Source organism: Dendrobates tinctorius, unplaced genomic scaffold (genome assembly GCF_039654945.1).
Source record: "Dendrobates tinctorius isolate UK_male_01 unplaced genomic scaffold, ASM3965494v1 ptg000272l, whole genome shotgun sequence".
NCBI classification, from domain to species: Eukaryota; Metazoa; Chordata; class Amphibia; order Anura; family Dendrobatidae; genus Dendrobates; species Dendrobates tinctorius.
This window is the reverse complement of record NW_027361939.1, coordinates 39730-111818: the sequence shown is the minus strand read 5'-3', so window position 1 is coordinate 111818 and position 72089 is coordinate 39730. Positions and strand designations below refer to the sequence as shown.

The 72089-nt window shown below is 47.5% G+C and overlaps 1 protein-coding gene across 1 annotated transcript; it reads right to left on the bottom strand.

The window, feature by feature from the left end:
• Nucleotides 1-21726: 21726 nt before the first annotated feature.
• On the bottom strand, nt 21727-32541 carry PCNA (proliferating cell nuclear antigen). The gene is made up of 6 exons (XM_073559493.1): nt 32203-32541; nt 27801-27898; nt 24567-24634; nt 23320-23514; nt 23118-23241; nt 21727-21995 (listed from the first exon to the last, which is right to left on the bottom strand). The coding sequence occupies exons 1-6, from the start codon at nt 32421-32423 to the stop codon at nt 21916-21918; spliced, it is 786 nt and encodes a 261-aa protein (XP_073415594.1). The 5' UTR covers nt 32424-32541; the 3' UTR covers nt 21727-21915.
• Between the last annotated feature and the right edge of the window lie 39548 nt (nt 32542-72089).

Below are 72089 nucleotides of genomic sequence, written 5' to 3'. Positions count from 1 at the left end.
GAGCGTCTGCGTGGCGGTTCCACAGGACACGAGGAAGATGAGGAGGGGGAAGAGGAATCTGAAAAATAAATAGTGGGATCTTCATCCTCGCTATCAGTGTCGGAGGCAAGTATAGCACATGCCTCCTCCATTGAATAGCGCTGTTGGGATGAATTTGATGACATTTTTGTGTAAATATGGTGCTTGGGTGTACACTTTATTGAAAACTGTATGTGTGGGGGGGGGGGGAAGTGATTGGTGCAAACTTTCTGTAAAGAAAAAGCTGTGGAAAAAAGTCTAAAACAGCAGGCCCTAGCTCTGATAAGTGAACAGCATGTCACTTATCAAAATTAGGCTGCTGTATGTGCACACGGGAGTGGCGCAAGGGGGGATGGAAAAAAAAAAAAAGGAAGATGGCAGGCACAAACTCAGATGAGTGAACTGTGTCACTTATCCAAGTTTGGCAGCTGGGGGATGTGTGTGCGGAGTTAGCGCGAAGGGGGCTGAGAAAAAAAAAGGGAGCACGAGTGTTGATCAGTGAACTGTGTCACCAATCAACTCTCGGCTGCTGGCAAAAGGGGGTGGATGAAGAGAGATTGGGCAGGGATCAGTTAGGGTTCTAGTTAGGTGGCACAAAGGGGGGTGAAAAAAAATGAAAACCGGAAGGCACAAGCTTTGATAAGTGACGTGTGTCACTTATCCAAGTTTTGCGACTGTGGGATGTGTGTATGGAGGTGGCGCAAAGGAGGCTAAGGAAAAAAAAAAGCGAGCACGAGTGTTGATCGGTGAACTGCGTCACTGAACAACGCTCGCCGGCTGCACACGAAGGCGGCGCAAAAGGGGGGGGGGTGGAGGGGATGAAGATAAATGGGGGGTGAAGATAGATTGGGCAGGGGATCAGTAACCCTTACGGTTGGTGCTTTTTTCCTGCAGGGATTTTGATGCTACAAATTGTGGCACCACAATACCAAACACAGGAGCAATTGCTGCGTCTGACCTCTCTGCAAAATTCCTCAGCTAGAGTGAGGACCCCTGCAGAGATGTCATCTGCAAGTCAGAGCGGTCACATCGCTGCTGTGACTGTGAAGGGCTAATACTAAAGTCAAAGCTGAAGTTTCGTTTTATCCATTCTCTGAAGGTTTCGTTTCTTCATTTTTGTTGCTGTAAGATAAATTTTTGTAATTGGCAAGGGCTGTCATGAAACCAGACTGTTCTCATCAGGTGCAAAGATAAGGGAGGCGGGGGTGTAAAACTCTGAAGAATATGCCACTATACTACTTTCTATGACGGACATATATGTAGTTTCTGGTTTTCTTGCAATATTATTGGCTTACAAAGTGAAATGATGCTATTGGTACTTCAGAATCTTGCATAATTAAGCAAAAGATTATAAAAGATGTGACTAAAATAAAGGGGCTTAGTGATCTGTCTCGATCCTCCCGTATAGAGACCCCCGTCTCCGTGTGGTCATTTGAGTTGCTAGCAACACTGTGGAATAATTTGGAAATCACTGGATCAACCGTGAAGGGTTAATTAGCCCTCCCTAAATAGGTACCCCGACAGCTTGACGCGCAACGTGGGGCCCCCGAACAGGGACGCCTCTGCCCCCGGAGGACAACAACACAAAGGACCCTCAGAGCGGACACAGGTGCTGGAAAATTGGGACTGATCACCCCCCACGACAACCACGGTAAGTTGGCAGTTATACTGTTCAGACTGACCGTTGGTGTGGTTTACCTGTGCTTGTTGCTGCAAAGAGGATCTGAGGTTTGTCCCCTGGTGGGGCGATTCATGGGTGGAATCATATAGAGGTGTAGTCCCGTTGGGGGCCCAGTGCTCGAACCGTACCTCATAAGGGACAGACACCCCGGATTGACCAGTGATTGTGGCTCTCTTTATAGTCAAAATATCCTGAATTCACTGTTAGTAATCAGGTGTGGTCATGTGATCGAAGACTGGGTAGGATACGTAACGCAGGTATATATAGATATATACTGTATATATAACCAGAGGTGTCGGAGGGATAGTCCGAGACGCCCTCCTCCTTTCACTGAGTACTGCGAATTTTGGGCTTCCCAGAGGGGTTTGACCCGGTGGAACAAACTGAGACGGCCGCTCCAGTATTGTGCACAACTGAAGGATATTTAGCTCTAAATGAGAGAATGAGGAAAAGAAGAATTTTGTGGCTTGGCACATGAATTGTGTGACGAAGGTGTTAGGAAGAACAGAGGAAGTGAATTCTGATTGTTTCTGTTACTGCTATGTTGAAGAAGGAAAAAATTGTTTATTATTATGGCAAGGACGGGATGTATTGTGGTTCAAGCAAGTGACTGTGGTGTGAGGAAGTGATTAAGGAACTAAGATTGATACTGTGTCAGGCAGACAGATGGTTAAGAATGATTTGAAACAAGAAGTTTCCCTGCTAGATGATGAGGTCTCTCCCCAGGAAATCAAGCTTCTCCTCCCGACTGTAAGCTCTGTGCCCCTTAACCCTAAGGCACCGATGTATCCTGGAGTACCGAAACTCAGTATGCCCCCACCCTATGATCCTGCCAGGTGGATCTGTGCTGTATGTGGAGTTACTAATGCTCAGTGGAGAGAGGTCTGTTATAATTGTGGCACAAGGAGACCGGGAGAAGCAGCCCCCACCCCCACCTTTCCTTTGTTAAACGCTGACGGTACCTATTATCATCCGCCGCTAGCCTCAGTCCCCGCTATGTCTAATATTGCCAGTGGTTAGGAGTATAATCCCTTCACCTCATCACAAATAGACACTGTTCGCAATCAATTACCCAATCCAGAGACTTCCCCCATGGCTTTCTACAGGCAAATGGCATCAAATCGAGACATTTATTCCACTCTCCGAAGAGATCTATTACACATACTTCGAGTAAAAGTTGGGGAGGGGTATTTTCCAATTATTGAGGGTGGCATAATATATAATATGAATCTGGATGGGGAAACCTATGAGAGTGGTGTTGATTTCTGCAATGCTTTAAAGGTTTGGGCAAAAGATAAATTAGCAGACCAAGCTATCTCTCTCACAGATATCACACAGGCCAAAGGAGAGACTGCCAAGAAGTTCTATGGGGGTCTTATGGTAGTATTTAGAGATCTGGGATTCTCACTGTATAATGAAGCCCACACATCTTTTTGTGGCAGCTTTGATATCCGGCCTCAGACCCGAATTGCAATAGGCAATAATTTCAGTTAGACCTGACGTTGAGAATTCCACTCCGGACAATGCATTGAAAGTAATAAAAAGTTTTCAGAAGACTTTAACCCGCTCTGTTCAGCAGAGAGAGAAAAAAAAAAAACAAGCTAGCAGTTGCTTTAGTACCCCCTCCCATATTAGCCCACACCATATTCCCCTTCTCCCCCACCGCAGCTGTGAGTACACAGCCAGTCTCTTATCAGTATCACTGGCGCACACAGCAAACTCTGGCCCCCCCTCAGCTACTGGGAACCCTGCTCCTCAGCCCCTCCCTGCTAATGCTGGCAACTTGGTCACTTTCAGTGAGACTGTCACACTCCCGCTGATAGATGCTACCCTCAAGTTCTCTCTTCCAATCGTAATCTAAATACTGGGAACCCTAGAGGATACCCCGGTTACGGACAGCCCCAAAATCCTGATAATTGTCCATACTGAAGGGGTGGCCAACCAGGGTCTGCCATCACAACGTCCTCCACCAAACCTGGTGCATGCTCATCAGTCACGCTCCCTGTAGGGGACACCCTTGTTAAGTTCATGGTAGATACTGGGGCGGCCAATTCTATAATCAAGTCATCAGATGTACCTACGGATACCCCTATTCAATTCTCAGATCAAGAGCTTGTTTTAATCGGAGTAGATGGTAGACCGAATTAATATACTTTTATAAACCCTATTTCTGTGGGACCTTTTCCCAAGGTTACTGTTCGGTTTGTAATCTCTCCCACATGTCCAGTAAATATACTGGGGGTAGATTTATTATCACAGTTCCGCTCCAGAATACAATTCCAAGATGATGGTCAGATGGCTCTTACGTTATATAATCCCTATGTAGATGAAGACAGTGAGGAAATCTGTATTTTGCATGCCCTTCCTACAGTTATGATGGCCCTGATAGGCCCAGATCCATCCCCAATATTGCCTGAGGATCAACGACTCACCCCATACCTCTCAGAGATACCATCTAAACTCTGGTCAAAAGGGCCAAATGATAAAGGGAAAATGCCTGTAGAACTAGTAAAAGTGTTTCTCAAACCTGGTGCCTAATCCACATACTCTTTTGTCCCAAATACCCCAGGATGCTGCTTGGTTTACAGTTATTGATCTTACCAATGCCTTTTTTAGCATTGCGTTACACCCAGATTGCCAGTTTCTATTTGCATTCACTTAACAGGGACGACAGTTAACATGGACAGTTATGCCACAAGGGGCCCAAAACAGTCCCAACCAGTTTGCAAAAAATGAGGTGTCTTTTGCCATTGCTGCCATTGTTAGCCTCCTTAAGCATCTGGCAGCACTGAACTATCGGGTTTCGGCCTCAGGACTTCAGTTCTGCCTTGGTCAAGTGATATTCTTGGGTCATTGTCTCCTTCAGGGTGTCAGACACCTCGCAGAAGAAAGAAAAATAGCTGTCAGCTCCCTTCCTTTCCCAAAAGATGAAACTGAACTCCTGCGTTTTCTTGGACTATGCACTTATTTTTGTCAGTGGATACTGGATGCATCACGCATAATGCAACCCCTTTACAATGCCTTGAAAGACGGTATAATGAACTATAAGGAAGGATGGCAGTGATGAGGATTACCTCCAACATGATTGTTCCCAACTTCTGATAGAACAGACGGGCTAATATATACACGAACTCACAGTATGCATTTGGTATTGATCACGATTTTGGGGCTCTCTGGGCCAATTGAGCGTTTACTACTACTGCCGGAACCCCAGTGAAAAATGCTGAAGCTGTTAAAACCCTCATGGACTCGATCAAATTACCTACTCAGGTGGCTATTATCAAAAGTTAAGGCGCACGGTCCTAGGACCAGTCCAGACTGTTGGCAACGCATTTGCGGATATGCAAGCAAAAGCCGCCGCTCTTTTACCCGTGGAACCAACCATACCAACTATGGTGACCACACGCTCTCAGCGTTAACAGTTACAAGAAGCACTGACCCTACAATAACCTGATGATCTACAACAACAGATTGAATTTTTCTGTCGAACCCTGCGAGACCACTTAATGACAACAAAGAGAATGTCTCCAAAGGAAGAGGTGAAGCAATGGAAGACTGATGGGGCACGTATGGATAATGGTCTCTGGAAAAGGACCGACTTGTGTGTCTCCCTAAGCGGATGTTCCATGCTATTGCCATATAGGCACATGGGCCTACACATCGAGGAAAGAATCAGGCCCTCATACTGGTGCAAAAATTCTACTGGACCCCGGTTCTCCAGTTGGCCGGAAGCATTCAGTTACCAACATGACTGCAAAAACCACAGCGAAGAAACTGGTGATGAAGTTATATGCAGATATGGGGTTCCAGAAGTTGTTGAAAGTGATCAAGGCCCGGCCTTTTCTTCTCATGTGTACTAAGTAGTTCTGACAATGCTTGGATCCACTGTAGCCCTCCATACTCCGTACCACCCACAATCCAGTGGTGAAGTTGAGAGGCTGAACGGAACACTGAAAGGGACAATTGACCAAAATGATGCAGGAGACTACGGCTCCATGGCCAGAGCTCCTACCCATTGTGTTATACCATATACGTACTACCCCTATTACAAAATATGGCCTGTCCCCATATGAGATATTGTTTGGTACCAGGCCCCCAGTTGTAAATTTCCAGCCCCAGCAGTTATCAGAAGAAACTGACCGTGCTGTTCAATATGTTATTCTGCTTAGTAAAAATCTTGCTAACACCTATGTTCTAGTTTCTTCTTCTTTTCCAGATTCAGCAGAATCCGACACCTGTTATAACCTGAAGCCTGGTGATTTGGTAGTCGTGAAAAGGCATGTCAGGAAGCACGGACTATAACCTTTGTATGACGGTCCCTATCAAGTTCTCCTCATCACCCAACAAGCCAATAGCAAATGAAGGGGCATGTTTTGGTTTTTCACATTTTCCATATTATTATTGGTAGAAGTTAAAAGTTAAAGTTAGAAGATATTCAATGACTCAGAGATCAATACGATAAAGACAATGATTGTAATAAGGACAGTTGGTGGTCAGACACCTCCTTTCTCAATCCAGCCAATTGGTTTAAGGGAATTGGGGGCTGGATAGCTGGGATCTTACTGTCACGCTCGCGCATTGGCTGAAAGGCACAAACCGGGGGGTTGTGGCCCCACTGTGCCACAAACCAGACTACCCTGGAAGGGGCGTGACTACGACAGCTACCTCGGTCTTCACTGGAGCCTCTGATGGTGAGGTCAGGCTTGTGCGGCAGATAGCTGTCGGGTGCCACTCCAGGGTGGTGTCTGGCTGTGGCTGCTGGTCCCACTCGGGGACAAGTCACTTTGACAGAGGCTATAGACAGGAAGGCAGGTAGACACGACAGGCACGGCTGAGACACAGGGCAGGCGGGCACAGCTTGGAGACACAGGGCAGGCGGGCACAGCTTGGAGACACAGGGCAGGCGGGCACGGCTTGGAGACACAGGACAGATTGGCGTGGTATGAGAAGGAGCAGGTAGGGACCTGTACACACAGGTGTAGGCAGGAGGGAGTGGTGTATGCTGGAACAGGATCTGGACCTGTTCACACAGGAGGTGCAGGTATGGATATAGGCAGGAAGGAGTGGAATATGAAGGAACAGGTTTGGACCTGTTCACACAGGAGGTGCAGGTAGGCAGAGCCACAGGAGTGCGGAGCAGGCAGAGCGGCTAGGGAGCCGTGCAGACAGAGCGGCTAGGGTGCAGATGCACAGATAAAGCTGCGAGGGTGCAGATGCACAGATAAAGCTGCGAGGGTGCAGATGCACAGATAAAGCTGCGAGGGTGCAGATGCACAGATAAAGCTGCGAGGGTGCAGATGCACAGATAAAGCTGCGAGGGTGCAGATGCACAGATAAAGCTGCGAGGGTGCAGATGCACAGATAGGGAGGACACAAGGAAAGACACAGCAGAGAAGGAACCACAAACAAGGAGACTGACAGACAGAGGTAAGACTGAGTTCAGACAGACACAGGGACAAAGACACAAGGACTAGGATATTCTGCCTCCTGGCAGGCGGACAGAGTACAGACAAGGTACTGGGAACAAGACTCAAGGGCCAGGATATTCTGCATCCTGGCAGGCGGACAAGGTACAAAGCGAGACAAAGAGTATTCCTACAGAGAAGGAGATACACAGAACCCGGCCTGGCTTCCTCAGCAGCAAGATACTGAGTATAGACATTGCACAGGCAATGTCTCAGTGGATGTGGCAGGGTTAAATAGTCCAGGGCTCTAGGTAATTGGTCAGGGACCCATTAGCCAGGTGCACCCTGACTGCATAAGAACCAGAGAGTTCAGGCGCCACCCCCCTATACACAGTCAGGAAACATGAAGAGCAAGCAGGAAAACAAGAGGCATAGCACCTGGAGCTCAGGGCTGGCAACAGACAGAATTCACAGCATGGCTTGAAGCAGAAAGTAAGTTGGTGTGCGGGGGATGGGAGGCCATGCAGTGATGCCTGCAGGGTAGTTACACTTACAAAGCTTGTTACACATTGCTGCCTGTATCCTTGTTGTATATGTGATACTAAAACTTGTCCTTTGGTGTATTTCTGTATGTATTAGGAAATTCTACACTAAGCCAGCTAATGATGATACCAAAGGTGTCGTTGCCCCTGCTATTCTCTACACCAATCTTCAAAGGCTACTTGATGAAGATGTTGAAGCCAAGCGCATGGCTACTTATAAAAAGTTCTCCACCACCGTCATCAAAAATTGTTATTCATGAACTGCAGTATACAGGGGGATGGGTGCGCCGCGACAGCCATGACTGATAACACGGCATCAGTCATGTGAAGACCAGTACTCCTCAAGCTGTTAGCTTGGGATAGCACCTCTGATGCTGCATGTGTTAAAAAAAAAATTTATCTAGGAGGAAATGTGAAGAGTTAATACTAAAGTCAAAGCTGAAGTTTCGTTTTATCCATTCTCTGAAGGTTTTGTTTCTTCATTTTTGTTGCTGTAAGATAAATTGGCAAGGGCTGTCATGAAACCAGACTGTTCTCATCAGGTGCAAAGATAAGGGAGGCGGGGGTGTAAAACTCTGAAGAATATGCCATTATAATATTTTCTATGACGGACATATATGTAGTTTCCAGTTTTCTTGCAATATTATTGGCTTACAAAGTGAAATGATGCTATTGGTACTTGAGAATCTTGCATAATTAAGCAAAAGATTATAAAAGATGTGACTAAAATAAAGGGGCTTAGTAATCTGTCTCGATCCTCCCGTACAGAGACCCCCGTGTGGTCATTTGAGTTGCTAGCAACACTGTGGAATAATTTGGAAATCACTGAATCAACCGTGAAGGGTTAATTAGCCCTCCCTAAATAGCTACCCCGACATGACCTGTCATTGGTGGGATCGAATGATTACATCGATCCCACCAATCCCTGCTCTGCCTGGTGACCATAGCAACTGCCTAGGATCGGAGCGGACAGCTCCGATTCCTAGACAGGTCATCAGCAGGGCACAGAGCAGTCACAGCGTGACAGCAGCTGTGCCCTGTGGTTGGCGCGATCGCCTATCGAATTGATCGCGCCAACCTATTCCTGCAGGCCCTGCAATAGGCTCCGGCCTAGGATCGGTGCAAATACAGCACCGATCCGGGACGGTACTGGCAGGGCACAGCGGCGATATAGCGCCGCTGTGCCCTGCGATTGGCGCGATCGATTAGATCAGCGATCGCGCCAAACCGGGGGGCTTTTTGCCGGTGCCTGGCAAAACTCCGATCCTAGCCTATGACCTCATTGTTTCAGCCGCTCCGATTGGCTGAAACAATGAGAAACGCTGCGATTGGCTGTTCAGAATTTAACAGCCAATCACAGCGCTCTGGATGCCGGCCGGGGATTGATCGCAGCCCGGGGGGTCAGACGCCATCTTCCCTAAGGTGAGATGGCGTCGGAATTTTAATGCGATCATCGCGACTTAAGTCGCGGTATCGCATTAAAGTGCTGGACGTACTATCCCGTCCACGGTCATACGGGCCCGGGTACTGTGGACAGGATAGTACGTTGGATGTCGGGAAGGGGTTAAGCAAGAAAATGGCCCTATTAAAAATGGTGACACTCACAGCCCGTTGTTACATTAAGGGTTCCGGTTTTGGAGGCTGATCAGGGGGTACATACAACATCCCTCCTGGATACAGAAGTCCTGCGGACCTTCCACTCCTTTGACTGGGACAGCTATCGCTACTGCCACTTGAGCGGCTGCTCACCTTACTACGCACACACTGGTGAGCGGGCCAGGGTGGTGGATGCTGCTGCTGTCTTATCAAATCCACCAGGAAGGAGTGAGCTTGACATAATCACTATCCCATAGTCATCGCCCCCTTTTTAAGGGGGATCCACAGCACTCTGTCCAAAAAACACCCCTCCAATCCGCCCCAGCTAGGACACACCAAGTCCCCATGCATCCCGGCCGGCATTCTTGCCCAGGATGCCATCTTCCATCCAGGCGTCACTTGGGCAAGCCCATTACCAGCGTGCCTTGCCTATGATGTCGGCAGAGCAAGCCCCCGGAAGCGCAACTCACCACAATCTAGCAGGACGATGGAGAGCGGTGCTGTGGATCCAGACACGCACTGCATAAACATCTGTACCACTTGTGCACTAAGCCACCATCTGGAACTGTGGACGGTGCTTCCATACCCTGAAGGCAGCCCACTAGCATACCACCTGTTCTTCCAGTACTGGCTTAGTCTTAAAATTAAATTCTTCACCCAAGTTTCAGCACAAAGTTTCCCATCAAAGACAGGAAATCAACTGAAGCAGGGGAGAAATACTGCCCTTTTATTTCAGTAGGTTTCCTGTCCTTGCAGGGCAGATCCCTCTCAGGTGTGCAGTCATGGGTGAAGGGGAAAAAAAAAATAAAAATGATAGGTTGCCATGCAGTATAGTCCGGATGGTGAATAAGCTCCCCAATCAAGTCCCAATGAAATTCAAGCTGTCCTGCAGGCTTAGGGTGCATCAGTGACTGCGTGAACTATCCGTCAACATTTGAATAAAATGAAACTATGGCAGGAGACCCATGAGGTCCAGTTTAAACCAAAATGACTTGGTCTCATCACATCAGAATGGCAATTAGGATTAGTGCAGTTTCATTAAATTAGTGATATTTGCTAAAATAAAACATTGCCTGAGCAATGTGTGAAATTGAACAATGTCTACCAACTCAAACACTCTGACCATTGTGTAAATGTCCCCCCGTCAAAAGGCACTGCCAACATGTTAGGTAAACTGTTGCTGACTAATTAAATTGCTACCCGGCTATATTTACATTTGCAGTTCTATTTTTCTCATTAACTTTTTTTTGTTTAGAAAAAAAACCTACAAAAGACAAAATGTGAAAAACCCTGCTGTAATTAAATAAAGCAAAAGTGCATTTAAATAATTTAGAGTTCTTAGTAATACTGTATTTGATCAAATAAAGCATAAAATCCGTCCCACAGTCAACAAGGTGACTGATTGGGGCGGTCTCACACGGTCTAATATTAAAAACCTTATGTGTCAAAGTTAACATCAGTGTGTGAGTAAGGGCAGACAAAAGGACTGGGTCCCAACCAGTGGACACCAGTCAGGAGAAGCCTTTAAATACAATCTCCAGCTCAGGACAGGGAGGCCACACCCCGGCTTGAACAGAATGCAAAAATAAAGGAAAAATAACACAAAAATTGAGCTTGGTTTGAGTTGGTCTACATGTAGCACATAAACGCATGTTCACATTGGCCATAAAGCATACAAAAGACAATGAGAAAAACCCTGCTGTAATCAAACAAAAAGCAAAAGTGCATTTAAATCAGGGCTGTGGAGTCAGTAAGCCAAACCTGCGACTCAGACTCCTCAATTTCCCTTACACCCACATATATTGCTTATATTTAAGTGAAAAATTTATTGTAGTGCAATGTGAACATCAGACATTATGGCTATGGCAACACAGTGCGGACCCTCCCGCGGATTTTTCAGCGCGGATTTTACTAAATCCGCAGGTCAAATTACCTGCAGATTTCTTCCTGTTTTTTCGTGGTTTTTGTGCGGTTTTCCACCTGCGGATTTGTAGAATGGAGCAGGTGGAAAACTGCAGCAAAACCGCACAAAAGTCACATGCTGTTTTTTTTTCCCGCACAAAAACGTAGCATGTGCACAGCGGTTTTTTTACATAGGCTTTAATGGTACTGTACATCACCTGCAGTTCTGCTGCAGATCCGCAGCAGCAAATCCGCAGCAGAATCTGCACCGTGTGCACATAGCCTTAATCATTTTTATGATCCAATAATCAAGATATTTAGATAGAACATAATATATATTCACTGGAATACAACTTTAGAACACAAAACTAATAAATTGTAAGTATGTAATATCGATTACAGATATACAGTAAAGACAAAAAGTTTGGACACACCTCATTCAAAGAGTTTTATTTTCATGACTATGAAAATTGTAGATTCACTCTGAAGGCATCAACTATGAATGAACACATGTGGAAGAAATTATATAATTAAGTGTGAAACAGCTGAAAATACATCTTATATTCTAGGTTCTTCAAAGTAGCCACCTTTTGCTTTGATTACTGCTTTGCACACTCTTGGCATTCTCTTGATGAGCTTCAAGAGGTAGTCACCGGAAATGGTCTTCCAACAGTCTTGAAGGAGTTCCCAGAGATGCTTAGCACTTGTTGGCCCTTTAGCCTTCACTCTGCGGTCCAGCTCACCCCAAACCATCTGGATTGGGTTCAGGTCTAGTGACTGTGGAGGCCAGGTCATCTGGCGTAGCACCCCATCACTCTCCTTCTTGGTCAAAAAGCCCTTACACAGCCTGGAGGTGTATTTGCGGTCATTGTCCTGTTGAAAAAAATGATGGTCCAACTAAACACAAACCGGATGGAATAGCATGCCGCTGCAAGATGCTGTGGTAGCCGTGCTGGTTCAGTATGCCTTCAATTTTGAATAAATCCCCAACAGTGTCACCAGCAAAGCACCCTCACACCTCCTCCATGCTTCACAGTGGGAACCAGGCATGTAGAGTCCATCCGTTCACTTTTCTGCATCGCACAAAGACACGGTGGTTGGAAACAGATGTCAAATTTGGACTCATGAGACCAAAGCACAGATTTCCACTGGTCTAATGTCCATTCCTTGTGTTCTTTAGCCCAAACAAGTCTCTTCTGCTTGTTGCCTGTCCTTAGCAGCTATTTTACCATGAAGGCCTGCTACACAAAGTCTCCTCTTAACACAGCCTAGAATATAAGATATTCTCAGTTGTTTCACACTTTTTTTGTTAATTATATAATTCCACATGTGTTAACCCTTTCGCGCCTGAGCCTGTTTTTGCCTTCGTGACCAGGCCAATTTTTTCAATTCTGACCAGTGTCACTTTATGAGGCCATAACTCTAGAACGCTTCAACGGATCCTGCTGATTCTGACATTGTTTTCTCATGACATATTGTACTTCAGGATAGTGGTAAAATTTCTTAGATATGAACTGCGCTTATATGTTAAAAAAAAAATCGAAATTTGGCAAAAATTTTGAAAATTTTGCAATTTTCAAACTTTTAATTTTTATGCCCTTAAATCAGAGAGTGATATTGCACAAAATAGTTAATAAATAACATTTCCCACATGTCTACTTTACATCTGCACAATTTTGGAAACATAATTTTTTTTTTTTTTAGGAAGTTATAAGGGTTAAAAGTTGACCAGCGATTTCTCATTTTTACAACAAAATTTACAACACCATTTTTTTTAGGGACCACCTCACATTTGAAGTGAGTTTGGGGGGACAATATGACAGAAAATACCCAAAAGTGACACCATTCTAAAAACTGCACCTCTCAATGTACTCAAAACCACATTCAAGAAGTTTATTAACCCTTCAGGTGTTTCACATGAATGAATGGAATGTGGAAGGAAAAAATAAACATTTAACTTTTTTCACAAACATTTTACTTCAGAACCATTTTTTTTATTTTCACAAGTGTAAAAACAGAAAATGAACCACAAAATTATTTGTGCAATTTCTCCCAAATACGCCGATACCCCGTATGTGGGGCTAAACCACTGTTTGAGCACACGGCAGAGCTCAGAAAGGAAGGAGTGCCGTTTGACTTTTTCAATGCAGAATTGGCTGGAATTGAGATAGGACGCCATGTCGCATTTGGAGAGCCCCTAATGTGCCTAAACAGTGGAAACCCCCACAAGTGACCCCATTTTGGAAACTAGACCCCTTAAAGAACTTATCTAGATGTGTCGTGAGCACTTTGAACCCCCAAGTGCTTCACAGAAGTTTATAACGTAGAGCCATGAAAATAAAAAATCATTTTTGTTCCACAAACATGATCTTTTAGCCCCCAATTTTTTATTTTCACAATGGTAACAGGAGAAATTGGACCCCAAAAGTTGTTGTCCAATTTGTCCTGAGTACACTGGTACCCCATATGTGGAAGAAAACTACTGTTTGGGCACACGGTGGGGATCGGAAGGGAAGTAGTGACGTTTTGGAATGCAGACTTTGATGGAATGGTCTGCGGGTGTCATGTCGCGTTTGCAGAGCCCCTGACGTGCCTAAACAGTGGAAATCCTCCACAAGTGACCCCTTTTTGGAAACTAGACCCCCCCAAGGAACTTATCTAGATGTGTGGTGAGCACTTTGAACCCCCAAGTGTTTCACTAAAGTTTATAATGTAGAGCCGTGAAAATAAAAAAATCATTTTTTTTCCACAAAAATGATCTTTTAGCTCCCAATTTTTATTTTCACAAGGGTAACAGGAGAAAGTCTTAGTTACTCACCGGTTAACTGTATTTTTCGGAGTCCATGACAGCACCACCTGAGAGAGGGGATCCGCCCTTGTTAGGAACAGGAAAACCTACAGATACAAAAGGGCGGCACCTCTCCCACGCATCAGTTGGATTACAGAGTATAAAAAAAGGACCTCCAAGGTTAATGCATAATTATATGTATAACAATATCAACACTTAAATCTTTATCACCCGTGGATATGTACAAAGGGAAGGCGTGCACACCCAAATTAACTAAGGGAAGGGAATCTATGGGTGCTGTCATGGACTCCGAAAAATACCGTTAACCGGTGAGTAACTAAGACTTTATTCGGTCGTCCATGACAGCACCACCTGAGAGAATTACAGAGAGTAATCACTACTTTAGGGGGGGGACTACAGCCTGCAGAACCCTGATACCGAAGGAGAGGTCTGCAGAGGCACCCAAGTCTAGTCTATAATGACTATAAAAAGTGCTCGGAGAGGACCAAGTGGCCGCCTTACAAATCTGGTCGATGGAGACTTCCGACCTCTCGGCCCACGAGGTTGCCACGGCTCTGGTGGAATGTGCCTTCAATTTCTCCGGAGCTACTCTACCTTTTGAGGCATAAGCTAACGAGATTGCTTCTCTAATCCAACTGGCTAGAGTACTTTTGGACACCCTAAGACCTTTCCTAGGGCCTTGGTAGGAGACAAAGAGAGCATTGTCTTTCTTCCAGGGATCGGTAGCTGCTAGATACTCCAAGAGGCATCTCCTAACATCTAAAGTGTGTAGCTTCTCCTCTTTCTCATTAGTTGGTTTAGGGAGGAAGGATGGAAGGACTATTTCCTGCGACCTATGAAAGCTGGAGGCTACTTTTGGTAAATACGCTGGGTCGGGTCTAAGTATTACCCTATCCTCCTTTACCTGAAGAAAAGGTGGGCGCCTAGACAATGCCTGAATGTCGCTTACCCTACGGGCTGACGTTATGGCTATTAGGAAAGCTATTTTGAGGGATAGGCTCCTAATAGAGGCCGACGAGATGGGTTCAAATGGCGCTTCTGTCATAGCTGTGAGGACTAAGTTCAAATCCCATGGCGTGAGTCTATTCTTTACTATTGGTCTGGATCTACTCGCTGCTTTGATAAATCTTTTGACCCAATAATTAGCCGCGATGTTGCAGCTAAAGAGGGCCCCTAAGGCGGATACCTGTACTTTAAGGGTACTGGTGGAGAGACCCAAGTCCAGCCCTTTTTGTAAAAATTCCAAGATCTGGCCTATGGGGACGGAATCACCAGTATTTACATTTGAGCTTTCGAGGAACCTTTCCCAAATTCTGACGTAAATCTTAGTTGTTACTACTTTCCTACTTTTTAGTAGAGTGTCAATTAGGTCTGGAGAGAAGCCTTTACTTTCTAGCAGTGACCGCTCAAATTCCACGCCGTGAGATGTAGGCCAGCCACCTGAGGGTGGAAGACCGGGCCCTGGGACAGAAGGTCCGGGATGTCCGGGAGAACCCAAGGATCGTCTACCGACATGATCCTGAGGTTCGAAAACCATGCTCTTCTGGACCAGAACGGGGCGATGACTATGACCCTTGCCCTGTCTTTCCTGATCTTCCTCAGCACTAGAGGAAGTAGAGATAGGGGAGGAAAGGCGTAGGCTAGCCTGAAGTCCCATTTTATCAGAAGCGCATCTACTGCCAGAGGAGTCTCCCTGGGGTTTAGGGAGCAAAACTGTCGTTTTCGAGTTCTCCTTGGTGGCAAATAGATCCACCTCTGGCTGACCCCATCTCTGGACAATCTGAACGAAAATGGAGGTGTTTAAGGCCCACTCTCCTTGTTTTAACAGATTGCGGCTTAGGAAATCTGCCGCGATGTTCTCTTTCCCTCTTATGTGAAGAGCCGAGAGATAAAAAATGACGCTCTGCTAGCTGGAACAACTGTCCTGCCACCTTCATCAGAGTTCTGGATCGAGTTCCGCCTTGGTGGTTGATATAGGCCACGGCCACTCGATTGTCCGATAGAACTCGTACGTGATGGCCCTGTAGATACATAAGGAGCTCTTTAGCTGCGAGTACTACCGCTGTTAATTCTTTCAAATTAGAAGACATTTGTATCTGATCTCGTTCCCATAGGCCCTGGACCAGAATTTCTTCCATATGTGCCCCCAACCGGAAGGACTTGCATCCGTGGTGACCACGCGGGTAATGTTATACTCCCAAGGGACCCCTCTAGACAAGTTATTTCTTTCTAGCCACCATTCCAGGGACTCTATTGTGTTTCTAGATAAGGTCAGTCGACCTTCTAAGTTACCCCCAAGAATCCTCTGATACCATAAAACTTCGCCCTGTAGAGTTCTCGTATGAACTTGGGCCCACTGGACTGCGGGAATGCAGGATGAGAGGGAACCCAACAGGGACATGGCTTTCCTGAGGGACATGGAGGGGTTGTTGGAGGCGTTCAGGACCCGGTCATGCAGGTGCAGCAGCTTCTCTGGGGGCAGGCGGCATTCCTGCTTTTTTGAATCTAGGGTTAGGCCTAGAAATTGTTGAATTTTTAATGGCTGCAAACGGGATTTTTTGATATTAAGTAGCCATCCCAACCGCTCTAGAGCCGCCGTTGTTTTCTGTAACTGTTCTAAACACTGTTCGGCTGAACTGCCTATTATAAGGAGGTCATCTAAATAGGGGACGACTAGAATGTTTAGCTCGCGCAGATGGGCCATCACTTCTGCCATCACCTTGGTGAATACTCGAGGCGCAACCGCCACCCCGAAGGGTAGGGCCGCGTACTGGAAGTGCTGGATTGACCCATCCAACTGAACCGCCAGTCTAAGGAAAGATTGGTGTGCTAGACCTATGGGTATATGATAGTAAGCGTCTTTCAGATCTAGGACCACCATGAAGCAGTCTTGAAACAGCATCTTTATTGCGGTGTTGATTGTTTCCATTTTAAATGGACGTACAACCAGAAATTTATTGAGGGCTTTGAGGTTAAATATAGCCCTAAATGAGTCGTCCGGTTTACGGACCAAGAACAGGGGGGAATAGAAGCCTTTCCCCCTCTCTTCCTCTGGAACTCGCGTCAGGACTTTTTTGTCCAGCAGCTCGAGGACCTCGGTCTCCAGGGCAGCTTGTTCTAGCGGGGAAGATTTGAGTGGAGTTACCTTGAACCGATCTTGGGGAACGCAGGCGAACTCTAGGTGCAGTCCTGTAGCTATCACCCCCAGTATCCAGCTACTATTCGAGATTTTGGCCCAGGCCGGGTAGAAGGCAGATAATCTTCCTCCTACCGGAGCCACTAGTCATTGGGGCGGCTTCTTATTATCCCGTGATGGACCTTCTTGGCGCCCCCCTCCTCCATACATGAAGCCCGTACCTCTGGTTTTTTTGTTGTCCCATCTGTTCTGATCTCTGGCCTGTCTCCTGCGGGAATACCCTTTCCTAGAAAAGGGACGTCTCCAGGATGTATTCGGCAGACTCAGAAATTTCTTTTTCTCATCCCCGGCCTTCTCTAACAGTTCGTCTAGGACGGGGCCGAACAAGTATTCACCCTCACAGGGGATAGAACAGAGACGGGACCTGGCTTGGATATCTCCCGGCCAGCATTTTAACCAGAGGGCTCTTCGGGCCGAATTAGACAAACTTGCAGACCTAGCCGCCATTCTTACTGAGTCCTCCGAGGCATCTGCCAGAAAGGCAGCAGCATTCTGGATAATTGGTAGAGACTTACGGATGGAGGCTCGTGAGGTTCCATCCTTTAGCTGAGAGTCCAATTGATCCAGCCAGACCATCATGGATCTGGCTGCGCACGTGGCTGCTATTGCTGGCCTTAGGGCGCCTGCTGACATCTCCCATGTGCCCTTTAAAAAGGAATCTGCCTTTTTATCTAGGGGGTCTTTAAGGGAGGCCATATCGTCGAAGGGTATAGATGACTTTTTTGAGGCTTTAGCTACCGCTGCATCCAGCTTGGGGGCCTTATCCCATCGACTTACTATTGGGTCCTCAAAGGGGTATCTACGTTTGAAAGCGGGCGGCATAAAACCCCTTTTTTCCGTTTTTTTCCACTCCCTGTCAATTAGGCTCTGGACTTTTTCGTTTAGTGGAAAAGTCCTTTGTTTTCTGGGGTCTAGACCCCCGAACATAATGTCCTGAGCAGACAGTTCTGTCTTTTTTTCTTCTACCCCCATGGTTGACCTTATGGTTTTAATTAATTTATCCATTTGGTCCAAGGGAAAGCAGAACCGGCTGGAATCCTCTTCGGAAGAAGAGGAGGCCGAGGACTCTGAGGAGATATTTTCCTTCCTAGGGCCGACTGAAGACTCTGAGCCTGAAACACTAGCTCGTCTTCTTTTAGAAGAACCTTCTTTTGATAGGGCCTTTATTTCAGTCCTGATTAATTGCCTCAGGTCTGTAGCGAAGCTTGGAGCTTCTTCCGCTACCTGTATAAATAGGAAAGAGTGTAAGAGTCTGATACTCCACTCACGTTCTACCTCTCATCTCCGTCCCTACCGTCTGTCTCACGCAAGACTGACACAATCTCTTGGGGTGGCCATCTGGTAAGGGGCAACTACAGAGGGCACATTCCTTGTGCTTCTGCTTCCCTGTGGCCTTCTTCCCGAGAATCAAACACATAAGGGGACACTGCATCAGGGTACATTCTCGCAGATCTCTTACCCTTGCAGATGAGGACAGGTACCGGATCATGGGGGGCTGCGGGAGGATCCTTTGACCTAAAGGAACTGCTGTGGCTCCGTCCACTTGAACGTCCCTCCTTCCTCTTAGGTTGGTCACTGGGGCGCTTTGCCACGGGCTGCACCTCCTGTGGGTCCATGGGGGCTTCTGTTGTGTCCATCGCTGGGCCTCCAGAAGCACCTCCGCAGCGATGCCTTCTGCCTTAAGAAGGCTCCCCCTCCGGATTAGCAGGACTCTGTCCGGTGTTCGGGCCCCCCATTGGACCGCTCCCCGCGATCCTCCCCCTCCCCTTCAGGTGCCTGGCCCCCTCAGGCGGCGGGCGCGCGTTCACCACAACCGGAAGTCGCCGGCATCCGACTTCCGGTTTCGGCGCTAGGCCCCGCCCCCTCCGCCGCGTCACTTCCCCGCGCGGCAAGGGGCTAGAACTGCGCCGCCGGCTCGGAACCGCCGCTCCCTTTGTGGGACACCGCCGGCGGCGCCCGCCCGAACGGACCGCACCCCCGGGGGAAGGAGACACAGGGGGACCCGCTTACCTCACCGTCCCGTGGAGAAGGCGACCGCCGGACCCTATCTCCGCCTGCTCCTACCACTGCCGTGGAAATACCTGGACCCACCGTGGCGCATCCAGGGCCCCCAGCGAGACCGAGGTAGGAGAACCCCCCGCTACCTGAGTCGGTCCGCTGGCCTGGGATTCGGTTATCCATGATGGACGATCTGTAGGGAGTTCTGTCCTTGTTAGGAACAGGAAACCAACTGATGCGTGGGAGAGGTGCCGCCCTTTTGTATCTGTAGGTTTTCCTGTTCCTAAGAAGGGCGGATCCCCTCTCTCAGGCGGTGCTGTCATGGACGACCGAATAAATTGGACCCTAAGAGTTGTTGTCCAATTTGTCCTCAGTACGCTGGTACCCCACATGTGGGGGGGGGGGGGGGGGACCACTGTTTGGGCACACGGTGGGGCTCGGAAGGGAAGTAGTGACGTTCTGGAATGCAGACTTTGATGGAATGGTCTGCGGGCGTCATATTGCATTTACAGAGCCCCTGATGTACCTAAACAGTGGAAACCCCCAATTCGAATTCCAACCCTAACCCCAACACACCCCTAACTCTAGCCCTAACCCTAGCCTGCCTACCTGCTTTTTTTTTTCTTTACTTTTTTTATTTTTGTGTTTTTTAGTTTTTGTATTTTTGACTCATAGTAACGCCACTTCTCCTCTGATCTCACACTGGCAGATGATCAGAGGAGAAGCAGCGTTACTATGTGACAAGATCGCTGCCCGGCACATAGTAACGCCACTTCTCCTCTGATCTCACATTGACAGATGAGCAGAGGTGAAGCAGCGTTACTGTGTGACAAGATCGCTGCCTGACACAGCTGTGCCAGGCAGCGATCTAGTCACACTGACGCTGCGTCACCTCTGCTCATCTGTCAGCATGAGCTCAGAGAAGTCACGTTATAATGAGGGAGATCGCCGGGAAACAAGCAGCTTTCCCAGCGAGCTCTCTCATTGGCTGCTGTGACGCGACGTCATCAGGACCTGAACCAATCAGGTCTCGATGACGTCGGGGGTCCCAGCATGCATTGTGCACCGGGATCCCCGCGTTACAAGGTATGAGGGGGTCCCGGGGGGCACAAAACCGCCGTCAGTAGATAAACGTCGGCACTGCACAAAGCCCAGGAAGCGCCAACGTTTATCTACTGTGGGCGGTCGCGAAGAGGTTAATTCATAATTTTGATGCCATCAGAGTGAATCTATAATTTTCATAGTAATGAAAATAAAGAACTCTTATAATGAGGCGTGTCCAAACTTTTGGTCCGTACTGTGTGTGTGTATATATATATATATATATATATATACACACACACACACACACACACTATGACTTCTCAGCTAATACAAAACGTAGATCCTCAGGCTACATTCACAGCATGGGCGTAGCCAGGATCAAACCTAGAGGGGCAGAACCTCATACTGCACACCTCAGCTGCTACAGAATCTCATACTGCACACCCCTACACTTGAAAATAAAGCCTGCACCTTAAGTTTATGTGGTGATGAATGCAGTCTATTTATTCCAACTATCAATTGATGTTGATGTGTTACTGAAGACGAGCAATGCCTGTCCTGGGCGTCCTTTTGGGCAGCTATGAGGTGTACCTGACTGGTGCTTAAAAAAAGTAGTGTTAGTCTGTGTGCTACCTGGCGGCTTTCATTCTTTTTGGTACAGATACGATATGGATAGACAGATATGGATAAATCGATGGATAGAGCAGATTTCTAATCTGCTTTTGCTATTGAAAACATCTATGAGCTCAAAAACCTTTCAGGTGATGCGGTTTTTTTAAAAGCTTTGTTTTTGCAGCTGAAAAATGTATCCTCAAAAAACGCAGGAAAAACGCTGTGTGTGAATGTAGCCTTAGATCAGGAATAGAACAGCTATTTATAGGACATTTCATAACTTTCCCAAATTCCTATGAAAAAATATTCAGCACATTCTGCATTGAACTACTGTACCCAATTTATTATATTTTTTAGGAGTCTGAGTCAGTCCATTTTATACCGACTCCACCAAAATGAGCACCGACTCCACAGCCCTGATTTAAATAATTCAGAATTCTTAGTAATACTGTATTTGATCAAATATAGCAAACCAAGCTCCAGTTATTTTTTTGTTTAGAATAGTAACTTTCAGACAATTTTTTTCCCACTAAATTTGAACAAAATTGCCTTTTTCCCAAAAATGTTTTATGGTGTCACATGTCTTGCATTGATGGCCTAACACCTTTCATTGCTCATGCTTATATGGTGGAAGCGAATCTGAACTTTGGGATACTGAAAACCCAGCAAAACCTGCTTTCTGTCTACAGCTTTGCTTACAGCCAAGAGGTCAAAAATTTTAGCTGCAGAAAAAAAAGCATAAAAAAAAAACAAAGCAAAAAAAAAACAAAGCAAAAAAAAAACAAAGCAAAAAAAATGAAGTGTGAACATAGCTTAATTAGGATCATTGAATGCATTTTCTGCATAAGCTTTGCTTTCCCTTAACCGAGGCATTTGCCATCCACGCTGGTACAGGTAAAGAGACCAAAAAGAGACCATTACAATCAATTTTTACAAAGATTTACTTGGTTTCATATGGCAAGTATTACAAAGATTGTTGAATATTTACAGAAATATCTACAGACATGCCTAGAAACATGGCCAGAATGTCAAATGGTTACGTCCAATACAAGGCAATTTGGAAAAGCGCAAGCTTAGTTGACTTTACCACATAAAATAAACTATAGCATAGTTTAAGAAGCTTCTTCATCCTCAATCTTTGGAGCCAGGTAGTATTTCACATGGCCCATATCTGCAATTTTGTATTCCACCACTGAAACAGAAAAGAAAAATAAGAATTAAAAAGAACGCTGGAGAGACGCTTTCAAAAATCCACCATACGACTCTCATTCCATGGGTCCACTGTGGTGTCAGAACCACGGCTATTATTGTCCAACAATGTGCAGCATAAATTTGATGTTTCTCTAGCCAAGCAAAGTTCTAATCCGCAATCTACACAAAACATTGTACTGTTATTACACAGGGTATATCATTAAGGTCCAAGAAGGTTGCAATTCATCCCATAAGTAAATGCTGAAACCCTGGCACTAAGTGTTTTGCTGCAAAGCTTACTTCAGTTTCTGCCTTTCCACATCATATGTCTACTCCAGAGAATCCTGTGGTGGGCCAGTTCTATCTTGCAGAAGTGAACAGAATACAAGTGTATTAATTCCTATCCTGCCATTAGTGGCCGCTCAACAGTGGAGGGATGATAGCACGACTACACTGACACCTCATGCGCGTGGTAGTGCCAGTACTCATGTACAGGGATTCAGTTTAACCAGTGTTGTGACATAAGGGTCACAACGAAGCCCTTGGCCACACACCAAAGGCGCACTAGAACAGTCTCATTTGCAAAAGAAAACAAAACACTTTCTTCTGAAAAACTAATCAAGTAAAAACTACTGCTGATTATCAGGCTAAAGGCCCCCTTACACACAGCGATCTCGCTAGTGAGATCGCAGATTTTGTGACGCCACAGCGAGATCGCTGTGTGACGGGGATCAGCGACCAGCCCCTTTGCTGGGAATCGCTGATTGCGCTCCATCATCCTGGGCAGTTATTTTGATCGCTTGTCTCCCACTGGGCCAGCGCGCATCGCTGCATGTGGCTTGAGACCAGCGGCGTTCGTTTCTAATGTAAACAGCGGGTATCCAAGAGCCGTGCGGCTTAGATACCCGATGTTTACATTGGAAACCAGCTTGCTCACTGGTCCTGATCGCTGGAGGGGCTGTCTATGTGAGAGCTCACCAGCGATCAGCCTAACGATGAATGTCCCAGCGATCCCATCCATGTCGGATCGTTGGTGGGATCGCTGGGACATCGTTATGTGTAACTGGGCCTTAAGTCCCCTATACGGTTGTACAAGTAGTTTAAATAGAGCTAAATTACTCACCTAGTGGGATATCTGCTGACATACTGAGGGTCACTGTTGGAGACAGGGGGGTGGCTTTGGTGAAGAAATTTAGATACCTCAAAGCAAATGTAAGCTGGACTGGCTCATTCATTTCTATTGTAACCTAAAGAGAAATTAAATCAGATTTTCACTAACTTAAGCATCAGATCTGGAATATAACATGATAATGTGCAGTACTTACAGCTTCCTCCTCTTTATCCACATTTGAGGTCTGTGACAGCTTGACGTTTCCTGTTCCAAGCTCTCCACTTGCAGAGAATTTGACTCCATCCTTCGCACATGAAATCACAACAGCATCTCCAATCTGGCTAAGATCTCTACAAATACGTGCAAACTCCCCGGATGGCATTTTTATAACACAACTATACTCCTGCTCCTGTTGAGAGAACAATGAAACCATTAATTTCAACATACAGAAACTGAACAGAAAATGGTGCCATTACAGTATATACTCATGTATAAGCAGACCCCCCCCCCTAATTTTGCCACAAAAAAATGGGAAAACTTATTGACTCGAGTATAAGCCGAGGGTGGGAAATGCAACATGCTCCATATAATTTTGCACAAAGGTTATTGGTGGCCGATAACATGCTCCATATATACCCCATATAATAATGCTGCGATATAAGAAAAAAAAAAAAAATGACATACCTCTCATGGCTGGCTCACCCTCCTGGCGTCTGCATATCCGGTTCTGCTACATCTCAGTCCCAGTGTCTGTATCTCTCTTCCTGTCTTCTTCCTGTGCAGTCACATGGTACCACTCATTAATATGCGGCTCCACCCCTATGAGTGGAAACACGTCCATATTCATGACTTTAATGAGCGGTACCATGTGACCGCACAGGAAGACAGGAAGGGAGATACAGACACCGGAACTGAGATGTAGCAGAGCCAGATATGCAGACGCCAGGAGAGCCAGTATCATGTCTCCTGCTCCCCCTCCCTCGCTGGCTTTCAGGTGTATGACTCGTGTATAAGCCGAGAGGTTCTTTTTCAGCCCAAAAAAGGGGCTGAAAAACTCGGCTTATACATGAGTATATACGGTATAGTGTTAGATATGCCCCTAAAGTGCACATCCAGTTACATGTAGTAGCAATCACTATGTGAAATAATTTAGGGTAAGCAGAGCATAATGGAAGCAACTCCACCTCCTGAGCCCTCGGCATTGAGTACAAAAGCCTCGTTTTACAATAAATGCAGCTGTAAGCCAAGAATAGACAAGAGCAAGAGGGAGAAGGTCCCATTGGTGGAAATAAGTCAATGATTCATCCAACTGAAGGTACCATTCGCACAAGTGCAAGGGGCTTGTTATCCAGGCACATAATGAATATTTAATATTAATAAGCTGATTGATAAAAGCCTCATATGAACAGGAGGAAAAAAACAAGGCATCACCATCATGAGGAATACAAAATTAAAACTTACTGGAATTCCTAACTGCTCAACATCCAGATCCATCAGCTTCATCTCATAGTCAGAAACCTTTTCTTGATCTAAAGAGAAAAACTTTTATTAAATCCATCCTTTATAGAGGGACTGGATCAAAGGAGTACAATAGTAAGCAAAATTCACTAAAGACTGCATTAGGATTATGGAGGTTGTCCTTACTAAATGACAGGGCTGAAGTCACACTATGGCCACAGACTTGTGATCTTCCCAGCACACGCCACATGTCACCATCGGGGAACGGTGGGTTATGTGACTACGATATGCCCACTCCCCACCAGAATTAGACTAGACTGTTTCCGGTGTGCTCAATGGAAATGTATTGAGCGAGGCCAAAGTCTAGTGACTGCAGACTTGTCATTTAGACCGGACAACCCTTTCAGTGCTCATTCACACGGGACAATTTTAGAAGTGATGCAGGGCATCAAAAAAATGGAAACCACAAAGTATATGCAAACTGAAAATTGCACAGCCCCAAAAAAGGAGACTTTTTGATGAAAAAGAAATTAACAGCAATTAAAAGCACAAGAGGTATGTGTATGCTAACATCTCAGCCCAAAATAAATCTGCAAGACTAGACCATGTGCTCAAACTAAAAACAGGCACAGTTGGAACATACAAAACTAAAAAACAAAAATACCCTCAATAATGTAATACAATTTTTTTTAAAAATTTGAAGAGTGGGTGTGTAATAAATGTGATACAGGAGCCTAAAAGGGATGAGGCGGGCATAAGAAAAAAAAAAAAAAAAGACACGATAATGGTCAAGATAGAAAAAAAAACCCTGTAAGTCAGCCCATAGACAAAAAAAAGCAAATTTAGCCAGCTGTGTCTGGAGACAAGGAGGTGTACAGAGGCCAACACATTTCGCCACACATAGCGACTGTCAGCAGGGCTGTGGAGTTTGAAGCCCATTTTGGTGGAGACAGTGTCATGGAAATTGAGGAGTCAGAGGTTTGGCTTGGGCCCCTTTCACATATCAGTTTTTTGGCATCAGTCACACAGTCGGCTTGACGGATGTCGCAGATTGTAAAAAACTGATGCGTCAGATCCGTTTTTTCGCTGGATCTGACTGCCTTACCTGGTAATTGGCGCATGCTCAGTTTAAAAAGTGGAATCTGTCGCTGGATTCCATCATTTGACGGACAGCGACGGATCCGGCGCCCATTCTAGAAAACGACAGACGGCCCTGGATCCGTTGCTGTCCGACTTTTCGACGGAGACAAAAAACGTTACCTTGTCCGTCATCTCCGGCCACCAGACAAAATATCCGACGGACGAAACGTGAAACCATCAGTCGCTGATACAAGTCTACAGTGCCTACAAGTAGTATTCAACCCCCTGCAGATTTAGCAGGTTTACACATTCGGAATTAACTTGGCATTGTGACATTTGGACTGTAGATCAGCCTGGAAGTGTGAAATGCACTGCAGCAATAAAGAATGTTATTTCTTTGTTTAATTTTTTTTTAAATTGTGATAAGTTTATTCAGAAGGTCATTTATTATTCAACCCCTCAAACCACTAGAATTCTGTTTGGTTCCCCTAAAGTATTAAGAAGTATTTCAGGCACAAAGAACAATGAGCTTCACATGTTTGGATTAATTATCTCTTTTTCCAGCCTTTTCTGACTATTTAAGACCCTCCCCAAACTTGTGAACAGCACTCATACATGGTCAACATGGGAAAGACAAAGGAGCATTTCAAGGCCATCAGAGACAAGATCGTGGAGGGTCACAAGGCTGGCAAGGGGTACAAAACCCTTTCCAAGGAGTTGGGCCCACCTGTCTCCACTGTTGGGAGCATCATCCGGAAGTGGAAGGCTTATGGAACTACTGTTAGCCTTCCACGGCCTGGACAGCCTTTGAAAGTTTCCTCCCGTGCCGAGGCCAGGCTTGTCCGAAGAGTCAAGGCTAACCCAAGGACAACAAGGAAGGAGCTCCGGGAAGATCTCATGGCAGTGGGGACATTGGTTTCAGTCAATACCATAAGTAACGTACTCGACCGCAATGGTCTCCGTTCCAGACGAGCCCGTAAGGTACCTTTACTTTCAAAGCGTCATGTCAAGGCTCGTCTACAGTTTGCTCATGATCACTTGGAGGACTCTGAGACAGACTGGTTCAAGGTTCTCTGGTCTGATGAGACCAAGATCAAGATCTTTGATGCCAACCACACACGTGACGTTTGGAGACTGGATGGCACTGCATACGACCCCAAGAATACCATCCCTACAGTCAAGCATGGTGGTGGCAGCATCATACTGTGGGGCTGTTTCTCAGCCAAGGGGCCAGGCCATCTGGTCCGCATCCATGGGAAGATGAATAGCACGGCCTACCTGGAGATTTTGACCAAGAACCTCCGCTCCTCCATCAAGGATCTTAAGATGGGTCGTCATTTCATCTTCCAACAAGACAACGACCCAAAGCACACAGCCAAGAAAACCAAGGCCTGGTTCAAGAGGGAAAAAATCAAGGTGTTGGAGTGGCCTAGTCAGTCTCCTGACCTTAACCCAATTGAAAACTTGTGGAAGGAGCTCAAGATTAAAGTCCACATGAGACACCCAAAGAACCTAGATAACTTGGAGAAGATCTGCATGGAGGAGTGGGCCAAGATAACTCCAGAGACCTGTGCCGGCCTGATCAGGTCTTATAAAAGACTATTATTAGCTGTAATTGCAAACAAGGGTTATTCCACAAAATATTAAACCTAGGGGTTGAATAATAATTGACCCACACTTGTATGTTTAAAATTTATTAAAATTTAACTGAGCAACATAACTTTTTGGTTTGTAAGATTTATGCATCTGTTAATAAATCCTGCTCTTGTGTGAAGTTTGAAGGCTCTAACTTATTTGCATCTTATCAAACCTGCTAAATCTGCAGGGGGTTGAATACTACTTGTAGGCACTGTATGAGAAAAAAATGGATCCGGCGGCATTCCTTTGCCAGATCCGTTTTTTTCCAAAAATTGCCAGATTGCGACTGATTTAAAAAAACTGATATGTGAAAGTAGCCTTACCAACTCCATAGCCGTTTGTCAGTCCAGAAAATACACTACTCTGCACACTCATGCATATGCAGTGAATCAGAACATTTTTTTTAAACATCTTTGAGGGTTCAAGGACAAGAACCAACACAAATCTGCAGAATTTGTAATGAAGGGACACTGATTTAACATGTATATGCACAAGATTTTAAGGTAAAACAAAGCTTACTTGGGGATTCAAACACCATTGTGACTGTATCTGCATTGTCCTCGGCTCTCAGAGTAATTATGTCTTCACTCGCTGCACATTTCAAGATTTTTGACATACTGCAAAAGATAAAACAGTTCAATTAGGCAAATCAGCAAACATTCAGGAAAATTAGGCACGTGTATATGCGACGTAAGCATAGCGCTTGCAATGACGCCAGTGCGTGCCAACTACTCTGGGGACACAAACACCACCTTGACTAGTCAAAGCCCTCATTTACATTTCATAAACGGACTTCAGAAATACTTTCTAAAGATCTGTCTATGTAAGTAATGTAATACAGGGGCTGTAGGCAGGGTATTCACATAGGCAGACAACTGCTGGTGGTTCAGGTGACCTGACAGGCTAACTTTCCAGTCCAAAATGCTTACAATCTCAGGCTTGGAGATTTCTGGTATCATTAGATCAACCATAGGGCTCCAGATAGTAAAGATAAATTTTAGTTTTATCACAATTTGCAACTTATTTTACATATAACACATTGGGCTTCATTAATTAAAGCTGACTGATCGCAGATTAGTTTATGTTTATCCACCACTGCAGCAAAGTCTGTCACAAAGGCAACAGCACGTGTAAATGCGGCTCAATCTTATTCATACATAGACCTTTAGACTAAAAAAAAATACAGCCTGGAAATCCACTAACAGTCCATAAAAGTTATATATTTTTATAAAAAAGGCTGTCACAGACACGGTGATACAGAATAATTTTTTTTTTAACTGTGAAATGCAGAGTGGCCGACTTGTATTGTTGAGTTTTTAAACTCTTTAGACCACATTTATTGGTAGTCCCCATTGGGGACTTGAAAGAAGCTTTCCACTACTTTTACACTGATGAGAATAGGGCATCAATGTCTGATCGGCCAGGCACCCCCACCGATCAGCTTCCTTGAGGAGCTTGGCTGGTTACTTGAAGAGGCCTGAGCTTGTTACTGCACACTCGCCTCCTATTCAATAGGAGGCAGATGTGTAGTACACAGTGGCACTACAAGCAGACCACCAAGCTACACAAGTACTTCTGGCCAGCAATGACAGCTTATTGGAGGGGGTAGTGCTGGCCGATCAGACATTGATGTCCTATTCAGACAACCTCTTGAACTTACAACATAAATTAGTCCTGGAAAATTATTTAATTGCGCTTCAAAGCAATCAAGAGTCCAGTTGTTATAAAACCCCAGACAATAGGAAGAGGACCACAGTAAAATTGTATTAAAAATCGTTAAAATACAGGTACAGAAAACATTCCCTCAAAATACAGTGAAGGGAAACAGAATCCCGGACGTCAAAATTTTGGCGGATCCGCAAAAAAACGGATGGCCATCTGTCAAGATCCGCCGGTAATGCAACTCAATGAGGAAAAAAACGCATCCGCCAAGCAAAATGGCGGATCCTTTTTTTGCAAAACGGCGGATCTTGACTGATGGACAAAAACTGAAGTGTGAAACAGGCCTAAGTCCAGGCAACCACGGACGGCAGAGCTTATAATTGAATATGCATCTTTGGACGTACATTCAAGCTCTTCGCACAGCAATACCAATGCCAGCCAGAAGCGGAGATCTGAGTGCCAGTGCAGCAGCTTATGACGTAACTGCCATGTGCCGGACTGATGTCAGCTGCTGGCATGATTGACTGGTATTGCTGGCAGAGCCTGTCTCTGCACGATGATACATTTGAATTTAATACGTGTCCAAATAAAGCGCTGCAGTCTGTGGCGCCTGGACGGGCCACAATCATTAGGGGTCTGCAGTGCCTGCAGGCCGCATACATCCTGCGTGTTTGAGACCCTGGCGCTAGAGGCAGACGTGGCTGTCCCATTGCGTTGAGGGCTCAACACCTAAGGCCATGTGCACACGTTGCAGATTCGGAGTGTTTTTGGCCCTGCGGAACCGCAGATTTTGCTATTGTACAGTACCTTTATTATATTCAATGGAAATTAAAAAATGCAGTGCACATGCTGCGGATCTAAATCCGCAGGATGTCAATTCTTTGTGCGGAATCCGCAGCGGTTTGACACCTGCTCCATGATCAGGTGTCAAAACACAGGGGAAAACCACAGGATAATCCGCAGGTCTTTTGACCTGCGGATTTAGCCAAATCCGCAACATGTGCACACGGCCTAAGCTTACACCATGGTATTAGGCTATGTTCACACGTGGCGGTTTTAACTGCGCGATTTTGGCGCGAAAAATAAGCATCCCATGCATTCCTATGGGATTCCACAATGCTGTGCTAATGCTGCGGTTTTTACTGTGGCGGAATCGCTTTGTTGTAAAAAAAACGCAGCATTCTCATTAATTTAGCGGAATCGCGGTGTTCCCACACCCATAGGAATGCATTGCTCTGCTTACTTTCCGCATGTGGTTGTGCACACCATGCGAAAAGTAAGCGGAACATTTGCGGATGGTACCCACGGTCCGGAGAAGAGGAGACTGTCTTTCGGGCTTTGGGTACCATATCCCTGTAAAAAAATAGAATTTAAAATAAAAAATATTGTTATTCTCACCTTCTGACGTCCCACGCAGCCTTCCCGCCTCTCTCCACGCTCCCAGTCATCCTTTGCGAGCGATGACGTCCGTTCTCGCTGTAATTCTCGCAAAGGATTACTGGGAGCGGGAGCACGGAGAGAGGCGGGAATGCAGCGCGGGACGCCGGAAGATAATGACAATTTTTTTTTATTATTTACATCCTATCTTTTACTATTGATGCCGCATAGGCAGCCTCAATAGTAAAAAGTTGGTCATACTCGTCAAACACTGTTGGCCAACCTGTCAATCAGTTCTCCAAGCGATGCTCCAGATCGCTTGGAAAACGCTAGCAATTCTGCAAGCTAATAACGCTTGCAAAATGCTAGTTTTTCCAAGGGAAAATCGCGGGAATTTAAAATGCGATTTTCCCACGGAATGAAATTCGGTAATTTCCACGAGAGTTCCGCTACGTGTGAACGTAGCCTTACGGTTCATCATGAAGGAAATCAAATTTCAGTGAAGTGACAGATGTCCCCATCCTGGTTCTCATCTTTGGGCACCCATCTCTACTTTCCTGCGTGAAAAGAAACATTACGTAAAGGGAACCTGTCAGCAGGATTGTACATAGTAACCTACAGGCAGTGTCAGGTTGGCGCTGTTATACCGATTACAATGATACCTTGGGTGATGAAATCCATCTTGTGCTTTTTTTAAATACTTGTTTAATTATATGCTCGTGCCCTAAGGTGGTGTTCATGTATGTGTTGCTCTGATTACATATTCATAAAGCAGACTACTGACAGGTCACTGCTGTCTCACTGACCTGCCCCCTAGTTCGCATAAATATACTAATGTGCGTATTTGAAAAAACCCATGTCACAACAAAATAGCAGCGCCTGCGCCGTCATTTGTCAGCGCCTATTATCTTGCACTGTTGAAAAGTCAAAATGGCGCCGTCTGCTGCAATTAGCATCTACTGCGTTCCAATAGACGCTACTGAAGCCAAAGAAATTAACACAACAAAATGGCGCTGGAGGTGGCGCATGTGCAGTAGCGTAAGGCTGGGCTCATATTGCGTTAATGCAGTCCGTTCAACGCATAGCGTTATGCTATACCGCTAGCGCAGACGATGCGCTAGCAGTGACGGAGCCCCAGACGCGACCGCATGTCCGTCACAGAATGACGCCACATCGCTAGTGCATGCCAATTACAGCATGCGTTAGCGATGCACTCGGTAATGGCTGTGAATGTCAGCGTTACCAGATTGCATTAACGCAGTATGAGCCCAGTCTAAAGGGGTTTTCTTCAGTATAACGCCCCGACCTGACACTGCAGGTTACTGAGCACAATCCTGCTGACAGGCTCCCGTATTTGATCCGTGCACAGCACGTTTATTTGCAGGGCTCGTTCCGTCGGCAATGACTAGTCCACGCCCGCTAGAGGGAGCCATAACAACCACCTCCTACGCCGTGTATCCATGGCTGCTCTTTTATCTGGCCGGCATCACTAGCTACATGCGGGGCTGTACAGTCTTCGGCCTACAGGCAGCTGCCCGGCATCCTCGCCTTCTCCAACTTTTAATTCGCTCTGCGAATTGAATATGAATCCCTCACGTGCAGCGCCCCCCCCCCATTATGGAGGCCTGAGGCTCCCGGCGTGTCATGTGGCGCCAGTCACACGAGGCTCCGCCCACTTCGTTTTCCCGCCCGAATGGTCGCGCTCAGATTTAGTGACGTCATCAAAAAATGAAGGAAAGAAAACAGCGCCAGAAACAGACAAGAGCGGACATGTCTGCTGAGCACTGCGGACACCGGGGAGAACACCGGCACGTCACTGCGCACAGCCGCCTGGACACATGACACCTCCCCCGTACACCGCGGCCCCGCCGCCTCCTCCTACCTGCTCATCTTGACGCCGATGGATTGGTTTCGGTCACATCGATAAGTGTCAAATCCGTCTGAGCGGAGGGTGAGCTGCACCAGGGAGACGTGCGACGAGTCCATGCTCTGCAGGCTGATGCCGCTGGACGTGATGTCCCAGCACGCCTCATCGATCAGATCCTTCAGCGCCTCCAGCACCTTCTTCAGGATGCTGCCCTGCACTAGCCTGGCCTCAAACATGGTGGCAGCGACTCGGCCACTAAAAGCGCTGTGAAAAAGATGATGGGTTTTCCGGCTACTGCAGCTCTCGCCTCCGGTCCGCTCCGCTCCACACTCTGGCGCCCAATAAGCCGGGCAGCGCCGCCTCCCTACGCTTATATGGAGCGCGTCACGTGACGGCTGCGTCACGTGCAGGACAGGCGATGGCGCTAAATTCGTTTCCCGCCTTCTGCGCTACTTGTCTGTGTGTGTGCCATGTGTGGAGAATAGGAGTTGTCGGTGTGTGACCGGGGTCTACAGGCCTCTCACAGCGAGGCGCATCCGTACACACTATCTGTAGTGCAGAAACCTGCGTTATACAGGGGAATGCGCGGGTATCTGAGGTAATATGCTCACTGGCAACAAGTGACAGCAGCTGCAAAACGCCATTACTAGTGACAAGTTAGTTTCTAGGGAAGGTTTGCACTGCGATCACAGAGCTGACCATTTATCCCCGCCATCTCCATAGAACCTTATCAGCACCAGCCGCCATCTGCTGCCTCCGTAATGTCACATTGTGTCTTCACTAAATGCAGATTTTACCCGATGTCAGGCTCAGTGACAGGAGACGTGTGGCCAGGCCGTGCACTGCGATCACAGAGCTGACCATTTATCCCCGCCATCTCCATAGAACCTTATCAGCACCAGCCGCCATCTGCTGCCTCAGTAATGTCACATTGTGTCTTCACTAAATGCAGATTTTACCCGATGTCAGGCTCGGTGACAGGAGACGTGTGGCCAGGCCGTGCACTGCGATCACAGAGCTGACCATTTATCCCCGCCATCTCCATAGAACCTTATCAGCACCAGCCGCCATCTGCTGCCTCAGTAATGTCACATTCTGTCTTCACTAAATGCAGATTTCACCCGATGTCAGGCTCGGTGACAGGAGATGCGTGGCCAGGCCGTGCACTGCGATCACAGAGCTGACCATTTATCCCCGCCATCTCCATAGAACCTTATCAGCACCAGCCACCATCTGCTGCCTCAGTAATGTCACATTCTGTCTTTACTAAATACAGGTTTGACCCGAGAATGGCAGATCAGTCTGGGAGGAGAAAGAAGGAGATTTCTCTGATAAGATATAGAGCTAATTATCTTATTTTCACTCAACTTCTTTATGAAAGAAAAATTATCAAACTCTTTAACCAACTTGGGATTTTCCATTTTTTCATGGTAGATTTCGCTCCCCTTCTTCCCTGAGCTATATCTTTTTTTCTTTCCGTCAATATGGCTTATGAGGCTTGTTTTTTTGCAGGAGTTGTACTTTTGAATGACACCATATCGTGTACTGGAAAACGATAAAAAAAAAAAAATCCAAGTGTGGTGAAATGGCAAATAAAAGTGCAATTCCAGAATTGTTTTTTTTTTCTACTATCTTCACTAAATTGTAAAACTGACCTGCCATTATGATTCTCCAGGACAGTACGGGTATGCACACGTTTTTTTAAGTGTTTTTAAAAATAAAAAAAAAAAGCGCCATTTTCCAAGACCCGTAGCATCTGCATTTTTTGGGATCTGAGGCTGGGTCAGGGCTTGCTTTTTGTGTGTTGAGCTGTCGTTTGTATCTATACCTGTAGTGAAACCTGCACCAGGGGGAGCTGGTGAGGGAAGAGAGGTTATACACTAAGAGCAGCAACCCTGAGCAACAGCACAGGTGCCACAGGTAACGAGAGAGAATAGTCAGACGAACCGAGTCAGAAACTAATAGGAGCAGACGTACCAGAAGGAGCAGCAATACACGTAGTCAAAATACCTAAGCCGAGAGTCAGAAAGCCAGAACATGAGCACGGGGTCCAAAACGTGAGACGAAATACGTGGTCTGGGTACAAGCCAGGGAGTCAGATGCCAGAGAGGGAACGTAACAGCAGAGACGAATACCAAGAGACGGGGTCAGATATCAGTCCGGGTCATACACGTGAATATCAGTCAAAGGCAGGAGGATCACCAGGGTACAAGGGTCAGCGGCTCTAAACTGCAAGCTTGAGCTATCACTAACACTGGTCAGCAGGCTGTGAGGGATTGAAATAGCCCAGCTAGCTCCAGAACGAGGCTGAGGAGATTAACCCCCGCATGACCAGTCCGGAGTAAAGACAGCAGAAGATAAACTCCGGACTGGACTGTGATGTACCATGTCTGCAAGATATGTTTTCTGTTGCAATGTGCTAACAAATCCTCCATCCTAGGACATTGTAAACTCTCAGTAGTAGGAATTCCTTCCCCCCAGGTTTTATCAACCCTGCCACTTCCTCTGGAAGAGCAGGAATGTTAATTAGCTAGACCATCTTCCTCACACCATTTGCCTTCTCTCCTCTTCAGAGCGGGAAAAACTTCTTTGTTTGAAACGAATAAAACTATGAGAGACTATACCATAAGAACCAAATACCCTAGAGATATGAAAATCATATTTTTGTAACCTGAGCGGTCCCAGCTTCGAGACCGCGTATGTTTCGAAGTTCTACCCTGTCCAGAACATGAGATAGGATTTGCGCCCAAATGGACGGTCATATCGCATAGATGTTTGATGTTTTCTTGATGGGCTCATTACGCTGGGAAACATGATACCACTGATGAGTCCATACCAGCTTCTCCCATAAAGTTATAGCTAATCTAAGTTTTGTAGCCAAAACATAACTTGGATAAGAGAGGTGGGATCAACCCAGAATGCACCTCTCTGTGATGTCACATAGGAAAGTCTATAAGGCATTTCCTGGGCAAACCAGCTCAGAACAGCTCAAGTCGTCGTGCTAGAAGGACCCCAATGAGCGGAGAAGTGCAGCTCCGCCTCCACCCACCTTAGCCGCATGGTCTGCCTAAGGAACAATATGGAACTGTGAGTGTAATCTCTTTGTTTTCTCCACTTTTATTTTATACCTGTACTGTACATATTTTATGTCTCAATTTTATAGCAACTTTTATCTGTAATCACTGTCCTCTTTCGGAAAATAAATGAAATTATTTAGATCTGTCTCCATGCTCTAAGAATCGAACTATACGCCTTTGATAGATAATCGCTACTAATTCAAGGGGTTTGCCACGGACCCTCTTAATTTAACACTGAATTAAGTAACCGTGACTGGTGGCAGCGCGTTGTGTACGGCTATTACGGCTTGCTGGCAGTCTAGAAGGGTCTTATATTGCTGAGTAAGGGGCTTCAGCCACAGCATTGATAATTCCCTTACTGCAGAAGCCTAATTGCCGGTTCACAACAGGCAGCCCGTCCGGCGACCAATTATCCTAGGTGCAGTTCCCTGACTGACCTGAGGGTAAGGGGGGCGCCGGAGAGCTGCGAGTTCCAAGGTGGAACTGAGAAAGTGGGATATACATAAATCCCCGCAGTACTTGGAAGATTGATAGCAGTGGTGGGGCATCCAAATTAAACTCCCCCTGCAGCAAATTGTAGAGCGAGATTAGCTTGCTGGATATTTTTGGTCACATGGTGCCAGTGTTGGGATAACTAAGATAAGCCCCACTGCGCCTGTGATAGCCGTGTGCCGGCATTGTGTCACGCCCCTCCGTCCGCTGATACACCCGTGTCAGTGGTGGGACTGTGACATAGTGGTGACACAGGGTCCGCTGTCCGTCGCGTTTTGGTGGCAGCGGGACTCCCGTTAGTGTCGCCCGTAAGTGGACGAACGGCGGTGGGCTGTTCGTCACATATTGGTGGCAGCGCGGTGGGATAATCCTAGAGCATTAGTGATTTGGTTTGAGCAATCATTCCTCTCACTAAAAACCTGCACGGTTCCTGCGGGAATCCTGCATCATAGGTTTTGGAGAACAGACTCAGTGGTTACTAGTCCTGAGACATTAGTGTGTACTTGCAAGTATCCCCCTCCCGTTTCTTCGTTTTTCTTTTTCTATCTTTTATTTGGCAACCATGGCGGCAAAAGGAGAACCTTGGTACACCCGGCAGACAAAGGAAGTTCTTGCTGCGTTATGCACGTACCAAGGCCTTGACGCCACGAACAAAAACAGAGCTCAAATGATCGCGGCTCTAGTGCAGCTGGACAACGACCAGAATCCAGCGAGCGCAGAAGTTGGCCCAAGTTGCAATGGGGCTGCAGCAGAGGCTCCACTCCTGAGCGCTGGCCCCACATTCAACCAGAACGGGGTGGACCCCTATCTGCAAATGGCCTTGGACGAACTCCCCGCCGAAGACAGTGATGGGCGGGTGAGGCTGATCCAGCAAGCTCGAGAGAGAGCAGAGCAGCGAGCCGAGCGCCAGGCGGAGAGAGCTGAGCGCCAAGCTGAGGCTGAGAGAGCCGAGCGCCAGGCGCAGAGGGCCCATGAACTGGAGGTACTCCAGCGGGGTGGGAATGCCCTCACAGCCCGAAGCCGTGAGCCCAGCAGCGTCCAGACTCCTAAACCCCGGCCAGAGCATTTTCCCGTGATGGAAAAGGACGGGGACTTGGACACATTTCTGCGAGCCTTTGAGAAAGCCTGCAGACAGTACCAGCTGCCTAGAGACCAATGGGCAAGGTACTTGACCCCAGGGCTAAAAGGCAAAGCCCTGGAGGCATTTGCTTCTCTTCCGCCAGAAGCCGATGATGACTATGACGCCATAAAGCAGGCGCTGATCGCCAAATACCGGCTGACACCTGAGGTATACCGAAAGAAGTTCCGACACCTCCAACGTGGCCCACACGATAGCTACAGTGATGTGGTGCAAGGACTCAGGACCCACTTTGACCAGTGGATCCATGGACTGTCCGTTGAAACCTTTGAGCAGCTACGGGACTTGATGATCAAAGACCAGTTCCTGCATCTCTGCCCAGCTGAGGTCCGACAGTTCATCCTGGACCGCGAACCAACGAACGCGGACAAAGCGGCGCAGATCGCCGACAACCACGAGGCCAACCGGAAGCCCGAGACGCGGAGGCCAGTCGCCACCAGCTGGAAAGGGGGTAAGCCAGCAACCAACCCCAATGCCCCAGCTAGCTGTCCCTCTGGAGGCCCTGTCCCTGTTGCCAACAACAGGCCGGCTACTGACAGTCGCCTGTGTCACCACTGCCAGCGGCCTGGTCACTTCTTTTACACCTGTCCGAACAGGCCGAAGAACCCCCCAGCCAAGGCCCCCGGGCCCAATGCCTCTGTTCTTTTGGTGGGAGGTGTGGTTGGGAGGGCTGACGACAACGTTCAACCTGTTCAGGTGGGGGCCCGTCTTGCTACAGGCCTCAAGGACACCGGGGCTGAACGAACCCTCATCCGTCCTGGACTGGCGGCCCCTGAAGAGTTTGTTGAGGGGAAAACCCTGACTGTCACCGGGATTGGAGGCACCCGTTGTCCCTTGCCAGTGGCACGAGTTTTTCTTGACTGGGGTGCCGGGAGCGGGTTGAGGGAGGTGGGAGTGTCTGAAAATTTGCCCACTGATGTTTTATTGGGGACTGACTTGGGGAGGATGGTTGCATACTATGTCCCTGACACCCTTCCCCAAACTGATAATAAGGGTAACGTTAACCCTGATGATGTTGATGATGGGAAACTGAATGTGTTACCTGCTAATGCCTTGATGAGTAATGATGCAACTAACAACCATTCTTTCCCCAGGTACGATGCTGATGCTGATGTGAATGTACCAAAGCAAACTGATAACCATTCTTCTCCTAGGAAGGATGATGATGATGTTGATGTATCTGTGCCGACTGAACCCGTTAACCCTTTCTTTGAAGCGGTAGATGTGTCCACAGGTACCGAAGTGCTCAGCCCCGTCACTCTGCGGAGTGAGACGGCTGAGGAACCCCTGGCAGGAGTAAGCAACGGTGCTCAAGGAAATGGGGAGGTGCATGGGGACCATGAGGAAGGTAATGCCATGCAGCTGACCAGTGCCACCGAGGAAGGTAACTGGCCCATAAGTAGCACTGCTCCTGAAGTGTTGGGGGTGGATGGGGAGGTAGAGCCCAGGGCAGCACCAGGGCAGTCTGCAGAAATCCCCAGGGAGACAGCATACATAGCAGCTGTCACACGCAGTCAGAGTGCCCAGATCGCAGGTAACGCACTGTCTTCTGGACCCTCTGCTGCTACAGGAGAGACTGAACCAGAGGTGAACCCAGAGCCGGTTCCAGAGGGTCCCAGTAAAGAGGGGACCCTGACGTCACTTCTGGCAGCCTCCAGCATGGAGTTCCAGGCTGCTCTGCACTCAGATGCCAGCCTGGAGAAATTGAGAGGTCTCGCCGAGACGCCCACCTCCAAGTCTGATAAGGAGAGGGTGTTCTGGGAACGAGGAAGGTTGTACCGGGAGACAGTACCCGGAGATCCTAAAAAGGAGTGGTTGAGGGAAAGACAGCTGGTCGTCCCCTATCAGTTCAGAACTGAGTTGCGGATTGCCCATGAGATTCCACTCGCTGGACACTTGGGGATCAGCAAAACAAAGGCACGGCTGTCTCAACACTTCTATTGGCCCAAGATGGGGACAGATGTAACACACTACTGCCGCTCCTGTGCCACCTGTCAAAAAGTGGGTAAGGCGGGGCCTGCTCTTAAGGCTCCCCTTATTCCTTTGCCGGTGATAGAGGAGCCTTTCCAGAGAATCGCGGTGGACATTGTAGGACCGCTGTCCGTCCCCAGCAGCTCCGGAAAGCGATACATTCTCACCGTGGTAGACTACGCTACCCAGTACCCAGAGGCAGTAGCTCTGTCTTCAACCAGGGCAGATAAGGTGGCTGACGCACTGGTGACCATCTTTTCGAGAGTAGGATTTCCCAGGGAGATGCTTACCGATCAAGGGCCCCAATTCATGTCTCGCCTAATGGAGGCTCTCTGTGAGAAAATGCAGGTGACGCAGCTGGTATCGAGTCCGTATCACCCACAGACTAACGGTTTGTGTGAACGATTCAACGGTACCCTCAAACAGATGCTCCGCATACTGGTTGAGACCCAAGGGCGCGACTGGGAGCGGTACCTCCCACACCTGCTGTTCGCTTACAGAGAAGTTCCGCAGGCTTCGACCGGGTTCTCCCCCTTCGAGCTCCTGTATGGCAGGCGAGTCCGGGGACCCCTTGGGTTGATAAGAGAATCCTGGGAAGATGAGCCAAACCCCACAGAAGTGTCCATCGTGGATTATGTCATGCGCTTCCGTGACAAGATGCAGACCTTGACGCAGTTGGTGCATGACAACATGACGCAGGCTCAGGCTGACCAGAAGCGCTGGTACGACCAGAACGCCCGGGAGCGGACCTACCAGGTGGGTCAAAAGGTGTGGGTGTTGGTCCTGGTACCAACGGATAAGCTTCAGGCAGCCTGGGAAGGCCCGTACGTCGTCCACCAACAGCTCAACCCGGTCACCTACGTGGTCACGCTTGACCATGCTCGGGGTAGGCGCAAGGCCTTTCACGTCAACATGCTGAAGGCGCACTACGAACGTGAAGCTTGCATCCTACCGGTCTGCAATCTGCCAGAGGATGGGGAGGAAGATTCCCTCCTGGACATGCTGGCCCAGGCCAAGGCCAATGGGTCCATTGAGGACATGGAGATAAGTGGTTCGCTCACCGTGTCCCAGCGGTTGCAGTTGATGGCCACCCTGGAACTCTTCCGGCCCGTGTTCACCAACCGTCCTGGGAGGACGGAGTTAGCGGTTCATGAGGTGGACACCGGGAATCATGCCCCATTACGGCGAACACCTTATCGGATCTCTGAAACGGTGCAACAAGTCATGCGCCAAGAGGTCGATGAGATGTTAAGGCTGGGAGTGATTCGACGGTCAAAAGGTGCGTGGGCTTCACCTGTAGTCCTCGTGCCTAAAAAGGATCGAACCACCCGGTTCTGCGTGGACTACAGGGGGCTCAACGCCATCACAACCTCTGATGCCCACCCGATGCCGCGCATCGAGGATCTGCTCGAGCGGTTGACAAACGCCAACTACATATCCATCATGGATTTGAGTCGGGGATACTGGCAGATTCCCCTGAGCCCTGAGGCGCAGGAGAAATCCGCCTTTATCACCCCCTTTGGACTGTACGAGTCCACGGTCATGCCCTTCGGCATGAAGAATGCCCCTGCCACTTTCCAGCGGATGGTCAACCACCTGCTTCGGGGACTGGAGGAGTACGCAGTGGCGTACTTAGACGATATTGCCGTCTTCAGTTCCACCTGGGAGGAACACCTTCAGCACCTCCAGGAGGTGCTCAAGCGTCTTCACCAGGCAGGCCTGACCATCAAGCCGGGGAAGTGCCAGATAGGCATGCGCGAGGTCCACTACCTGGGGCACCGGGTAGGCGGGGGTTCCATGAGTCCGGAGCCAGAAAAAGTGGACGCAATCGTGTCCTGGCCCACCCCCAGGACCAAGAAACAGGTGAAGTCCTTCTTGGGCACTGCAGGGTACTATAGGCGGTTCGTACAGGACTATAGCGCCCTTGCCAAACCCTTGACTGACCTCACCAAGCAGAGGCTACCCCAAACAGTCAACTGGACAGATGACTGTGAGGCGGCTTTCCAAGCTTTGAAAGCAGCCCTGTGCAACTCTCCAGTGTTGAGAGCAGTGGACAGCAGTCGCCCGTTTCTGGTACAGACCGACGCCAGCGAGTTTGGCCTCGGTGCTGTGCTTAGCCAGGTCGACTCGGGGGACCAAGAGCACCCCGTGTTGTACCTGAGCCGGAAACTTTTGCCGAGGGAAGTGGCATACTCGACCATCGAGAAGGAGTGTCTGGCCATGGTGTGGGCACTGCAGCGTTTGCAGCCCTACCTGTATGGGCGCGCCTTCACGGTGGTAACCGACCACAACCCACTGAGCTGGTTGCACACCGTGTCGGGAACCAATGGAAGATTGCTCCGCTGGAGCCTTGCCCTTCAACAGTACGATTTTACTGTAAAACACAGGAAGGGCAGTGAAAACGGCAATGCCGATGGGTTGTCCCGCCGGGGCGAACCCGCTGAGGTGCGCATGGCCGATTACCGAGAGGTAATGCCTCCTTAGCGCCCTCTTAAGGGGGGAGGTGTGATGTACCATGTCTGCAAGATATGTTTTCTGTTGCAATGTGCTAACAAATCCTCCATCCTAGGACATTGTAAACTCTCAGTAGTAGGAATTCCTTCCCCCCAGGTTTTATCAACCCTGCCACTTCCTCTGGAAGAGCAGGAATGTTAATTAGCTAGACCATCTTCCTCACACCATTTGCCTTCTCTCCTCTTCAGAGCGGGAAAAACTTCTTTGTTTGAAACGAATAAAACTATGAGAGACTATACCATAAGAACCAAATACCCTAGAGATATGAAAATCATATTTTTGTAACCTGAGCGGTCCCAGCTTCGAGACCGCGTATGTTTCGAAGTTCTACCCTGTCCAGAACATGAGATAGGATTTGCGCCCAAATGGACGGTCATATCGCATAGATGTTTGATGTTTTCTTGATGGGCTCATTACGCTGGGAAACATGATACCACTGATGAGTCCATACCAGCTTCTCCCATAAAGTTATAGCTAATCTAAGTTTTGTAGCCAAAACATAACTTGGATAAGAGAGGTGGGATCAACCCAGAATGCACCTCTCTGTGATGTCACATAGGAAAGTCTATAAGGCATTTCCTGGGCAAACCAGCTCAGAACAGCTCAAGTCGTCGTGCTAGAAGGACCCCAATGAGCGGAGAAGTGCAGCTCCGCCTCCACCCACCTTAGCCGCATGGTCTGCCTAAGGAACAATATGGAACTGTGAGTGTAATCTCTTTGTTTTCTCCACTTTTATTTTATACCTGTACTGTACATATTTTATGTCTCAATTTTATAGCAACTTTTATCTGTAATCACTGTCCTCTTTCGGAAAATAAATGAAATTATTTAGATCTGTCTCCATGCTCTAAGAATCGAACTATACGCCTTTGATAGATAATCGCTACTAATTCAAGGGGTTTGCCACGGACCCTCTTAATTTAACACTGTGAATTAAGTAACCGTGACTGGTGGCAGCGCGTTGTGTACGGCTATTACGGCTTGCTGGCAGTCTAGAAGGGTCTTATATTGCTGAGTAAGGGGCTTCAGCCACAGCATTGATAATTCCCTTACTGCAGAAGCCTAATTGCCGGTTCACAACAGGCAGCCCGTCCGGCGACCAATTATCCTAGGTGCAGTTCCCTGACTGACCTGAGGGTAAGGGGGGCGCCGGAGAGCTGCGAGTTCCAAGGTGGAACTGAGAAAGTGGGATATACATAAATCCCCGCAGTACTTGGAAGATTGATAGCAGTGGTGGGGCATCCAAATTAAACTCCCCCTGCGGCAAATTGTAGAGCGAGATTAGCTTGCTGGATATTTTTGGTCACATGGTGCCAGTGTTGGGATAACTAAGATAAGCCCCACTGCGCCTGTGATAGCCGTGTGCCGGCATTGTGTCACGCCCCTCCGTCCGCTGATACACCCGTGTCAGTGGTGGGACTGTGACATAGTGGTGACACAGGGTCCGCTGTCCGTCGCGTTTTGGTGGCAGCGGGACTCCCGTTAGTGTCGCCCGTAAGTGGACGAACGGCGGTGGGCTGTTCGTCACATGGACCATGACAATACCATTTTGTTGTAGATACGATCTTTTGATCGGCTGTTATTGCATTTCATTGCAATGTTGCGACGACAACAACAACAAAAATTCTGATGTTTTGATTTCTTTTCTCGTTATGCCGTTTACCGTTTTGATTAATTTGTCTTATTTTATTAGATCTGGCTTTTCTGAATGCAGTGATACAAAATATGTGGTGTTTTTTATTTTGACTGGGGCAAAAGGGGGGTGACTTGAACTTTTATATTTTTTTTTTTTTTACATTTTTAAAAGCATTTTTTTTTCACTTGCTTCAATAGTCTACTTAGGAGACTTTTAAGGTGCGATCTTCTTATCCCATGTGCTACACATAGTAGGGCTTCAGAAATGATCATTTGCTATGGACACCAGCCACGGGGTGGCGCTCATAGCAGATAATAATCTTTATTTTTATATAGCTCTAACATATTCCGCAGCGCTTTACAGTTTGCACTCATCATCACTGTCCCCGATGGGGCTCACAATATATCAGCAATAACAAGCACGGGGTCTCCTGCAGAGCCCAAGTTGTTATGCCAACCCATCGGAGCCCCATGATCATGTGATATGGGCAGAGTTTGTGATTCACTTTGGGCTCGTGCATGTTAAATGCCGCTGTCAGATTGACAGCGGCATTTAATATATTAACAGCCTTGAGTGTATCGCAAATCCACCCTCGGCTGTTAAGGGCACATGACGGCTGATTAAATGGTCTGAAGTCCAGATCAAAGGGGGGGGAGCGGCGATCTATGACATACCTATATGTTGTAGGTTGTAAAGGCGTTAAGCCCTTCCCGACCTTGGACGTACTGGGTACATCCTGGCGATTTTGCACACACAGATGCTGGGCATGCACGACTGCCAATGGGTGATCAGCTTAACCCAGCAGACTTCCAGGAGTGGTGACCACACAATTTAACCCCCCTAAATGATAACGATCTCAGTATTTAGAGGGAGAGGGCCCCACAGCCCTTCAATCGGCGCTTCCCCGTCATCATCGCGGGGGCCTGATCAATTGCTGTGGTGACCCGTTGTCGTCTGGTCAATAAGCTCTAGCGCGTTAGATCATGTGTAGTGCATGATGTAACCAACTTGTCAGTGCACCACTTACAGTTATAAAGCATTGCCTTGCTAGTGTATTGCAATGGTTTTTAAAAGCGATCAGAGATGTAAAAGTGAGAGTCCCATAGTGGGACTAAGAAAAAAACTTGTAACACTTAAAAAGAAAATCAGAATATAAAACTATAATGTATCGATATATTTCTATTTTTATGTAAAAACAAAGTACAAGTTTGGTATCCCACATCTGGAACCACCCACCCTATAAAACTGTTTAACCCCTTCAGTGAACACTAAAAAAAATTAAAATGGTCAAAAAACTATGCTTTTTAATCATACCGCCGAACAAAAAGTAGAATAAAATGCAATCAAAAAGTTGAATGTAAATAAAAATGGTACTGCTAAAAAGTCATCTTGTCCTGTAAAAAAACAAGCCACAATGCAGCTCCGTCAGTGGAAAAATAAAAGAGCTCTCAGAATAAAGTGATGCAAAAATAATTATTCTTTTTATAAAATATTTTTTATTGTGTAAAAGCACCAACACATAAAAAATATAATTATGCTATCGCTGTAATCATACCGACCCGAAGGATAAGGAAGTCTTATCAACTTTACTACACGTGGAACGGCATAAAAAAACTCCCAGAAAACAATTTCTGAAATGTTTGTTTTTTGTCTATTCTGCCTCCCAAAAATTGGAATAGAAAATGATCAAAAATTATGTGCCCGAAAATGGTACCAATAAGATCATCAATTCATCCCACAAAAATACAAGCCATTACATGACTCTGTCAGCGGAGATGTGGAAAAAATATAGCCATCAAAATATGGCGATGTGCAATAAAAAGCGTCTTTTAATGTGTGACAGCAGCCAAACATAAAAACCAGAAATTAATCTGGTATGGCTGTAATCACACCGACTCGAAGAATAAAGTAATCTAATCAGATACTCCTCGAGGAACAGTATAAAAAATAAAACAAATTCTTCACCTGCTGTTGATTTGTTCATTCTGCCTCTCAAAGATCGCAGTAAGGCTTGGCTCACATTTTTCCTGCTCTCTACGCTTACACCGGAGTTTCCTTATAAATCTCTGAAATACGTGGTTCAGATGGAGTCCAGAGTAACTTTGCTGCCTCATTATAGTGAATGGATCCCTCAGGGGTTTTATCTGACTCGGAGATTAAGATGGAAACCCCAATGTAAGTTCTCAGCGTAGAGCGCTATATAAATGTGACCCAAAATGTTATGTAAAATGTTCTCAACAAAAACTACTCTTTCCACAAAAAAAGCAAGTCCCCACTCAGGCCCATCGTTTGTTAACGGAAATGTAGGGGGCTTACACAATACTGCTTGCACAAAGGCTCTGGAAAAGCTAAATGACTCCTCTTCCCCCAAATTCAGCAAATTCTGTGCTCCCAAATCCAAATGCCCCTCTAAACCATGTATGCCTAAACCGCATTTAGCGTCCACATGTTTGGCATTTCTGTAGTGATGAGAGCCCGTCTAATTTACTGGTGCATGTCCCCAGAAGCGCAAGCTGTTATGATTGGGTCACCGAGGAGGAAAACAAGACTAAGCTAAGCTACAGAAAACCAGAGAGGTTGGTAACTAAGGGGATTGCAGACCCCTGATCCTATCCACACAACTAGCAGTAGCCGTGGAGCGTGCCTACGATGATTCTAGACGCCTCGACAGCCGGAGAACTAAAGCCTAAAGCAAGAAAAGGGGAAATCTAAACTGCCCCAGAGCAGACCCCAAAGGAATAGACAGTCCCCAAACATATATTGTCGGTGAGACAAGATGAAAACACAAACACAGGTAGGAAAATAGGCTGAGCAAACAATGGGGCCCACACTAACTAGAAAGGACAGGAAAGAAAAGACACTGTCTGCAATCACGCAAAAAACTCTGTAAAAATGTTCAACACTTCTGATAGCAAAAACTTTGAAGTCACTAGACTTCTCCCACTATATCAGCACTCTGGCATATTCTGAAAGCAGAGCAAAAAGAGGCCAATCTAATAAGGGACAAAAAACAAACTGACACAAACAGTAGCATAAGGATGGAAATTCAGCACAGCCCCATCTGGGGCTGGCTGACCACACAAAAACTGAACAGACAAAACCAAATCAATTGTGAACAATAGCAAAGAACACTTAGCTTGAGCATGCAGGGACTGAACTGGAAACTAAGACCTCAGGAGGCAGGAAAAATCACCAGCAGGGATAGAGGGAGTCGGCTGTCTTAAATCCAGTCAGAGACTCCAGATGTCCAATCGTCATCCTCGTTATCAGGTGGCAGGCCTCTGTCAATTAGATCAGCTCCATTACCTCCTGTAACCACCAGAGGTGAGCCTGGAAAGAGAAGTCGCGACTCCTCTATCAATACAACCAGCTCCACTACCTTCACTAGCAACCAGAGGCAGGCCAGAAAGTGAATTCACAACAGTACCCCCCTTGAGGAGGGGTCACCGAACCCTCGTCCACGCCACCAGGCCGATCAGTGTTAGGGATGGCGGAACGCACTAAATATAAATAAGAAGTGCGTTCGCCGCCCGGGGTCCACCGTGCAGTAGGTATAACGACCGCTGCTGAGTAATGGCAGACTCGCTATATGGCGGTATACTGCGCTCGGGTTAAACGTCACTCGAGGTGCGCAGAGCGGACTCTGTTAAACTCACAGAGGCGCTTTAGTACAAATAAAGCATAAACGCCGAGCCTGTTAGTTTCACAGGTCTCAGCTGGCGTGCACACATGGTATATGGTCACAGGACACGGCCCAAGGCAGAGGTCGGTGTCCGTCTTGACCTACCGTGCATGCGGCGTCGCTACCGTGGACGCCAGTAAGTGCTGCTAACTGCAGCGCGGCGGTAACTACTGCCGCTGTACGACAGTGCCGTGAGGCATCACACTATCGGACGCTAGTGTAGTGGTGCGGTATGTACTGTGGCGTATGGCTTGCCACTGACTGGCGCTGACTATAACTCAAATTCCCTAACCATATGCGTAATATTAGAGGGAAGGGGTTTCATAATGAGTCAGTCACCAGAATCATACATCCATCACCATTCACACATAGCAAGTATAGCCTATACTAGCGCATGGCCGAGCGGCCATGCAGGCCTTTTATAGCCATGCGCTTCGGGACCTTCCAGACCTCTGAGATGGGCCAATCAGATCAGGACAAGGACCTGAGAACGTGACCCCCGATGTCAGGGACACCGCACTGCACTTGCTCACTGAGCCAGTGCGCGTGTCCTGAGTACAAAAACAGTGCTCAAAGATACCTGTGGAGCGGGGCAGCAGCGGTGACGATGCGTGCTTCAGACTATCAGGACCTGAAGCATGTGACTGCTGGGGGTGTGGCCTAAGCTCCACAGAGCTAGGAGCTGCAGGGAAACTCCTAGAAAGGTAACTACGGGACAAGTTACCAAGGGCATAGACAGGGGCATAAACCAGATCAAGCCGGGTCAAAGCACGACATAGGACAGTACCAAAGGGTTAGACAGAGCGAATAGTCAGGACGTAGCAATAGATCAGAAAACCAGAACGGGTAATGGATGGTACAATAGGGACAAACTGTAACGGAGTAACGATAGCCAAGCCAGGAGGTCAGAACCGGAGAAGACAATAGTACCAAAGCGTGAGACAGAGAGCTGAGTGAGGGGACAGACCGGGTCATACACGGGAATCAAGCAATGCAGTATCCACGCACACCAGGGGGGTCAGACACACAGCCAGAATAACAGTATAGCTGACAGGGAATCCTAGTCTGGAGTGAACATAAATACCCCTCCTAGATCCAAAGAGAGGCCGGCAAAAGTTAACCCTGTGAGAACAGGATATTAACCATGTCCTAACCATGACACCCGATCTCCACTGGGAGATCGTCTCATGGGCATGCCCAGTAGCGCGGCAAGAGGACTTAGCCTCTGGAGTGGTTTCCTGCAAAGCAGGTTGCGCTACCATTGCTGGTCCAGAGGTGGCAGCAATATCCAGAGCCAGAGAGCTTGTCTGAGCAGGGCACCTGGATCACTGAAATTGCTGTGCAGGCCCCTGAGTGGTCAGAAAGGAATGGGAGACCTCTGGATGTATGGCTCTGGATTCCTGCTGTGCAGCTGCAGGAATCCGACACCTAACATTACCCCCCCTAGGACCCCCCACCTCTGAGCCTCGCTATGCTCAAAGGCCGTGATCAGGAGCGGAGCATGGATGTTCTCCCCTGGCTCCCAGGTTTGGGCCTCTGGACCATGACCCTTCCAGTCCACCAAATAAAACTTTTTGCCACGCACAATCCTGCGTCCCACAATGGCGTTGACCTCAAACTCGTCCGAAGACAAGTCTGATGACCCGGCAGATGACTCAGAGAACCGGGCCATGTGAACAGGTGTGAGAAGGGACCCATGGAAAACGTCAGAAATGGCTAAATGTGGAGGAAGAGCCAGGCGGTAGACCACTGAGCTGATTCGCTCGAGAACCTTAAAAGGTCTGATGTATCGCGGCACGAACTTGGTGGACTCGGCCCGCAGCTTGATGTTTCGAGCAGAGAGCCACACCAAGTCGCCAGGGGAAAAGGTTGGAGCGGGTTGCCGCTGTGTGTCGGCAGATGCCCTCATTCTTTTTTAGAGGCACGAATCACATCCTGAGTGCGAACCCAAATGTCGCGAGCTTCCACTGCCCTGTCTGCCACCCTGGAGTCAGCGGAGGACACTGGCATCAGGACTGGGACACGTGGATTTTGGCCATAATTTAGAAGGAAGGGCGTCTGACCAGTGGAATCAGCCACTGCATTATTCAGGGCAAATTCAGCCCATGGTAGCAAGGATGCCCAGTCATGCTGCCTGGCAGAGACAAAATGCCGCAGGTACGTGACCAAGGTTTGGTTGGCTCTCTCAACCAAGCCGTTAGTCTCAGGATGGTAAGCGGAGGACAGGTTTAGCTCAATGCTGAGCAGGCTGCAGAGCTCCCTCCAAAACCGGGACGCGAACTGGGGACCTCGATCACTAACAATTTTGTCCGGAATGCCATGCAGATGGAATACATGTTGGCCATAACCCTTCCATTTGACCAAGTACTGTAGTCTCCGTTTAGCCAAACGAGAATCCAATATATTCTCTATCTCATATTCTCTATTGCCTTTAACCAATACAGGGTCAGGAGGTGCCGCCATAGGAACTACTGGCTCAACAAACCTCTTCAACGGCGATTTATGAAACACGTTATGGATCTTAAACGTAGCTGGAAGAGCCAATCGAAAAGAAACAGGATTAAGAATCTCCAAAATCTTATAAGGTTCAATGAATCTTGGCTTGAACTTTGGAGACGCAACCTTCATAGAAATATTCTTTGACAACCAAACCATATCACCCACTTTAAACCAGGGACCAATGGTCCTATTCCGGTTGGAAAACCGCTGGGCTTTTTCCTGAGAGAGGGACAACTTATCCACCACTTGGTCCCAAATCTGCTGCATTCTCTCTACCACAGTGTCAGCACTTGGGCAGGTCGAAGATTCCACCTGCTGTGAAGAAAATCGAGGATGAAACCCAAAGTTACAGAAAAAGGGCGACATCAAAGTGGCAGAACTAGCTCTATTGTTTAGCGCGAATTCGGCCAAGGGCAAAAATGAGACCCAGTCATCCTGATCAGCAGATATAAAACATCTCAAATATGACTCCAAAGTCTGGTTTGTTCTCTCAGTCTGCCCATTAGTTTGAGGATGAAAAGCAGAGGAGAAAGATAACTGAATTCCCAGATTGGAACAAAAAACTTTCCAAAATCTGGAAGCAAACTGGACTCCTCTGTCCGACACAATGTTCTCAGGAATCCCATGCAACCATACCACCTGTTGTAAAAACAAGGGCACCAGCTTTGAAGAAGATGGCAACTTTGGGAGTGGTACAAGATGGACCATCCTAGAAAATCTATCACAAATCACCCAGATAACAGTCATTCTCTGAGAGACAGGAAGATCAGAAATAAAATCCATTGAGATATGGGTCCATGGCCTCTTGGGCACTGGCAGGGGCATCAACAACCCACTAGAACGAGAACAGGGTTTAGACCGACAGGACTGCACAAAATTCCTGACATCGCGAGATAAGGCAGGCCACCAAAAAGACCGACTCACCAAATCTTTGGTACCAAAAATACCTGGATGACCAGTCAACACGGAGCAATGAATTTCAGACATCACTCTCTTCCTCCACTGGTCAGGAACATACAATTTTCCCATAGGACAACGCTCAGGTTTGTCCTCCTGAAATTCTTCTAGGGCACGTCTCAAATCGGGCGAGGTGGCGGAAAGAACTACCCCCTCACCTAGGATGGCAGTAGGCTCGGTCACAGTAAGAGAATCCGCAAAGAAACTCCTAGAAAGGGCGTCCGCCTTAACATTCTTAGTGCCCGGAAGAAAAGAGAACACAAAATTAAAACACGTGAAAAACAAGGCCCATCTAGCCTGTGCAGGGTTAATTTTGTTATCAGAAGTGTTGGACATTATTTCGGGTAGGGTTTTTTGGCAGATTGCAGACAGTATCTTTCCTTTCCTGTCCTTTCAAGTTAGTTTGGCCCCATCGTTTGCTCAGCCTATTTTTCTGCCTTTGTGTTTTCATCTTGCTTCACCGTCAATACATGTGGGGGGCTGTCTTTCCTTTGGGGTCTGCTCTGGGGGAGTTAGTTTTCCCTTTTCTTACTTTAGGCTTATTTAGTTCTCCGGTTGTGACGAAGTGTCCAGGACCATCGTAGGCACGCTCCACGACTGCTGCTAGTTGTGTGTTAAGATCAGGGGATCTGCAATCTGCATAGTTACCAACCTCTCTGGTTTTCTGAGACTTAGCGTGTGTTGTTTTTCTCCTCGGTGACCCATTCATAACACGTGTGTCTATGAGGTGTGCGGAGCCATGCATGTACAAAGTGTATGTTGGGGAGCATTCATACAGTTGTGTCCAAAAGTATTGAGACCCCTGCGATTCTGTCAGATAATACTCAGTTTCTTCCTAAAAATGAGTGCAAACACAAATTCTTTGGTATTATCTTCATTTAATTTGTATTAAATGAAAAAACACAAAAGAGAATGAAGCAAAAAGCAAAATATTGATCATTTCACACAAAACTCCAAAAATGGGCCAGATAAAAGTATTGGCACCCTCAGCCTAATACTTGGTTGCACAACCTTTAGCCAAAATAACTGTGACCAACCGCTTCTGGTAACCATCAATGAGTTTCTTACAATCCTCTGCTGGAATTTTAGACCATTCTTCTTTGGCAAACTGCTGCAGGTCCCTGATATTTGAAGGGTGCCTTCTCCAAACGGCCAGTTTTAGATCTCTCCACAGGTGTTCTGTGACATCGGCGGCCGTACCCGCCGATGCCCCTTTAGCGGCTGTGCCCGCCGCAGCTTCCTCTCACCTGCCTCCCCCTGCTCGCGCGTCCTTCCGCGCTGCTTGCCGCTCTGCTGCGGGTAACCGCGCCGGCCTTAGGCCGCGCGCGCGCGTTCCTCCGGCCTCTGTTGGCAGGGGGCGTCGCTAGGGGAGGGTCTGTAGGGCGCACTTCCGGTCTCCGCATATATCAGGCGCCCGCTCCATTCTGAGGGCGCCTGATGATTGTTTGTGACTCGCAGCACCCATCGGCCTTACCTTTTTCAGTGTTCCCTGCCTATCCTTGTTGCTCCGTTGTCTGCCCTGTTCCTGGTCCTTGTCCGTCAGCCTGTCTTCTTCCGTGGTCCTCCCTGTACCTTTCCTGTAGTCTTCCTGCCATAACCTTCTGCCTTCCTTCCCGCTACTCCTGCTCTGTCTGCCAGTCCTCCGAGTCGTCCCTGCTGGCTCCGGCTGTCGCGGTTCCGCCCCCTGTGGTCCTGCCCCTAACGATCCCTGTACAGGGGTCGGTCTTCACCAGGTGCGCTCGGCCCAGGGGCTCCGGATCCGCGACCCAGGGGGTCCACTCTTGGACGTATTGCCAGAGGCGTCACAGTATCATCAGGCCATGGATCCCGCCGGTGCCGCAGCCGCCACACAAAAGGAATTGCTTTTCCTTCGTGAAAATCAGAGCCGGATAATGTCCTTTATGAAGTCTATGGACACCCGGTTGTCCGCCCTGCAGACCGCTGACCCCGGACACGCTCCCCTCTTAGTCAGCCTTCAGCAGGAGCTCGCGCAGCAGCGCGACGCCCAATCCCACATCTTGGGTTACATGGCATCCGTGGATGACCGATTACAGGCCCTGCAATCCTCTGCTGCCGCTGCAACTTCCTCCCCGGATGTAGCCTCTACCCCGGCTCCCCGTCTGGGCAAACCCCCCAGGTACAGTGGAGATCCCAAGTTATGCCGGGGCTTTTTAAATCAATGCAGGCTACATTTTGAGCTTGCCCCCCTTCAGTACCCCACTGATCGCGCCAAGGTGGCGTTCGTTGTGTCCCATCTCGAGGGTGAGGCCCTGTCCTGGGTGAACCCCTTATGGGAAAGAGATGACCCCGTCGTGTTAAGCATACAGACCTTCTTAGAAACCTTTCGCAAGGTATTCGATGAACCGGGTCGCTTAGCGTCCTCCACTGAGGCCCTCTTTAACCTCCGCCAGGGTTCCCTCACAGTGGGGCAATATGCCATCCGCTTCCGGACCCTCTCTTCTGAGTTGGGGTGGAACAATGAGGCCCTTGTAGGAGCCTTTTGGAGAGGCCTCTCCAGTAAGATCAAGGATGAGCTTGCCGGGCGTGACACCCCCACCACTCTGGAGGACCTTATTTCGCTAGCCACTCGCATAGACCTCCGCTTTCAGGAGCGCGCTCGAGAGGCAGTCGGAGAGAGGAGGTCCTTTAGGCTGTATCAGGCTCCTGTCCCCCGTTTCCCGGTATCTCCCGTTAGCACCGCTCCTGAGCCTATGCAGGTCGATCGTGTCAGGCTGTCCGAGCAACGCCGCAGGGAGAGGATGACCAAGGGTCTCTGCCTGTACTGTGGGGGTGCCAACCATTTTGTGCGTACTTGTCCGGAGAAGCCAGAGAGATCGGGAAATGCCTCCACCTAGGTCAGGTAAGAGAGGACCCCCTAGGTGATCGAAATTCCTCTCTTCCCCTTACCCTTTCTGCTTTGCTAATTACAGGTCGGGGGCGTGGATCTGTGGAGGCGTATGTGGACTCGGGTGCTGCCGGTAATTTCATCCGCCAGGAGGAGGTTGACAAACTCCAGATTCCGGTGTTGGTATTGAAGAACCCTCGCGCTATTTCCTCCGTTGACGGTAAACCTTTACCCGGACTCATCACCATGGTTACCGCCGAAGTAGACCTTCAAATCGGAGCTCTCCACCTCGAGAAGATAGCCTTCTATGTCTTGCCACAACTAGCCCATGCTGTTCTCCTAGGGCTTCCCTGGCTCAGACGGCACGAGCCTGTGATTGACTGGCGCTCTGGGGAAGTTCTCCGTTGGGGGCACTCCTGCCAGGAGCACTGCCTACGGGCTCTCACGCGTCCCCGTCCATGCTTGAAGCCTGCCGACCTCCCGGGCCTACCCGCACCCTATCACACGTTTGCCGACGTGTTTAGCAAGAAGGAGGCGGATTCCTTACCCCCTCATCGCTCCTATGACTGCCCTATCGACCTAGTTCCTGGTGCCACTCCTCCCAGAGGGAGAACTTATCCTTTGTCCCCAGCAGAGACCTCGGCTATGTCGGAATATATACAGGAAAATCTGGCCAAGGGGTTCATCCGGAAGTCCTCGTCCCCTGCGGGCGCAGGCTTCTTCTTCGTCCGGAAGAAAGATGGGTCCCTGCGACCTTGTATTGATTACCGGGGCCTGAACAACATCACGGTTAAAAACCGGTACCCGCTCCCGCTGATTCCTGAACTCTTCGACCGGCTGAGGGGGGCCAGAATCTTCACGAAGTTGGATCTGCGGGGAGCTTACAACTTAGTCCGAATCCGAGCGGGGGACGAGTGGAAGACGGCCTTCAATACCCGGGACGGCCATTATGAATACTTGGTCATGCCGTTCGGTCTCTGCAATGCTCCAGCGGTGTTTCAGGAATTCGTAAATGAGGTGTTCCGAGACCTACTCTATTCCTGCGTGGTGGTGTATTTGGACGATATCCTCGTTTTCTCGACCGACCTCTCCTCCCATCGGAGAAGTGTACGCATGGTCCTGCAGCGCCTTCGAGAAAATCGTCTTTACGCCAAGATCGAGAAGTGCCTTTTTGAGCAAACAGCCTTACCCTTCTTGGGGTATATCATCACGGAGTCCGGTCTTAGGATGGATCCGGAGAAGCTGTCCGCGGTACTCCAGTGGCCTCGTCCAGTTGGCATAAAGGCCATCCAGCGTTTCCTCGGCTTCGCTAATTATTACCGGCAGTTTGTACCCCACTTCTCTACAGTCACCAAGCCCATTACGATCCTGACCCGTAAGGGGACGAAGCCTAACGTCTGGCCTTCTGAAGCCGAGGACGCCTTTCTGACCCTGAAACGCTCGTTTGCTTCTGCTCCGATCTTACACCGTCCAGTGGCTAGTAGGCCCTTCATCCTGGAAGTTGACGCCTCCTCCACTGGAGCTGGGGCAGTTCTCTCCCAACAGGCTCCATCTGGACGTCTTGTCCCCTGCGGGTTCTTCTCCAAATCCTTTTCTCCCGCGGAGTGCAACTACTCCATTGGGGACCGGGAATTATTGGCCATTAAGATGGCGCTGGAGGAATGGCGATATCTGCTCGAGGGGGCAGTGCACCCCTTTACTATCTTCACGGACCACAAGAACCTGGCCTACCTGCAATCTGCCCAGAGACTCAACTCCAGACAAGCCAGGTGGGCTCTGTATTTTTCCCGTTTTGAGTTTAAGCTCCATTTCCGGCCCGGCAGTGAGAACATCAAAGCTGACGCGCTTTCCAGGTCTTTGCAGCCACCAGAGAAGGAGGAGGACCCATCTTATATCATCGAGCCGGCTAAAGTTATCTCCGTGGCCCCCGTGAGGTTCTCTAACCCTCCGCCTGGCAAGACCTTCGTTCCTCCAAACAAACGTCTGGAAGTACTGCGCTGGGGTCATTCTTCCAAGGTTGCTGGGCACGTTGGGATTAAGAAGACTCTTTTGCTTCTGTCCCGGTATTACTGGTGGTCCTCTCTCCACCAGGATGCAAAGGACTTTGTAGCCTCCTGCAGGACTTGTGCTCAGAACAAGGTTCCAAGGACTCTGCCCTCCGGCCTCCTTCATCCGTTGCCTGTGCCAGAGGCTCCTTGGCAGCAAATCGCCATGGACTTCGTGACTGATCTGCCCCGCTCTGCAGGATGCACTACCATCTTGGTCGTCGCTGACCGCTTTTCCAAAATGGCCCATTTTATTCCCCTGGTCGGACTGCCATCTGCTCCAAAGTTGGCCGAGATCTTTATCCACCACGTGTTCCGGCTACATGGTCTCCCTCTGCGAATCGTGACCGATCGTGGGGTCCAGTTTACTTCCCGATTCTGGAGGGCCCTCTGTCGGCTTCTGGGCACGTCTCTCGACTTCTCCTCAGCGTATCATCCTCAAACCAACGGCCAAGTGGAACGGATTAACCAAATTCTGACCACCTACCTACGCCACTTTTCTAACGCCCATCAAGATAATTGGGTCTCTCTTCTACCTTGGGCGGAATTCGCTCATAATAATCATTCCAGCGAATCAACGTCCAAGACACCGTTCTTTGTGGTAACTGGGCTAAATCCTGGGGTTCCATTGCCTTTTTCCGCATCATCCGGAGTTCCTGCAGCAGACACTCTCGCCAAGGAGTTTTCACAAATTTGGAAGGAGACCAGAGAGGCGCTCGAGCTGGCCAACGTCCGAATTAAGAGACACGCGGACAAAAGACGAAGGGATCTACCCCCGTACCAGCCCGGGGACAAAGTCTGGCTTTCTACCAAACATATCCGCCTGAAGGCCCCTGCTTACAAATTAAGTCCTCGGTACATCGGGCCTTTTGAAATACTTGGGCGCATTAACAAGGTAGCCTACAAATTGAGGTTGCCGGCGTCACTCCGGGTCCCTAACGCCTTCCATATCTCGCTCCTCAAACCTGTGGTCTTGAATCGGTTCCAACCAACCTCCATGTCTTCTCCCTCGCCCATTTGTTCTAACAATGTCTTTGAAGTAAAGGACATCCTGGCTATGAAAAGGGTCAAGGGTAAAACTCTTTTTCTTATCGACTGGAAGGGTTTTGGCCCAGAGGAGAGGTCCTGGGAGCCCCGAGAGAATGTCGATGCCCCCCTTATCATGAAAAGATTTCTGACCAGCCTCAGAAGGAGAGGGCATATGGGAGGGGGTACTGTGACATCGGCGGCCGTACCCGCCGATGCCCCTTTAGCGGCTGTGCCCGCCGCAGCTTCCTCTCACCTGCCTCCCCCTGCTCGCGCGTCCTTCCGCGCTGCTTGCCGCTCTGCTGCGGGTAACCGCGCCGGCCTTAGGCCGCGCGCGCGCGTTCCTCCGGCCTCTGTTGGCAGGGGGCGTCGCTAGGGGAGGGTCTGTAGGGCGCACTTCCGGTCTCCGCATATATCAGGCGCCCGCTCCATTCTGAGGGCGCCTGATGATTGTTTGTGACTCGCAGCACCCATCGGCCTTACCTTTTTCAGTGTTCCCTGCCTATCCTTGTTGCTCCGTTGTCTGCCCTGTTCCTGGTCCTTGTCCGTCAGCCTGTCTTCTTCCGTGGTCCTCCCTGTACCTTTCCTGTAGTCTTCCTGCCATCACCTTCTGCCTTCCTTCCCGCTACTCCTGCTCTGTCTGCCAGTCCTCCGAGTCGTCCCTGCTGGCTCCGGCTGTCGCGGTTCCGCCCCCTGTGGTCCTGCCCCTAACGATCCCTGTACAGGGGTCGGTCTTCACCAGGTGCGCTCGGCCCAGGGGCTCCGGATCCGCGACCCAGGGGGTCCACTCTTGGACGTATTGCCAGAGGCGTCACATGTTCTATGAGATTCAGGTCTGGACTCATTGCTGGCCACCTTAGAAGTCTCCAGTGCTTTCTCTCAAACCATTTTCTAGTGCTTTTTGAAGTGTGTTTTGGGTCATTGTCCTGCTGGAAGACCCATGACCTCTGAGGAAGATCCAGCTTTCTCACACTGGGCCCTACATTATGCTGCAAAATTTGTTGGTAGTCTTCAGACTTCATAATGCCATGCACATGGTCAAGCAGTCCAGTGCCAGAGGCAGCAAAGCAACCCCAAAACATCAGGGAACCTCCGCCATGTTTGACTGTAGGGACCGTGTTCTTTTCTTTGAATGCCTCTTTTTTTCTCCTGTAAACTCTATGTTGATGCCTTTGCCCAAAAAGCTCTACTTTTGTCTCATCTGACCAGAGAACATTCTTCCAAAACGTTTTAGGCTTTTTCAGGTAAGTTTTGGCAAACTCCAGCCTGGCTTTTTATGTCTCGGTGTAAGAAGTGGGGTCTTCCTGGGTCTCCTACCATACAGTCCCTTTTCATTCAGACGCCGACGGATAGTACGAGTTGACACTGTTGTACCCTCGGACTGCAGGGCAGCTTGAACTTGTTTGGATGGTAGTCGAGGTTCTTTATCCAACATCCGCACAATCTTGCGTTGAAATCTCTTGTCAATTTTTCTTTTCTGTCCACATCTAGGGAGGTTAGCCACAGTGCCATGGGCTTTAACCTTCTTGATGACACTGCGCACGGTAGACACAGGAACATTCAGGTCTTTGGAGATGGACTTGTAGCCTTGAGATTGCTCATGCTTCCTCACAATTTGGTTTCTCAAGTCCTCAGACAGTTCTTTGGTCTTCTTTCTTTTCTCCATGCTCAATGTGGTACACACAAGGACACAGGACAGAGGTTGAGTCAACTTTAATCCATGTCAACTGGCTGCAAGTGTGATTTAGTTATTGCCAACACCTGTTAGGTGCCACAGGTAAGTTACAGGTGCTGTTAATTACACAAATTAGAGAAGCATCACATGATTTTTCGAACAGTGCCAATACTTTCGTCCACCCTCTTTTTTATGTTTGGTGTGGAATTAAATCCAATTTGGCTTTAGGACAATTCTTTTTGTGTTTTTATCATTTAAGACAAATTAAACGAAGATAATAATACCAAAGAATTTGTGTTTGCAATCATTTTCAGGAAGAAACTGAGTATTATCTGACAGAATTGCAGGGGTGTCAATACTTTTGGCCACATCTGTACTTCCCAACCATCCTGGATCCAGCAGGACAGTCCTGATTTTGAGTCTGCCCCACTGCCCCGGTTGGGAGGTTGCTTTTCCCGTGGACAAAGGAGTACACGGCGGAGCCCCGAAGAGCACTTTAAAATTTGCATGTGACGTTCCACCGGAAGTGACATGCTGGAAACTGACCGGAAAAGAGGTAATTTCGAGAGGAGATTGTAACGGAACCATGGAGGCACTTTCAGGGAATGCTTCAGATAATCACCGTGTCGTCCTCCGACAGCGCGGACAGCGGGATTGCCTTGGACTTGAGGATGTTGGCCATGTGTGCGGATCATGATATGTCCTGCACCAGGCTCAGGTGGGCATTACAATGGGAGCCGGGCTGCTATAGTATCTTTATAGAATCTTTCTTTCCCCTATTCCTTTCTCTCACTCTGTTCTTTCTTTCTTTCCCCTCTTTCTTTCTCTCTCTAATCTTTCTTTCTCTCTCTGTTCTCTTTCTTTCCCCTTTTTATCTCTGTTCTTTCTTTCTCTCTGTTCTTTCTCTCTGTTCTTTTTCTCTCTCTCTGTTCTTTCCCCTCTTTCTTTCTCTCTCCATTTTTTTCTGTCCACTCTTTCTCTCTCTGTTCTTTTACTTTCTTTCTCTCTGTTCTTTTTTCTTTCCCCTCTTTCCCTCTCTCTGTTCTTTCTTTCCCCTCTTTCTCTCTCTGTTCTTTCTTTCTCTCTGTTTTTTCTCTCTTCTTTCTCTCTCTCTGTTCTTTCTTCTGTTATTTTTTTCTTTCCCCTCTCTCTTTCTCTCTCCCTCTCTCCTTTTTTTTTCTATCCACTCTTTCTTTCTCTCTCTGTTCTTTTTCTTTTTATTCTTTCTTTCTCTCTGTTCTTTGTTTCCCCTATTTTTCTCTCTGTTCTTTCTTTTCTGTCCCCTCTATCTTTCTTTCTCTGTTCTTTCTCTCTCTCTCTCTGTTCTTTTTCTTTCTTTTTCTTTCTCTCTCCCTCCCACTCTATTCTTTCTTTCCCCTCTTTCTTTTTATCTCACGCTCTCTGGTCTTTTTTTCTGTCCCCTCTTTCTTTCCCTCTGTTCTTTCTTTCCCCTCTTTCTTTTTTTCTTTCTCTGTTCTTTGTTTCCCCTCTTTCTTTCTCTCTGTTCTCTCTTCTTTCTTTCCCATCTTTCTTTCTTTCCCCTCTTTCTTTTTTTCTCTTTCTCTGTTCTTTTTTTCTGTCCCTTCTTTCTTTCCATCTGTTCTTTCTTTCTTTCTCTGTTCTTTCTTCCCCTCTTTCTTTCTCTCTCTCTCTCTGTTCTTTTTTCTGTCCCCTCTTTATTTCCCTCTGTTCTTTCTTTCTCTCTCTGTTCTTTCTTTCTCTTTCTCTCTGTTCTTTATCTCGCTCTGTTCGTTCTTTCTCTCTCTAATCTTTCTTTCTTTCTCTCTCTAATCTTTCTTTCTTTCTCTCTGTTCTTCCTTTCTTTCTCTCTGTTCTTTGTTTCCCCTCTTTCTTCCTCTCTGTTCTTTCTCTCTCTCTGTTCTTTCTTTCTTTCCCCTTTCTTTCTTTCTTTCTTTCTTTCTCTGTTCTTTATTACTTTCCCCTCTTTCTTTCTCTCTCCCTCTCTCCCTTTTTTCTGTCCACTTTCTTTCTCTCTCTGTTCTTTTACTTTCTTTCTCTCTGTTCTTTCTCTCTGTTTTTTTCTCAGTTCTTTCTCTCTCTCTGTTCTTTCTTTCTTTCTTTCTTTCTTTCTCCGTTCTTTATTTCTTTCCCCTCTTTCTCTCTCCCTCTCTCCCTTTTTTTCTATCCACTCTTTCTTTCTCTGTTTTTTCTTTTTATTCTTTCTTTCTCTCTGTTCTTTCTTTCCCCTCTTTTTCTCTCTGTTCTTTTTTCTGTCCCCTCTTTCTTTCTCTCTGTTCTTTCTTTCTTTCTCTTTTCTTTCTCTCTCTCTTCTTTCTCTGTTCTTTCTTTCCCCTCTTTCTTTTTTGTGTTCTTTTTTTCTGTCCCCTCTTTCCTTCTCTCTGTTTCTTTCCCCTCTTTCTTTCTCTCTCTGTTCTTTCTTTCTTTCCCCTCTTTCTTTCTCTCTCTGTTCTTTCTTTCTCTTTCTCTTTGTTCTTTATTTCGCTCTGTTCGTTCTTTCTCTCTCTAATCTTTCTTTCTCTCTCTAATCTTTCTTTTTCTCTCTCTGTTCTTCCTTTCTTTCTCTCTGTTCTTTGTTTCCCCTCTTTCTTTCTCTCAGTTCTCTCTCTGTTCTTTCTCTCTCTCTGTTCTTTCTTTCTTTCTTTCTTTCCCCTCTTTCTTTTTCTTTCTTTCTCTATTCTTTATTTCTTTCCCCTCTTTCTTTCTTTCTCCCTCTCTCCCTTTTTTCTGTCCACTCTTTCTTTCTCTTTCTGTTCTTTTACTTTCTCTCTGTTCTTTCTTTCCCCTCTTTCTCTCTCTCTGTTCTTTCTTTCTCTCTGTGCTTTCTCTCTCTCTGTTCTTTCTTTCTTTCTTTCTTTCTTTCTTTCTCTGTTCTTTCTTTCTTTCCCCTCTCTTTCTCCCTCTCTCCCTTTTTTTCTATCCACTCTTTCGCTCTGTTCTTTTTCTTTTTATTCTTTCTCTCTGTTCTTTCTTTCCCCTCTTTTTCTCTGTTTTTTTTTCTGTCCCCTCTTTCTTTCTCTCTGTTCTTTCTTTCTTTCTTTCTTTCTCTCTCTCTGGTCTTTTTTTCCCCTCTTTCTTTTTTTTGTGTTCTTTTTTCTGTCCCCTTTTGTCCCGCTTTCCCTTCTTCAAAAGAGAGTATACAGACAGGACAGCACAGGATCACAGCTGATTCTTTTTCTGAGGTAAAACATTTCCCTTAATGTTTTTAAATTGTTTTACTTCAAAGAAAGAATTAGCTGTGATCCCCTGCTGTAATATCTGTATATTCTTTTCCTTCCCCTCCCTGCCCAGGAGCTGTGGTATGATCAGACCATGTTCCTGTACGGTCAGACACAGCCATTACATATTACACAGCAGGGACATATTTATAAGATTATCTCAGCACAGGGATATTTTGATATTTTTTTAAACACATCCAATTGTGGAAATTATTATTATTCCAAGATCTATTGATTAAAATGAACTTTTGTTTGTGGAAAAACCTGTTAACTTTTTATTTTTAATTGGGGAAAAGGGAGTGATTTAAACTTTTAAATTTTGTTAAAAACTTTATTTTTTTACTCCCCTATATAGTGCAATGCTATAGTATTGTAGTATATACTGAAAATCACAGTCTTCCATGAAGCTGATGGAATCTGGTGCCCAAAAGCAGTGCCATCTGATCCATTTAAATGACACTGTTAGATATCAACAACAGCATTTAAATGGTTAACAGAAGTGATCGTAGCTCAGCTCTGGCTACTGCTTTTAGAGACAGATGTCAGATATGTAATATACTCTATATCAGATATGTGTAGAGCAGGCTCAGCTCCTGAGCACCCCACACACTCGCACTGAGATACCAATATGTCATTTTGTGCGGATGGGTTAGATTATATCACCTGTTGCTAAAATTTTTGATCATCAAGATTGTTTAACAAAAATGTCATTAATGTACAGCTTACACACAAATTACAAAAAAATTGATTTCTTAGACTCAAAAATAAAATTATAATCTAGTGGTAATATACTGATTGATGTTTTCTCAAAGTACTTGAATTAATTCACTTCTCCATGCAGGATCCTCTCATCCTCCGGCTGCAATCAGAGGCTCTATGATAGGACAGTCCATGAGGATCAAAAGAATCTGTTCGGAGGACACAACTTTTGAGACAAAAGCTGTGGATTGTCAAAGATTCATCAAATGATGTTACTGGAAAATCCATCAAGAGTATGAGAAAGACAAGAACATTCCAAGAAATACTTTACCATAACCATAGAATAAAACAATGATAAACCCGTACTGAGCTTTGTGTTCTTTACAACATATCCCTGTCAGTGGAAGGGTATGTTCCAAATATTGCCCAAACATTGGGAACAGAAGCATAGCCAGGGGTTCAGCTCAGGGAAATGAAATATCTGAGTGGGCTCCTAACTGGTAACCCTGATAATAACTACGGTGGGCAGCCTAATTGTAGGAATAGGGGATGCTCATTAGACAACTATGATGTTACTGTGTTATGATTAGGTAACCGAGGAGGATAGCAGGGAAATAAGCGAAGCAACCAGATAACCAGAGAGGTTGGTAACTTAGCGGATTGCAGACCCCTAAACTGACAACACAACTAGAATTAACCGTGGGACGTACCTACGATGCCCTAGACGCCTCGGCACAGCCAAAGAATTAAATAAGCCTAAAGAGAGAAAGGGGAAAAGCTAAACTGCCCCGGAGTAGAACCCCAAAGGAATAGATAGCCCCCGAACATATATTGCCGGTGAGACAAGATGAGGCACAAACACAGGCAGAAAATAGAGTAAGCAAATGATGGGGCCCAAACTGTCTAGATAGAATAGGACAGGAAAGGATACTGTCTGCAATCACGCAAAAAACCCTAAGAAAAATCCAACACGACTGATATGCAAAAATACTGAGGCCACACGACTTCTCCCCCACTAAATCAGCACTCTGGTGTAACTGGATGCAAACAAAAGATACTGATATAACAGGGGATTAGAAATACTGCAAAGACTGACATAAGCCGTGGCAACTGAAAGAGAGTCCAGCACAGGCCCCAGCATGTAAAGATATCACCAAATTGCGCGTCCCATAAGGATTCTATTAGGGCTTTTGACTCCGGGGCATAGACCACGCTGGAAAATACTGGCGCATGCGCAGTGGTGATTATATACTTCGCCCACAGTTGGGCAAAGCATACTGCGCAGGCGCCGGTGGCCTTTACAATGCACAAGAGCGGAAACCAATGTTATCTGTGCTATTCACAGATGAAGATTACGTGCAGCAAGCCAAGGAGGGGGAGGGAAACAAGGCGACTAAGCCACGCCCATCGGACCGGACCACGATGATTTGCATACATCCCCAACAAGATAAAAAAGGTATTTATGCCTCAAAGGTGCGGGGTCGGGGGAGTCAAAAGCCCTAATAGAATCCTTATGGGACACGCAATTGGGGGATATCTTTACATGATATCACGAAATATGGGTAACAGATTCCCTTTAAATAAGAACTATCACTAACTTTTGTATTGATTACGTGTGTGTGTGTGTATGTGCATTAATGTAGTTTGTGTCTTAATACTCTCCTACCACTGCTCTCTGGTGTCCAGCATCGGTCTGCTGCTCTTTTGAGTGACAGTGACGTCACTGCAAATAAGACTCTGGCTCATTCTATATTCTATGTGTGGATCAAAAGTCTCTTATGGTGAAAACTTATGGAGCCTCATTCTGACACTCCACAGTCTTACATTGTAAAAGTCACTTGCGGGACGCACAGAGCAAAGTGTGACCCAAAGGAATCTGCAGAGCGGTGACATCACTCAGAAGAGCAGAAGAATGGCATTGGATACTGGAGAGAGCGGCAGTAGATTACTATACAGTTGTGCTCAAAAGTTTTCATACCCTGGCAGAATTTTTGCTTTCTTGGCCTTTTATTTCACAGAATATGAAAGATAACACCAAACCTTTTTCTCCACTCATGGTTAGTGGTTAAGTGAAGCCATTTATTGTCAAACTACTGTGTTTTCTATTTTTAAATCATAATGACAACCCAAAACATCCAAATGACCCTGATCAAAAGTTCACATACCCTGTTGATTTTGGCCTGATAACATGCACAGAAGTTGACACAAATGGGTTTGAATGGCTACTAAAGGTAACATCCTCACCTGTGACCTGTTTTCTTGTAATCAGTGTATGCATAAAAGCTGAGTGAGTTTCTGAGATCCAGACAGACTAATGTTATCATTCATATTCTCTGAAAAAAGGCAAAGAAAGCAAAAATTCTGCTGTGGGATGTAAACTTTTGAGCACAACTGTATTATCACTGACGTTACATGACTTGCTCACATACACACATTTAATCAATAAAAAAGTAGTGGGAGTTCTTCTTTAACATTTAATAATGCCCCCTGAAATCCCCAATGTATACTCCTTTACACACAATATAATGGGTCAACAGCTCCCATATACACAGTATGTGGGGGCCACAGCCCCCGTATACACAATAATGCCCTCCCAGCTTCCCTATACACAGCAAGTTCCCCCACAGCTCCCCTATAAACAGTATAATAGGCCTAAAGCTCCCGTATACATAGTATAATACCCCACTGCTCTCCCAAAACACAGTAAAATGACCCCCACAATAGCTCTCTATACTGTATAATGGACCCCATAGTAGCCCTCAAACTGTAAATGGCCCCCCAATTAGCTCAAACACTGTTTGATAGCCCACACTGTAGCCTCCGAATTGTATAATTGCCCCCACATTAGCTCCCAAACTGTATAATGTCCCCCAGACTTTGAGGGCCCCCCACAGTAGTCCCTACAATGTATGAGGAGCCTCCCATACTGTTTCAGAGTTTCGCTTAGTGACCCACATACTGTATAAGGGTATCCCATTGTTTATGTGTGACGAGCGTCAGCTTACGATGAGTCGTTTTTCTTGAATGAGTGGACCCTCTGGGCCGTGGCACCCACCCACCTAGTAGAGCTAACCTAGTGAGGAACCACCCCCTCTACAGGGAGTGTCAGGGGAAGGACCAAGGGGGTGAGCCACCATGGCTGCAGGACCAGACGGCCGGCTCAGACAAGACAAGACGAGACAAGGCATTAGTTCAAGTAAACTTCATTCAGGAACACTTCAGGGTACAACAGGTGCAAAGGTGAACACACAAAGAACACAAAGCAAGATGCGTGCAAGGGTACGCCGAGGTCCAAGGCATGAGGAACTCTTCAAGGTAAAACGTGAACACACAGAATCCATATAACAAGGTGCGTGCCAGGGCACGCCAAAGTCCAAGGCAGGGTTCGAGGAATCGGACTCCAGAAGACTGGCAAGGGCTGACAGGGTCCAGGCATCAGAGTGTAGACATCTGGCTCCAGACCTCCGGCAGTAGTCAGCTGGCTTCAGGAATCCGACAGACAAACTAGGAGACACGCCAGGATCAGATTCACAGAACGGAGACCTGCGCATGCCGAGGGGCATGCCAGGGATGGGTACAAGGACGGAGGCCTGCGCGTGCATGGGCACGCCAGGGAGGAGCACAAGGACGGTGGCCTGCGCGTGCGAGGGCACGCCAGGGACGGGTTCAATGGCATTGGAATCCGGGGTGCTGGCATCGACCGACAGGGTCCAGGAATCAGGCTACGGACATCAGGCCGCAGTCATCTAGGTCCGGACCTCTGGCAGCGGTCGGCAGGTTACGGAATCCGGCAGGCAAACTAGGGTTCAGAGCAAAAGAGGCAAAAGGCTTTGTGCAAGAGTAGCACGAAAAGGCACATTGCGAGAATCAGCGTGCGTGCAAGGGAGCACGGAGACCACAGCTGGGGGCACCGGCAGGTGGTACCGACGATGGCATAAGCAAGCGGGCACGACTAGAGGCGGCACCGCTGCGGCCATGCAGCCGGAAACCACTATAGCACTGGACGGGGGCACGGCTGAGGCACACAGGCGAGCACGGCTAGAGGCGGCACAGCTGAGGCACACCAGGCAGGCACAGGCGACCAGGCATGTGCACGGAGGCACGAAGCCACAAGGCAGGGCTAGGCAAAGATACAGGACAGAGACGCATGCAGACAGCACGGCAAAGCCTAGTACGAAAAGTGCAAGAGCGCACGAAGTATCAGAGACAAGGCATAAAGTAGAAGACAGGACCCTGCGCATGCAAAGGACATGCCAGGGGCAAAGTACAAGGCGAGGCCTGCGCGTACCGAGGGGCACGCCAGGGACAGAGCACAGAACGGAGGCCTGCACGTGTAGATAGACACGACAGGGACAGGGTCTAGCAGCAGAGCGTAGGCAGAAGCCCAGAGCCGGGCCAAGGGAGAATCTTGGGACTAGACAGGGTACAGAGCGGAGCCTGAACGTGTAGGAGACACGCCAGGGACAGACACAGAGCGAGGCCTGGACGTGTAGAGACACGCCAGGGACAGGGTACAGAACGGAGCCTGCATGTGTAGGCAGACACGTCAGGGACAGGGACAGTCTAGCAGCAGAGCGTAGGCTGAAGCCCAGAGCCGGGCCAAGGGAGAACCTTGGGACTAGACAGGGTACAGAGCGGAGGCCTGCACGTGTAGACAGACACGTCAGGGACAGGGTACAGAACGGACATAACAAGAAGACATAGCGAGGACAAACAGAGCACGGAGGACAACACGAGACAAAGCACAAGACAAGAGACGGAATACGAGCACAGAGCGTGTGCAGAGACGCACGACAGAGCAGAGTGCAAGGGCACAGAATAGCGGGAGCAACCCCACAGACCAAGCAGCCATGTAGAGAAGCAACACAATACTCAGGCCCTGAGCATAGGAAGGGGCGGTCTGATATAGGGCCTAGCACCACCACTTCCGGGTCAGGACCAGGGAAGAGCTTCCAATTCAGATCCTCTAGGATCACAGAGCGCAGTCACATGATCAGGATTCCAGACATGCAGGGATGATTGCAGAACCGGACAGTGCAGGATCCTAGGAAAGGTCACATGATCAGGGTTTCAGACATGCAGAAACGATTGCAGAACCGGACAGTGCAGGATCCTAGGAAAGGTCACATGATCAGGGTTTCAGACATGCAGAGACGAATGCAGAACCAGCCTATGCTAGAACATAGGAAGGACACATGATCAGGGATTCTAGACATGACGAGACGATTACAGAAGGCAGAGCAGAAACACAGGCATCCCGCAGCTCAACAGTCCTGAGGTGAGTGTGCACACTGCTCTAGGGAACATGCAGGATAGCAGACATGAGATGCGCGTGCACACCGCTCCAGGGGTTCTTGAGGCAAAACAGACAAGGCAGACATGGCGGACATGACATTATGATGTCCCAACAGTGAGAAAAGTTTTAATTAAAAGAAAAAACATCTAATATTTACCTATTCCAGGATCCTGATGAGTATACCGACAAGGCCCGGATGATCTAACGCACTGATGTCATAGTGCCAACTACATGAGAGTCCCGGCGTGATGATGTTATGTGCATCCACCCTGCCGTTCTGTAGACAGCAGGCTTAAAGCGACCTGGGGTATACACAATGCAAAGTGGTAGTGAAAGATGATCAACTGCGCGCGCTGATACATTTGAGAGTGGCGGTAGGTTTAGATTTGCCACTATCAACGAGGGACCCAGGTAGACAGGACTGTACCCTCTCCCTTCCCTGGTAGCTACACTACTGATTGGGATGTTTTAATGACTGACAATATTTTTTTTTCTAAGTGCCTCTTCACTAGATCAAAGGTGCCCGCCAGAAAGTCTAAACACGTATGGCCAAGATCACACTACCGTGTGTGATGCAAGAAACTTGCACGAGTCTCTTGCATCAACACCCGGTGCTGCCGCCGCTACTCAGGACCGGAGCTACATATGTAGCCGCAGCTCCGCTCCTGAGTCCCGGCGGCAGCGCCGGGTGTTGATGCGAGAGATTGGTGCGAGTTTCTTGCATCACACGGTAGTGTGATCCCGGCCTATGGGACATCTTGGTCCACAGAGATTAAACTCCACCACAGCAAATAGAGACAATCATTAAAAACCCAATAATAAGTTTCTACCCATGTGGTCATTGTAAATCTGCAACAATGTGATCAAAACCAAATTTTTCAATAATGCATTTAGTACCAGATAACATACCATTAGATGGAGTCTCCCCCAGGACTGTTTCTAGCTTTCCTGCTATGTGAAGTGAAAACTGAAATGGCGCACTAACCACTAATCATCTTTCAAAAATGATGAAGATGTAAAGTAGAGATGTGGTAAATGTTAATATTAACCCCTTCATGACCGGAGCTTTTTTTCGGTTTTGCATTTTTGTTTTTCGCTCCGCTTCTTTCCAGAGCCATAACTTTTATATTTTTCCATCAATATGGCCATTTGAGGGCTTGTTTTTTTGCGGATGAGTTGTACTTTTGAAGACACCATTGGTTTTACTATGTCGTGTAATAGAAAAACGGGAAAAAAATTCCAAGTGCGATGAAATTGCAAAAAAAGTGCAATCCCACACTTGTTTTTTGTTTGGCTTTTTTGATAGGTTCAGTAAATGCTAAAACTGACCTGCCACTATGATTCTCCAGGTCTTTACGAGTTCATAGACACCAAGCATGTCTAGGTTATTTTTTATCTAAGTGGTGAAAAAAAATTCCAAAGCTTGCTAAAAAAAAAAATTTGCTCCATATTCCGAGACCCGTAACGTCTCCATTTTTCATGATCTCGGGTTGGTGAGGGCTTATTTTTTGCATGCCGAGCTGACGTTTTTAATGATACCATTTTGGTGCAGATACGATCTTTTGATCGGCTGTTATTGCATTTTAATGCAATGTCGCGGTGACCAAAAAAACGTAATTCTGGGGCTTTGCTGGTTGTCATGCGTACACACCGGTGACCCGCGATCACGTGACGCAGGTCACCGGTGTGCGCATTTCCGACCGGAAGGCCGGAAGCGCTTGTTAAATGCCGCTGTCAGAATTTGACAGTGGCATTTAACAAGTTAATAGCCGTGGGTGGATCGTGATTCCGCCCGCGGCTATTGCGGGCACATGTCAGGTGTTCAAAACAGCTGACTTGTCCAGGCTTTGAGGTGGGCTTACCACCGGAGCCCACATCAAATCGGGGGATACTGACATCAGCGTATTAGTACATCCGATGTCAGTAAGGGTTTAACTATTTTGTGTTACATAGCTATCTGGTTTAAGGGCATACAAATGAAAAGTTTTAAAATTGCGAACTTTTCTCCAAAATTTCGATATATTCACAAATAATCGCAAAAAATATTGGCCTAGATTCACCACTAAGATGAAGTATAATGTATCACCAAAAAACATTCTCAGAATCACTGGGATACATTGAAGCGTGTCAGAGTTTTTACCACATAAAGTGACAGTGGTCAGAATTGTAAAATTTTGTCCTGGTCGGGAGGTGAAATGAGGCTGGGGGGGCGAAGGGGTTAATATACAGTGTGGAAAATAAGTATTTGATACACTGCCGATTTTGAAGGTTTTTCCACCTACAAAGAATGGAGAGGTCTGTAATTTTTATCGTAGGTACACTTCAACTGTGAGTGAGAATCTACAAATAGAAATCCGATAATCACATTGTATGATTTTTACATAATTAATTTTTATTTTATTGCATGAAATAAGTATTTGAAACAATAGAAAAACAGAACTTAATATTTGGTACAGAAACCTTTGTTGGCAATTACAGAGGTCAAACATTTCCTGTAGTTCTTGACCAAGTTTGCACACACTGTAGCAGGGATTTTGGCCCACTACCCCTTACAGATCTTCTCCAGATCTTTCAGGTTTCCGGGCTGTCATTGGGCAAAATTGAGTTTCAGCTCCCTCCAAAGATTTTCTATTGGGTTCTGGTCTGGAGACTGGCTAGGCCACTCAGGACCTTGAAATGCTTCTTACGGAGCCACCCCTTAATTGCCCTAGTGGAGTGTTTTGGGTCATTGTCATGCCGGAAGACCCAGCCATGAGCCATCTTCAATGCTCTTACTGAGGGAAGGAGGTTGTTGTCCACAATTTTACGATACATGACCCCATCAATCCTCCCTTCAGTATGGTGCAGTCGTCCTTTTCCCTTTACAGAAAAGCACACCCCAAAGTATAATGTTTCCCCCACCATGCTTCATGGTTGGGACAGTGTTATAGGGGTTGCACCCATCTGTTTTCTTTCTTCAAACATTGCGAGTGGAGATGATACCACAAAGTTCTATTTTGGTCTCATCTGTCCACATGACCTTCTCCCATGCCTCCTCTGGATCATCTAGAAGGTCCTTGGTGAACTTCAAACGAGTCTGGACATGTGCTGGTGTGAGCAGGGGGACCTTGCGTGCCCTGCAGGATTTTAATCCATGACGGCATAGTGTGTTACTAACTTTTCATACCCCACGCTTGGCCCCGATAAAATAAAAAAGCCTATACTCACCTCCCGTGTCGGCGCCTTTCCCGTGGTGTCAGTACTCACTCTTCCCAGGGCTGCCGTGCTGTTGTTGTGACACGTGACCCCGGCGCCCAATCAGCGCTGGCATCACTGTCCCCATCTGTCGAATTGAACATGAAGAGGAAGTCAGATCAGCTGCAGCCCGTATATCCTCTTCATGTTCAATTCGACCAAAAATGAGGACCGTGACGCCAGCGCTGATTGGGCGCCGGGCACACGTGTCATAACAACCGCACAAGAGCCCCGGGACTACGAGTGCCAACACTTCTGGAACAACACCGCCACAGGAGGTGAGGGGTTGTAGTGGACAACTCCTTTAAAGGGAATCTGTTACCCCATTTTTCGAGTATCAGCTGCCGGCACTGCCATCAGGGGCTTATCTACAGCATTCTGTAATGCTGTAGATAAGCCCCCGATGTAACCTGAAAGATAAGAAAAATGAGTTATATTAGACTCACCGGGGGGCAGTCCGGTATTGGTCCGATGGGTGTTGTGGTCCGGCGCCTCCCATCTTCTAGCGGTGACGTCCTCTTCTTTGCTGCCTGTCGTGGCTCCTGCGCAGGCGCACACTGCTCTGCCCTGTTGAGGGCAGAGTAGAAAACTGCAGTGCACAGGTGCCGGACCTCTCCCGGCGCCTGCACACTGCAGTTTTCTGCTCTGCCCTCAACAGGGCAGAGCAGTGCGCCTGCGCAGGAGCCACGACAGGCAGCCAAGAAGAGGACGTCACCGTTAGAAGATTGGAGGCGCCGGACCGGACCGCGACACTCATCGGACCAAAACCAGACCCGGACCGCCCCTGGGTGAGTATAATATAACTAATTTTTCTTATCTTTCAGGTTACATCAGGGGCTTATCTACAGCATTACAGAATGCTGTAGATAAGCCCCTGATGGCGATGCCGGCAGCTGATACTCGAAAAATGGGGTGACAGATTCCCTTTAATTACTATGTGGACACACTCCATGTCCGCTCTTCCTCAGATAACCTTCTTCAATTCCCTGTTCAGGGCAAAGGTGCAAGCAGTGATCCAATTCCCCCATCCATTTATCTGTACAGTTCATAACTCCATTTATGACAGCCAGCATTTTGTAGCAACTCCTCAATATATTTATCTACTTCAAATTACTATTAAACGGGTGAAAAAAAAAAAGTAAAAAAGAACCAGATAAGCTGGTACCAGGCCTTTCCTGACCACTCTTAGTCCAGTAGAGGACATGAGGCTTTGCATAGTTCTATTTTAAAGAGGATCAAAAGTCACCAACTTATAAAATAAAAGCATTCTGTGGCATGAAATGTATTCATTTGCTTACAAAGGACCGAAAGACATTTCCTTTTCAGTATTCTATGCTAGGTGCAAAAATGTTAATTCCACTGGGGTCAGTTCACAACTGATTGAGCCGTGCCGTTCTTTGTAGGCTATAGTATTAATCCACCCCAAGAGGATAATATGCAATGTGCTCCCTAGGAGACCAAATTATTAGCCAATTAAGGCATCAATGAACTTCTAACTGATGGGGGCCCCCTGCTGGAACCGTTATTTATAAATGAAGGAAAAGAGAGGAATGGAGGCAATGGATCTTTACAAATGCATAAACGTATTGTATTAATCAAACATTGTTATGCTGTTTGTACATTATATATCACAACGTGGTGTGTGCAAGAGAAGTGTGGACAGACATTCTTATTAGGTTTCTGGGCCCAAGTGGTTAGATCCCTACATGACAGTATGGGGTCTCCCATCACAGAAGACACCTGCAGGAGGAAGGTCCCCCGCCGAGTGTCAGGGCCGGAACCAAGGGATCCGGCATTTAGGTTCCTAGGGGGTCTGTTTCCGGGGAGCAGAGTTAGGGGACGGACCGCTGAGACTTCCAGGAAGGTTGGGGGAGGAGCCTATATAAAAGGGGCAGAGGACGCCAGTCAGAGTGAGTCAG

Coding starts and splice junctions, on each gene's coding strand:
- PCNA (XM_073559493.1), bottom strand. CDS start 32,423: ATGTTTGAGGCCAGGCTAGTGCAGGGCAGCATCCTGAAGAAGGTGCTG. Junction 24,635..27,800: donor AATGGTGTTTGAATCCCCAA/GTAAGCTTTGTT, acceptor TTTTCTCTTTAG/ATCAAGAAAAGGTTTCTGAC. Junction 23,242..23,319: donor TGGATAAAGAGGAGGAAGCT/GTAAGTACTGCA, acceptor ATTTCTCTTTAG/GTTACAATAGAAATGAATGA.